The sequence below is a fragment of the Vicia villosa genome, unplaced genomic scaffold (assembly GCF_029867415.1).
Source record: "Vicia villosa cultivar HV-30 ecotype Madison, WI unplaced genomic scaffold, Vvil1.0 ctg.000205F_1_1, whole genome shotgun sequence".
NCBI lineage: Eukaryota > Viridiplantae > Streptophyta > Magnoliopsida > Fabales > Fabaceae > Vicia > Vicia villosa.
This window is the reverse complement of record NW_026705069.1, coordinates 1,051,096-1,123,184: the sequence shown is the minus strand read 5'-3', so window position 1 is coordinate 1,123,184 and position 72,089 is coordinate 1,051,096. Positions and strand designations below refer to the sequence as shown.

Here is a 72,089-nt window from a genome sequence, read left to right as displayed (position 1 = left end):
ACCTGTTGCAGATATCCTTGGAAGCCAAGAAGACAAAGGAAAACATGTCATGTGTCTGAACATAAATAAAGAGTTTGTCAAACGTAAGGGACAAAATTTATGGTGCGTGAAATTATTTGAAGCGATCGTATTCCATATATCATCAATCAAAATTAATAAAAAAATAATAAAAATAATATATTATGTCTATTATAGTAATAATAAAAAGTTGACTCTCATTTTAAATAATTAGAAAATTTGCTATTCTATTTCAAAACTATACATATTCATCCATTTTTCTTAATTCAAACTTTTTCTTATATTTAAAATCATATAACATATGATTTTGTCAAATTTCTATTATATAAAATCATATAAAATATATTGTGATCATTTATAAATATAATAGCTTACTATAATTGAAGATTTTGCTTTATTATTATTGCAGCCTACCGACAATAATTTAGGACATTTACATTATTCCTTTTGAGACAATTAGAAAATATTGAAAGCATCATTTTATGATATCATGATGATTTAAAAATTTATTTATTATAAAAATTGAATTTCACAAAGTACAATCTAAATATATTTTACATATCAGTGAAACCTCACAACAATGCAAGAGATATCATAAGAGCTTTTTCTATTAAGTGCTTCTTCAGTAAGTTGCTTTGCTTCCTCCCGAGCATCCTTGGTATCTTTGATAGTATCAACCGCTTCTTGATTTGACATGACCTATAATAATAACATATATGAAGCTAAAACCAAACATGATGTTTGTGGGAAGGAGGAATGCAATGCATAAATCATATGATGATTTACCTTCCATAATCCATCACTGTTTATATTTTAACTAAACAATGGTTCTACACAGTAGACTGAAGAAATCAATTTTGAGAGGGGTAGTGAAGTAGCCAATTCCTAAACTTGAAAATTCATTGCTGTCCTCCTAAAATATACCTGTGGAGCATGAGCTTAATTTGTCAATCTTCCAAACAGGATCCTCCGATAGCTCTATCCACCAAAACCGAGAATTATGTTTTATTATCTTTAAACTAAATTATATTGTGAACCTAAAGGATGGATATAATTCAATATTGAGGGGATATTGAAATTTTTGAAGATGATTTAGAATTTCAGTAGCAATACCACGTCGCTTCGGAAAATCCAATTCAAAAATACCCTGCATAAAATAGTGAGAATCAATTCAAAACCGCATCAGTGCCAACACGAATATTCATAGCATATCACAAAAAACCAATCCAAATAGGTTCAGCAAGAGCAACATTACCCTTTGAATTACCAAAAGCGGTTCAACAGAAAAAAGAACTCAACAAAAAAGGTTTGCAACAAAAAAAGACCACAACATAATTTCATAACAGCACGGGAGAACATAGAATCGGCATAACAGAAAATGAGAGGAAATAATTATAACGGGAAGGGAATAATAGAATCGTAGGACAGAGTTTTGAAAGGGCAAGAAAATGTGTTTGTAACAAAAATTGTAGAAAATCGCAACCAAAAAAGAGAAAAGGAATTCACCTCTAACATGTTTGTAACAACCTCTCTTCAAATCATCTTTCTCTCACCACCGCGATTTCCGAATCCTCCTCCATATCTCCCACATTTCTCTCCATAATCACCATCACCGATTTCAATCTATATAAGAAAAATCAGAAAACCATAAGAATATCGGTTCCAAACTTCCGTAACAGAAAACTCACCTCATAACACCTTCAATCTTGAATCGATTCTCTTCCATTCTCCAACAATGTTCAATCATTATAACAAACACTTGATGGCCTATTAATTGATTCCAAAAATAAAACTAAATTATGCAACATTAATACACCTAAATCAAATTTGAATGGAGAAAATAATGCAGAAAGTTTGAGAGAGAAGAAGAGAGATTAAAGAGAAAATAACATAAACTCGGAAAGATCTCACTCGGATTTCACCAATGAGTATCGTGATATTGAAAGCGATGGTTTGAGTGTGATATTGAGAGAACCGATCGAGAGAGAAGAGGGGGTGTTGTACGGTTGAGAGAAACAAATCGTTGTTGTCGTACTTTACATTGGATGGGGCAACATAATTATAAGGCAAAATGAAAAGGAATTTCGAGAAAATGGATCGTGAAAGAAGAAGAATGGGGCTGCACTTACATTTTTTGGAACGGTTTTGGAATTTGGAAGAGGACGGGTTTAAGAGCAATTATGAGGATAGTGGAAATTGAAGAACAAAAGAATGTAACTGTCGAATTATAGTGGAAGAAGAAGTAAATTTTGAGGATGGTGATGTGGAATTTTGAGAGGAGAGTTGCTGATGTGGCAGCCTGTGTGATGAGAAAATGTGTAAACTTTCTTATATGATAGATATAAGCTATATTTATTGTAACTAGATTGTTGGCCCGTGCAATGCACGGGTACCTTAGAATTGAAAATTATAATATTTGACTATTATTATTATTATTATTATTATTATTATTATTATTATTATTATTATTATTATTATTATTATTATTTTAATATTAATGTTAATTTAAAATAATTATATAAATATATTATTATGTTATTCTTTAAATCAAATTTAGTGTTTTTTTATTTTAATAGTTTTTTTAATGACATATTATTTTCACTAAAATATTTATTATCTAATTAAAATTGTCACTTAAATATTAATATATTCTCATATATTTTTAGTATTTCTTAAAATGATGTGGTCATCATTTAAATAAATAAATAATCTACATAAAAGAAAATATATTATTAATGGTATGTGTACATAATTATGCAAATTTTAAACTATTGAGATATTATTGTCATTGAAAATTTAGTATTAGATGACAAATATGAGAAATTCAATAAAAATAATTAATTTATATATTTATATATATATGAAAATACATGGAAAAATGGGATAGACACAAATTTTTAAACAATTTTTTTATAAGTTGACCTATAAATATAAAATATGTATATTTTGTTCTCCTACACAAAAAGAAAGAAAAAAAAAATGATTAGCCACATATTTTTTAGACAAACCTTCTATAAGTTTAACTATAACTCTAAAACATGTATATTTCATTCTCATGCACAAAAAATAAAAATAAAAATCAACAATTATGAAGACACATGTCAATTAAAAATATAAAATATAAAAATAATAAAGATTTATATTTTGGGTGTGGATAATGATATACATCTATTAGAGAAAATGAATTTAAAAAAAGATGGTATGAATATATGTGAATTAAGAGGAAAAAAAACATCATATCACAAAAATAACAATACATCATGTAATAGAAATAGAAAGATAAGTAATACAATGTTAAACTATTTAAAGTAAGAAATAGTTTTAAGAAAAACTTAAATTATAATGTAAATAAATTTCTTTCGCTTAGTTATGTTCTCAATGATTTGTGAGATCATTATATTTTTATGATTTGCTAATTTAATCTCAATCATTTGTGATATCATTGAGAAAAGATAGGACTCTAATCATTTGAGTTATTTTGGTGTTAAAAATGAAAGAATATAAATTAATTTGATCGATTAAGAAGAGATAAGGGGAAAAAATCTTACTCGTATGATATTGTGCCAATTTTAAAAAAATGAATTTGTGAAATAGACGACCAAAGTATAAAAGTGGTGAGCAAATAATATATTTAGGATTAGTCGTAGTTATAATAATTAATAATTATTATTAGGTATTAATATCGATTTAATTTAATAATAATGGAATAAAAATTGCAGAAATATATATATATATATATATATATATATATATATATATATATATATATATATATATATATATATATATATATATATATATATATATATATATATATATATATAAAAATTACTTGTGTTGATTTGTAATTACACGATAATTTACAAACAAATTTTTCCAAGCTCATATCCATTTTCAAGCTTATAACCACCACCATATATCCCATGGTCTCTAAATTTCTTAGAACTGTGAAATTGTTTTAGCCTACAGATGTTTGGACATTCAACTGCCTATAAAATCCTAATTTAAAGCCAACTTCTTAAAATTAGAAGAAATAATAGTTAGATTAAAAGATAGAAAGAAATCATTTAGAAGCTGAAAGGTTGACAACAATATCATTAGATGACATATTTTAAGGAGCGGAGAAAGGATTATAGAACCTAGACTATTAAATTATCAAAACAAAATTATTCATGCATAAATGATGACTTTTTTTCTTGATGTAGCTCTCACTTTTAGTGGAAAGTATTAAACATATCAGTGACCTTATTTGTCTTGCGATTACATTGTTTTCGTTTTTTATATACCAGTACTACACTTCCACATTGAATAATGAAATAATGACAACATTATTGTGGTAGCTCCAAAAATCAATTAAACTTATCTCTGATTATTAAAAGATAATTTGTAGTTATAAAAGTATGAATAACGATGAGTTAAAGAAGAGTCTCATAGTAATTATAAATTAAAGAAATTAGAGGTTAGAGATTTCTAATAGCAGAGATTAAAATATGAATTGGTTATTAAAATTTCATATTAATAAAGCTATTAGGTGAGTTGTTGAAAGATTGGTAAAGTTGTTTGTATAAATATAAAACGAAAATTATAATTATAATAATAATTATTATTATTATTATTATTATTATTTGTAAATTAAATATTTTTTATAAAAAGAATTAGAATTAGGATAATAAGATATAATAGTGTTAATTGTATATATTATTATTTATAATTGTGGTAGTTCGTTAGTTATTATTATTATTATTAGGTAGATATTATATTATTATTATTATGAATAGTGAATGTTTAATATTATATTACTATTATTATTATTTATAAATTAAAAATTTGTTGTCATAAAAAAATGAGAATTAGGATATTAAGATATAATAGTATTAATTGAATATATTATGATGATTAATATTATTTATAATTGTGATAGTTAATTATATTATTATTATTATTATTATTATTATTATTATTATTATTATTATTATTGTTTATTAGTTAGATCTTACATTATTATTAATAATAATGATTTATTATTGTTATTATTATTATTATTTATTATTGTTAGTTACATATTATATTATTATTAATAATGACTTATTATTATTATTAATTATTATTATTATTTAAATGTTATTATTAATTGCAGTATTAAATTGGAGTTGGTGTGAATAATTAAAAAAATAATAAAATTAAGAATAACGTATAAAACAATGACAGTAGAATAATAATATAACTGATATGAAATTTAGTCTAATTTTTTATGGACTCTTTATGATATAATAACTACATTGAAAAATTATTAATTAAGTGTAACATATATATGAAGTAATTGCAATAGAATAGCAAGAAAAGACCAAATAAATTAAGAAGTTGAATAAATAACAGTAGATGTTTTTGACACTTAAAAGATTTTTTCCATATAAGAATCTTAGAATTAAATCGCACATAAAGTGATGATGTAATATTACATTATTAAGTCATAATGTTTTAAAATTAAAAATTATGATAACTATTTATATATAAATATTATATACAATAGAATAAGAAATATTGTAATTTATTCTTATTAAAAAATATTAATATTATTATTTCTTCTCTAATATAAAATATTTATGTAAATGACTAACGAAATATTGTTAGTGATAAAAAAAATTGGTATGTCAAAATATTTTTAATATTATTCTTTATTCGACAAAATTAGTTATATATTTTCAATTTATTTAATATTTATATTTAAAATAAATATTTATAGTTTTTATTATTATTATTAAGAGTATTATTATTATTATTATTATTATTATTATTAAAATTTTGAGAATTTTTTTTAGATTAAGTAGATTTTTTATTTAAGTATGAAGCATTTTATGAGTTTTATTTTTTGATTTATAACTGTAATTGGAATATGAATATAAATATGAAGAGTATTATATTATAACTCATAAATTATATCAACTTTAATATATTATATAATAATTATATCAATTTTATTATTTTTTTAAAATTTGAAATAAAATTGGATTTTTGTGAGATTGACACATAAGCTTAGATTGTTGTGAGATTGACACATAAGCTAGAGTTTGCTAGGGTTATCATCATTACTTCTTTACATTTATATTAAGTAGATGCAATTAAACACATTGGAATCATATTATTTATTTTCAATTATATATTCCTCATTTTAAATGCAGTCAGTGAAAATATTAAATATTATTTGATGGGTAGTAACATATATTAATTAAAAAGAAACATATTTATTTTCAAAAAGATAAAAAGAACGGAGAGAAGTTGAATAAACCTTATAATCTCACGGTTAACTGCTCCAAATATGATACGAACAGAGAAATATTTTCAAAGCACCATAAATTGATTCACTACGTCAAAATTGATATTTGGTATCGCCTAATTTAATAGCACTTTTAAAGAAAATTCTATTAAAAAATAATGTGATTTTGATAGCACTTTATAAAAAAAATGCTATTATAGAATACAAACTTTAATAGCGCTTTTAAAGTTCCATTAAACAAAAAATGTTTATAATAGCGGCGCGGTTAATAACGCTTTTAAGTGCTATAAAAAACAAAAAAAAAAGCGCTATTAAATAACTTATTTGGCATAGTGATTGTACTCAAATTAAACACGATATTTGATGATAAACAAATTCAAATAGATATACTAATGTTATTGAGTAATGATTTTTGAGATCTGAATATGACTGTCGAGCTTTTCGTGCTCGCACAAGGAATTGCATTTCAACAAGAGCTCAAACACATCGAATCGTACGTCCCTATAGCATGCATCCTAATCAAGTGCTTGTGAACAGTAACTTGCAATTCACTTTATTCTTACTCTTTATCAAGGCTCTCAGAGCGTGAAAGAAACAAGACCAGAATATTTTAAAAAGAAAATTAAAACCAGTAATAATTTGATAAAATCGAACTACATGTATCGGTGCCCGTTTCCAACACGTTGGACATCAGACACACCTTCTATCTAAAGTATCAGTCAGTGCTACGTAGGATAAGCAAATTTCGAAAAAAATATATACTAGGTATCCTATAATGAAAGCCTGGACAATTATCTTAATAGATTCCAGGAGATTGACATTTGCGTTATCCTCAAGTTCAGTGACATAAGCATTGTAATTAAAATGTAAAACAATGTCCTTGAATTTAAAAATTGCATTAATTGTACTTTTTTTAGTACATATGAAGACAAGCAAAACAAAGATTTACACCGTCTTGTAGTTGGTTAATTAATAGACTGTTCGGTGTTTGTGTATAAGATATTTCGGGTGTCAGAGAGCGTTGCAATACTTACACGTGATTAACTTTGTATATGTATATTCATGTCAATGTTATTGTCATGTATGGATCTCATAAATTCAAGGTTGCTTGGAAATTTAATTTGTAGGCTACATATGGGAGATTGGTGAAGAATGAAAGTTATATTTTTTAAAATTAGAATAAGGTTTGTTAAATAGGTTAAAGGTGTACCCAACTTAATTTTTAAAGTTTTTAAGTTAGGTCAAATGTTCGACTTAACAAGTCATGATTTGTTACGACATTAACTGTTAAGTCGAATGCAAAACTGATCTAATAACACATTTTTAGCTACCTTAATTAGTGTTTTTTACTAGTGCATAATAATTAAGATTTCAAACATTTCTTCATTGATAGCAATATTTTTAAAATTTTTCTTTCTTGTATCTAACTGGTTGCGTCATATGCCAATTGACTGTAAATACACCCAGAGGTGCAATTAGGGAGGTTGCGGCGAGCCACTGTCCACCTCAAACAATTTTTTTTTACCATATAAATTTATGATAATACCCTAAAAAAATATTATCATATATATGAAAATTTTCATTCCATTTTAGACAATCTTCACACAAAACTTTTCTGACGTAGCTTCTTCTCTATTTCTCCATGTTTCACACATATCTTAATTTCATCTTCTTTTCTCAGCTTCTTCTTCCTTCATGAAAATATTTTTTTCTCTCAATTTTATATATATTATTGTTTGATTCTTTTTTTTTTTAATGTATCGCCACCCTAAACCCTAAAACTGTATGTTTCCTCTTTCTCCTAAAATTTAGTTGCTTTTCCTAAAATTTGACCCTAAAAATAGACAAAGTAATAGTTAAAATTGTATGTTTCTAATTATTGGATAATATTTTTATTTATTTAATTCTGAGTGAGATATTCAATTAACACAAGAGATTAGATTTTTATATTTATACTTGTTAATAATAATATTTTTTTATAGAATGTGAAATTGTTTAACTGAATGAGTGATTTTGAAATCATATTTGATGATTGTTATTGTTATTATCTTGTAAAGTATTTTTTTTTCTTTGGGGTTTGTTATAATTTATAACAATAGGTTTGATTGTGAATTTGTGATTGTGTAACTTATAACACGAGGTTTTTATAACTCATAACAACAAGTTTTTTAAAACTTATTATTGATGATTTCAAGTCACTCACTACACGTGGAGTATCATTTTAAGGTATGTAGTTTATTTTTCTAGTAATCAATTTTTTGATTATTACGACTTAAATTTTATATGCAATATAATTTTTGTATTTAATTTAAATATCATAGTTATTTTAGTGGCTCACCCGCATTTAATTTCCTAGTTCTGTCAGTGGATACACCTATAAATTTGAAATGAATTACTTGATTGTTAAATGAATAATGATCGTATAAACAAAATTGTATTAAATAACCATACAAAATAACCGCGAGACTAAGATTATTTGCATGGAAAAGAAAAAGGCAATTTTGACTTTTAAAAATAAAGAGATTGCCTCTCAAATATCCCCGTGAGATTAAGATTTTTTGCTTGGAGTTATACTCACATTTTTTCTTTACTTACATCACATATCAAGCAAAATTTTCTCAATATTATAAAAAAGTCTTACATAAAGAATATAACTTTATAGACACATGTTACATATTTTCTTATATGTAGGCACACGGGTAGCATGAAATTAGAAAAATGTTTAATCTTTATTTAAATTCATTCACTACAAAAAATTGTAATTAGCTTCGTGATTTTCACGTCACAAAGAATAAAAAATGTCACAAACAATAATTAGTGACGTGATCATTCGTGTGGCAGGAGCCACTACTTGTAACTTCGTTAAAATCTCCACCAGTACACCATTCCTCGTTTCCATATCTAGACCTCCTATCAACCAAACTATCCTACAAACCTCTCCGAGAAACCGCACTGCAAGAAGCATATACATTCACCAAGTTTACACAAGAACCATCCCGAAGTATGTTAATATCGACGTACTCTTGACCATGAAAACTGTAATTAACAGTCAAAGAACCTTTCCTCCATAAAATAACCATGTCTCTCGACGCCCCTTCCGAGTTGCTAGTCGTCCACTCAACCTCAACTCCTCCCCAAAAAGATTTAGCTAACTTGTCATTGAAACATGTCAATTTAGTTTCTTGAATGAAACACACATCCACTTTATTTGAGTTTAACCGGAAACTGATTCTCTTTCTCTTGGATAAACTCTTTCCCCCTCTAATGTTATAAGAAATTAAATTCATGACAACAGTGGTTTAGACCCTTCAACTCCTCTGACCCCAATTTATCCCTCATCTCCATATCTTCAACCAATTTAACAATGGAAGATTCGTCCACACCACTAACCACTCCTAGTCTAGCAATGGATTTCTAAATTTTCCTACCCACCTCCGATTTCAAATAATTCAAAATTCTGCTATTACAACGCATTAACTCAGTGTCAGTATGAGATAGCATCTTCTTCGGCCTCCAGGATCGCTTCTGTAGACGAGTTCTGAAAAGAGCTGCTTGCTTTCCTTGGTGCAATACTGGCCAAGTAGGAAGGAGCAGAATCAATCCTCACGCCTAAATCCTGAAGACTCCTAACTTGTTTCTTTTTGATTTTGGGAACAAACCTCTTGGGCTTAGAGGTTAATTTTTTGCAAGCAGAGTCAAACGAAATTAGGCTATAAGGCCTCTCCCCTATCAACTCCGTCCCACTTTTAGAACAAAAACACCTTTTATTTTTATTTGCATTTGTACTCGGGGACCCACCAACGCTACTAGTAACCAATGTGTTATTAATGTGATCAATACTGCCTTTTTCACTACCCTCGACTACCCCCCTATCATCATAACACGCATTTAATGCATTAAATGCATGAGGAGCAAAAATTACGTTGTTTTGCACTAAACCTTCATCAAGTACGATCTTTTTACATTTTAGAAACATATGCGCGTAGCACATCAGTACCTGTACGAACGCAAGGGTATCCTTACTAGAATCTGTGCGAACCAACGAATTATTATATTTTTTTGTATAACTAAAGAAAATAAAAGTAAATATATTTTAAATAATGTATGAATCCAAACACGAGCAAAATCTATTTATTTATGTTACATACGAGAAAATATACGGTTGATCTAAACATTTGTAAATATGGAAAACTATATTTATTCTCAAAATATAAATAAAAATATGTTTTCTGAGGAGCTTTGCTATATATTACAAATTAATTGTGCAAAAACGACAAGAATGGACACGTGACAGAATACTAAATAAATAGAAAATTTTACAGTCGGTTAATTGCTTGAATACATGGTTGGTTGTATATTAAATAATTCATTCTTCACTTTCGTTTCATGATAAATTGTACAAAGAAGCATTTCTCTTTTTTTAAATAATAAACTTTTTTGGTTAAACATTTTTCCAGATCATAATTTGTGCGAACCTACGGGTTATTATATTTTTTTTTACATTTGAAAACAAAATAAAAATATTTAAAATAATATATGAATTCAAATACGAGAAAAATGTATTGTTTTTTTAATTACTTATGTTACTAATATTTTTATTTTAAAATTATTTTTAATTTAAGGTAAAATATTTTTTAAGATAATATATGAAAAATTGAAATATATATTGATGTAAAATAATTTTGGTAAAACAATTTTGTTTTTATTTTAAAAACATGTCATTTTTTAAAAAAATAACAAATTTTTTTGGTAAAATAATTTTGTTTTTTTATTTACATTTAAAAAAAAAATCTGCGTACCACAACAGTACCCGTGCGAACGCACGGGTATCCCACTAGTATTCTATAAAAATATATATAGCAATTTTATTTAAGTGCATACACTATTTTTTTGAAATTTACATACGAACACACATGCATACATTATTTTTGAAATTTAAGTGCCTAATAAATCCAAACTTAGTTGGAAATAAAAACATACACAGCAATTATGCATGGTTTTTGTTGAACACATTAAGTGGAAACTTCTAAGGGCATTTTCAACAAGTTTAAGAATTCAGAGCTAAGAGCATTCTTGAATGAGGCTGCATCAAAGCTAGAGTCAAAACACCAGCCATATTTAAGCCATATTTAAGAAGTAGATTTGGATAGAAAGTACCACCCTCCGCACCCTTAGAAAGTACACAATGACAACCATCACCACACGTCGGGTCAGATCTGGAACAAGCAAATTTCTCATGATCCGCTTCTACCTTCTCCATTGAAAACATCAACACTACAAATGGTGATGCCAAAGTTAATATTAATATACATAATACAAACACATGGCAATGCAGTATTTTAAAAATAATGCACACATAAAGTAATAAAGATAGAAGGCATGCATAATGTGACAGAAATCACCTACTAGCTAGTTCTTTCAATTCATTCCAGCATTATGGCTTATGCTAAGCTCTCTCTCTCTCTCTCTCTCTCTCTCTCTCTCTCTCTCTCTCTCTTTTTTTTGATAATCTAAGCTCTCTCTTCTTGATCAAATTGATAGTTAGTGTTTTAAAACAAGATTTATGTGATTTCGGTCTGTACGAATGTCATAATATGATATGAAGTTGGACCGGTCCAAGAGAAATAAAAAAATATCTATTTTACTTAAAGACTATTATCATTAAATAGGTGCTGTTAGCAATTTATTTAAGAGTTTTTGTTTGTTTTTCGGCCCAATGTCTTTAGGCCCGCTAGAAGTCTAAAACCCTAGCTATTTATATTGTATCTTTATGCTTTGAAGAGGATATGAAGAAAGTATGAAGTTTGTTTAATGTCAATTTCTTTTTATGCCATTTAGATCTAAATTTAACCTAGCTTTATCTAACATTGGTGCTTTCATCTCTCCCTTCTCATTCCTCCCATGGCTCCCCCTAAACCCCCCAACCCCTCTTCTAAAGAAATTTTAGAAGAAGCCCTTCAAATCACTACCTTAAACCTAAACAATGCAATGCAAGAGAACCAAGAACAAATGGATGCGAGATTCCATCAACTCTCTACTGATTTATCCAACCTGCAATCCCGATTAGACAAAGACAAATCAGAGGAGGATTCTAGATTCGACTCCCTCATGACTGCCATCAACAAAATCGCTACTCAAAAAGAGCTACAACAAGCTCTTACACCTAGTTCTGCTACTATTCATGGGTCAGGCAGCACAAGCAGATCCGCCACTGTTCACGGATCCGGTACCACTGCTGTTTCCGCTACTGTTCACGGAACAGTACCTCCCCCAAGCACTGTTACTGTTCATGGAACAGCTGTACCTTCAGGTATACCACAGAACTCACTCTCTATTTCTAGGGTTCCTACAATTAATTTTCACAATCTGTCACCTACAAACACACCTTTGAGAAATTCTGCTACTTTCTCCAACACACACCCCCAACCTACACCCACGAGACACTTTAATACTCACATCCCATCAACCTTCGTACCCTATCCCCCTATCCCTACTATCTTATCATCTTCTCAACCTTTCAATGTTCCCTTTTCCCAACAGCCCCCTTTTTCACAATTTCCTTCCCAACACTCATATCCCAATCTCTCCCAAATACCACCCTTACCAACAGCACGCACCCCAAAACTCGAACTCCCTATGTTTGATGGTTCCAGCCCTCTTGATTGGTTATTTCAAGCGGAACAATTTTTTAATTTTTATAATATGCCACCGGAGAATCGTTTATCCTTAATATCCTTTTACATGAAGGGTGATGCTCTTAGTTGGTTTAAATGGATGCATAATAGTCAATTATTATCTAATTGGGCTTCTTTTACAAGAGCTTTAGAGTTGCGATTCGGCCCATCAACTTATGACAATCATCAGGCAGAATTATTTAAATTAAAGCAAGAAGGAACCGTGGTTGAGTATCAAACAAAATTTGAACAATTGGGAAATCAAGTGGTGGGTCTGCCACAAGATGCTATATTAAATTGTTTTATTTCTGGTCTTACTGCTGATATTAGAAATGAAATGGCAATTCAACGACCCACAAATATCTCACAAGCTATTGGGTTAGCTAAATTGATTGAAGCCAAGCTTAAGGAGACTAAGCCCAAGTTCCCAAAAACCTATGTTAACCCTTATCCCAAACCCAACCAGCTTACCTCCCCTACCCCACAACAAAAAGGCCCTTCTTATACCCCAGCCCAATCACCTTTTCGGCCCAAAAGCTCTTCTACCTCCCAACCTTCCCAACTGCCCATAAAAAAATTATCTCAGGCCCAAATTCAGGAACGACGAGCCCAAGGGTTGTGTTTTAATTGTGATGAAGAGTTCATTCCAGGACATAAGTGTGCTACAGGAAGATTCTTAATTCTATTATGTGATGATGAGGTCATAGAACATACTCAAGTGGTTGACGAACAACTAGAACTTGTTACAGAAACAGAGCCAGATGACACTTATTTTCAATTATCTACTCAAGCACTAACAGGTCAATTTTCTCCTCAAACTCTCAAATTTCGAGGAACTATTGGTGGATTACCGGTTATGGTCTTAGTGGACACAGGCAGCACCCACAATATACTACAACCTCGCATCGCCCAGCACCTTAATCTCCAAACTACCCCAATTCCACAGTTTTCGGTTATGGTTGGCAATGGCTCTCACCTTCATTGTGAAGGAATTTGCAACAACGTAAAGTTGGTTTTAAAAGAACAACCGTTTCAATCACCTTTCTACCTCCTACCTATTGAGGGAGCTGATGTCGTCTTAGGCATGGCTTGGTTAAGGACGCTTGGAACCATTCAGGCTGACTTCTCTATCCCATCAATCACCTTTAACCACAATGACTCACCCATGACTCTACAAGGGGATTCTGCCACACTTCCCAAACAAACCACTTTTCACCAATTTAAACAACTTGTCCACCAAGATTCTATTGCTTCACTACACCTCATGATTTTTCAACCCAGCCCACTTTCTCTCTCACACACACCACCTCAACTTCTAGAATCACTACCAACAGACACTGCCCCTCAAATCACCAAACTACTTCACAAATTCTCCAAAATCTTTCAAAACCATATCGGCCTCCCCCCACCCAGACCACATGATCACCACATAAATTTACTTCCCAACACTGCCCCAGTCAACGTTAAGCCCTATAGATACCCCCACTCCCAAAAGACTGCCATGACTACTATTATTGATGACATGCTTAAAGAAGGCCTAATCATTCCTAGTCACAGCCCTTTCTCTTCCCCAGTTTTGTTAGTAAAAAAAAAGGATGGCACTTGGAGATTTTGTGTTGACTATCGCGCCCTTAATGCTGTAACAGTTAAAGACAGATTTCCCATACCCACAATAGATGAATTGCTAGATGAACTTGGTTCTGCTAAGTTTTTCACCAAATTAGATCTACGCTCAGGTTATCACCAGATCCGAATGGCATCACAAGATACACATAAAACGGCTTTTCGTACTTTCGACGGACATTATGAATTCTTGGTCATGCCCTTTGGCTTGACAAACGCACCCTCTACTTTCCAATCAGCAATGAATGATCTTTTGAGACCTTACTTGAGAAAATTTGTTTTAGTTTTTTTTGATGATATTCTAATCTACAGTTCTAATTTTACTGACCACCTAGCTCATTTACAGGTTATTTTTGAGTTACTAATGTCCAATTTTTATGTGGTGAAGTTATCTAAGTGTGTATTCGCAGTTTCTAAGGTTCATTACCTAGGACATGTTATTTCTAGGGGAACAGTAGAACCAGATGCAGAAAAGATCAAGGCAATTTTGGATTGGCCTCAACCACGTTCGCTCACGACACTCAGAGGTTTTTTGGGCCTTACCGGTTTTTATCGCAGATTTGTAAAACAATACGCCTCTCTCGCCGCTCCCCTCACCGATTTGTTATGATCCACTAAATTTGTTTGGAGTACATCAGCGGCCGCAGCCTTTACAGAGTTACAACAACGCATGACCGACATGCCGGTCTTATCACTACCAGACTTTACGAAAAAAATTGTTGTGGAAACAGACGCTTCAGGGGTTGCCATAGGTGCAGTGTTGTCCCAAGACGATCACCCAATCGCTTTCTTCAGCAAGAAGTTATGCCCTCGTATGCAAGCTGCTTCAGTTTATGTGAGAGAGAGATGTTCGCTGTAACAGAAGCAATTAAAAAGTGGCGTCAGTATTTAATTGGTTAAGAGTTTCATATCTACACGGATCAAAAGAGTTTGCGGAATCTGTTGCTCCAAAAGATTCAAACTCCAGAGCAACAGAAGTGGGCAGCCAAGCTGCAAGGTTTTAATTTTCAGATATTTTACAAACCTGGCAAGTCTAACTTGGTAGCTGATGCTTTGAGTCGGAAATACACCCCAGAGGAACCCATGTTACTGGCCTTGTCCTCCACAGTTCCAGATATCCTCTCCAGTTTAAGGGAATATTATGCAAAAGATGAGTCAGGAAAGAGCATGATCAGAAAAATTATTTTAAGTGAGACTCAGACAGATTACACATTTTCAAATGGGTTGTTATTCTACAAAGCAAATATTTTTGTACCTGACTTCAACCAGATTCGTCCAAAGCTCATTCTGGAATTTCACGCGACCCCAACAGCAGGTCATTCAGGTCTTAAAGCCACTCTATCTCGCATATCTGCTTCTTTCGGTTGGCCAGGCTTGTACAAAGAAACAAAAGAATTGATTCAGAATTGCAGTGAATGTCAACATAACAAATATCTAACACAAAAAAAACATGGGTTACTTCAACCATTACCTGTTCCTAAGCAAGTGTGGGAGGACATCTCGATGGATTTTATCACCAATCTGCCAAACTCTTTCGGCCATACCACCATTTGGGTCATTTGTGACCGTCTCACCAAGTCTGCTCACTTTATTGCCATGCCTTCCCATTTCACAGCACAGGATCTTGCTAAGCGCTTTATAGTTGACATTGGTTGTCTCCACGGTCAACCGAAGTCTATTGTCTCCGACAGGGACCCGCTGTTCCTTAGTACCTTTTGGAAAGCATTTTTCAAGGAACAAGGCACAACATTAAGATACAGTACAGCATATCATCCCGAAACCGATGGAAAAACGGAAGTCATTAACAGATCTATTGGTACATACCTTCGCTGTTTTGTCAGTTCTCAACCACGGAAGTGGTACAAGTTCTTGCACCTCGCGGAATACTGGTATAATACTTCACATCATTCGGCCATTCAAATGACTCCGTTCAGGGCACTCTATGGTCGCGATCCACCGTCCTTGGTCGATTATATCGAAGGCTCCGTCTCTGAACCAGTACTAGAAGAGACCCTGCGACAAAGACAAGAGATTTTTCAAACTTTAAACCAAAATCTTCTGAAAAGCCGGATCCAGATGGAGAAACAAGCAAATACAAAGAGAAAGGAACTTACTTTTCAAATCGGAGATCTCGTTTTACTCAAGCTCCAGCCATATCGCCAACAAACCGTCCAAAAACATTCATCGCAGAAGTTAGCCTCACGCTTCTTTGGTCCTTTTACCATCATCAAACGAATCGGACAGGTCGCTTACATGTTGGATCTCCCATCGACCTCTCGTGTTCATCCCGTTTTTCACGTCTCATTGCTACGCCCTTACTATGGTCGTGAACCGGTGACAGATTTCCGCCATCTCCCACCTTCACACCTCCTTCCAGTTCATCCGGATCTGCAAGCCCAAGAAGATGAGTTAGAATCGGAACAGGTAACAGAGATACAATCAACAAAGGAAACTGTAAACACTTACCATCCTCATTTGAGTGCCCACCCTCAAGCTTCAATGAAGGAAAAGTTTTTACAGAAGATTTCAGAATTTTTTTGACCAAAGAGAGAAGTAAGAAGGTGTTTGCGGAGAGAGAGGGAAGTAAGAAACTAAATGAGGAAGTTAAGTCCTTGAAACCACTTATGCTTTCTGAAAGTTTGAATGAGAACGTTACACTGCCCACAGACCAAGTACAAACGGGACCCACTTTAGCTGACTCTTCACGTCAGCACAAGGCTCGAGAAAGTTTTTCACGTGACACTCTGCCTCACGTTACCATTCCAACGCACAAACAGCTGTTTCCCAATTCAAAACCCGCGGCGCCTCCTGGGACAAACACGTGTCCCACGCGTTTTGCTTCAAACCCTAATTTTTCAACTTCTGCAACCGGCCCAATTTCTTGCAGATCCACACAAAAGTCCATTCCAAATGCACCTCCCAATTTGAACCTTGAGGACAAGGTTCTCAATGGGGCCAAGAGTATTGATATGAAGTTGGACCGGCCCAAGAGAAATAAAAAAATATTTGTTTTACTTAAAGATTATTATCATTAAATAGGTGCTGTTAGCAATTTATTTAAGAGTTTTTGTTTGTTTTTCGGCCCAATGTCTTTAGGCCCACTAGAAGTCTAAAACCCTAGCTATTTATATTGTATCTTTATGCTTTGAAGAGGATATGAAGAAAGTATGAAGTTTGTTTAATGTCAATTTCTTTTTATGCCATTTAGATCTAAATTTAACCTAGCTTTATCTAACATAATACTTGGTTCGATTGTTATGGTGTGGATTAATCAAATTAATTCTTTAATATAAAAATAGCAATAATATTGATATTGACCTCTACTAAAACGGTTTTGTCATTACTATTTTATCTGTTCCAAACCGTTTTTAGACCTCCTTTGTATAAAAAAAATACGTAAATATATTATTTTTTTAATTATTTTTTAAAATCAACAACAATTATTAAATTATTATAGTATTAATTTGACGTACAAGTATTTATTATTTTATTATAATATTTTTTTTTTTGTAAGCTAGATTTTATTAGAATTGTTGCACACAAAAGAAAAACATGAATTCCACATAGTCTATTCAAGCTATGTGAATTTATAAAAAAAAAAAAAAAAAAAAAAAAAACTTTTGTATATCTTGTGTGTCTGGCCACATTTTTCACCACAAATTCACTTACTAAAATTAGTAAATTATATTGGTCCCTTTTTTGAACAGTTGATAGATAGATAATGAGTGCCTATAATTATTGAAGCAAGAAACACGAGCTTATTAAAATATGATATTAAAGCATGAAAGTTTCGGATGACAGTGACAAGTAAAGTAAATTGTTAGTGATTGATGGGTTCCATTAGGGACGGATTCGTTAGTTATTTTTTTGCTATTGGGTCGGATTAGATTGGATCTTAAGATGATTTAGTTGTTTAATTTAGGTATTATAGAGTTGTTTTGGTTGTGCTCAGATAATTATTTTGAATATGTCAAAAATCGAATCCTATCGAACTTAATTAATATCTTTTTTTTTATTTTTTTATTACTACAAGGCTAATATATTATAAAAATAAAATTCACAATATTGTCAGATTATTATCATTTTTATAGTTTAACGATAACGTTATATTATTACAATGATAAAAGAAGTTGCACAATTTTGAATGTTATTTAATTTGTAGTTTAAAGTGTTATAATGACCAAAATAATGTCAATAATATTAAAAATGTTATCATATTATAATAATCACTAATAAAAATAGCTATTCTTTAATTATTTTAGAATTTTGTATATTTTTTATAATTAAAATATGAATATGTGAAGTTTTATTAAAAAATTGACATTTTAATAAATTTATTCTAATAAATATTAAACTGATCCATCTAACTTACCCGCCTAATCAATTTAATCTAATTCGATAAAAAATAAAAAAAATTCTATTAAAATTGGGTCATTAAAATGAAACCGCAGTTTACGTCAAATTTACATTTTAAACACGAAACTGACCCAAACCGATTGATTGTTGACCCGGATGTTCCACACATCCACATTACATAGTAGTACAAAAAGAAAACACTAATAATAATTACCTTTCATAACACTAAAATAAAACATTCTTGGTGGATTTTCAAACACACTAGTATTATGAGAATATATAAGTTTTATGATGTTGATGGCAAATGTTAAAAAAATAATTTATTTAGTCATAGTGTAATTAAATCACTTAATGTAAAGAAAATTTCTTTACCCACCTCCCTATGGGGGTCATCCCCTGCGAAAACCCAATTTTACCCCGCTTCGGAAATGCATTTCCGAAATATTTTTTTTTCAAAATTTTTTCAGACTTCGGAAGTGCATTTCCGAAAAAATCCCAAAAATTGAGATTTTGACAAATTCGGAGATGCATCTCCGAAACAAAAAAAAATCTAAAAAAATCCCAAAAATTAATTTTATGATATTAATTAATTCATATATCATAAATTTGATATAATTTATGAGTAATGAATAATAATAATTATATATTTTGATATAATTTATGAGTTATGAATAATAATAATTATATATTTCTATTCTGATTCATATTTTAAAATTTAAAATAATTTTAATTAAAAAAATTAAAATAATTTCACTTACAAAATGAGTTATAATTTTTTATTTATATATTTATAATAATTATTATATATTTACAAAAAAAATTAAAAAAATGAGTGTTTTAATTTATATATTTATATATTTATATAATAATTATAATAATTATTATATATTTATAAAAATTATTATATATTTATATATTTATATAATAATTATTATATATTAATTATAAATATATTTATATATTTATATATTTATATAATAATTAAAAAAATTTAAAAAATAGTGTTTTAATTTATAATAATTATTATATTATTATATATTTATATAATAATTATTATATATTTATATATTTCACTTATAAAATTAATAATTATTATTATATATTTATATATTTCTATTCTGATTCATAATTAAAAATGAGTTATAAATTTTTATTTAGTTTAAAAAAATTAAAAAAAAATTTGTCTTAATTTTATTTAAAGAATAAATTTTATATTTAATTCTAAATAATCAAAATTTAATTATGAAATTAAAATGTTTTTGATTTATATAAGTTAGTAAAATAATTTTTAACTTTAAAATTGTTTAGGAAATTTTGATTCACCTTGATTTTATTGATTCACCTTCATTTTATTGATTTACCTTGATTTTATACCTATTAATTGTATTGATTCACTTTGATTTTAATTTTTTAATAATTATTGAATTCTTTCGGAAGTGTATATCCGAAACATTCCAAGACCAATTTGGTCTTGGAATATTTCGGATATGCATCTCCGAACACACCCCCCTTTCCCAAAAAGGGGATTTTTCAGAAATGCATCTCCGAAAACTCAAAAAAGGGGGTGTTTTCGGAAATGCATCTCCGAAAACACCTTTTTTTCGTGTTTTCGGACGTGCACTTCCGAAATCACCCTTTTTTTCAAAAAAAAAAATGATTTCGGAGATGCATTTCCGAAATATAGGGGCATTCTGGGAATTTCACCAGGGGTGGCCAAGAAGGTTAGGAGGTCTGTTAAGAAATTTCCTAATGGAAAAATGAATTTAATGTAAATACTATGCCTAGGTTGTGTATAGATTAGTTTAGAAAAATAGGAATTGAAATTGTATTGAAATATTTAAGTTTCATTGAATAGTAAAGTAATACCAATAAGTTTTTCATTGAATTGAAATTGTATGCAAATTATATTATTTAGTCATAATATAAGTTTTATTGAATAGTAAAGTTGTTAAATTCTAATTCTTTTGTGTAAAAATTATGTGTGTTGAAGTGTTTGCAGTTGTCGAAGTGTTGTAAGCATGTTGCTACACACATATTCGATTTAGATCCAAAATAGATATTTTGAGCTTTTGTAGTTTTGAATTTTATTTGGCTTATGGAAAAAGCAAACCTAAAATTATAAATAGAGAGAGTAACCCCTATTTTGAATAACAACTTGTATTCACTGAATTTTCAGTTGCAAGTGAATGAAATGTTTTCCACAGTTTGTGGGCAGAGAGAAACTTTGCAGAAAGAAAGGATATAACCGCTTGCAAAAGACGTGACGAATGAACAAAAGCCTGCACATAAAGAACTGAAGAAGAAGAACTATAAAGTTTTATTTATAATTCATCAATGTCTAAGTCTAGATAATTTTGAAAAGATTAGTGATGTAGAATCTACAAAGGAAGCTTGGGAGATTCTTTGAAAAGTCTTTTGGAGGTGCAGAAAAGGTGAATGAGGTGAGGTTATAAACTCACAAAAGAGCGTATGAATTACTTCAGATGGAAGTAAGTGAAAGCATAATCGATTTCTTCACTAGGGTTACAAAACACGTGAATCAAGTCAAGGTATGTGGAGAAGTGTTGACATCAAGATCAGTTGTTGCAAAGATCTTGAGGTCATTGGCTCCTAAGTTCGACCACATAGTGGTAGCCATGGAAGAATTGAAAGATTTGTCGAAATTGACAAAAGAAGAGCTTCAAGGGATGCTTGAATTTTATGAACAGAGAATGGATGAAAGAGCTGCAGGCAAGTCGAAGAGCTATGTGGCTCTGCAGGCTCAATCAACAAAAGAAAAGCAAGGAAAAGGAAGTTGGAATATTGGAAATAAATATAGAGGTGGCTACAACAATCCTACTGGTCTAAATCAGCAAGAAGAAAGCTAGTCGAATCAGAGAAATCCCTCATACCAAGGAAACCAAAGAGGTGGTGCTGCAGGTAGAGGAAGAAGTGGTGGTCGAAAGCCTGACAAAAGTCACATATAGTGTTTCAATTGTAAGAAGTATGTTCACTATTCTAGAGATTGTCCAGAAAAGCATAAGAATCAAGAAAATGATACAAAGTTTGTAAAACATGAAGAAGAAGAAGAAGAAGATATGTTGTTGATGGTCACAACAAGAGATGAAGATAAATTCAAAGACCAATGGTACTTGGACTCAGGATGCTCATCACACATGTCTATAAGAAAAGATTGGTTTGTCAACATAAATCCCTCAATGAAGAACATGGTGAAATTCGCAAATGACAATACTCTAGTAGTTGAAGGTATTTGAGACATTTTGATTATGAGGAAATATGGCAAGAGGTCAGTAATTTCCAATGTGTTGTACATACTAGGCATGAAGAGCAATTTTCTCAGCATTGGGCAGTTGGTCGAAAAAAAGAACATTCAAGATTGAACTGAATGTGATGGAGCACGAATGCCTTGCAAGTGCAGTTAGCATAGATGAATGGATATGGTACTATCGACTAGACCATCTCAACTTCAATGACATCAGAGAGTTGAAAAGAAGAAATATGATTTCAGGGTTACTAGAGATCGACATTCCAAGAGAAGTGTGAGAGGAATGTGTGCAGGCGAAGCAACACAGGAACAACTTCAGCAAGGATGCAGGAAGCAAGTCGAAGGCAATCCTTGAAGTCATATACTCTGATGTATGCGGTGAAGCTGTGTCAATGACAACATACATTTTGAACAGATGTCTGACGAAGAAGCTAGAAAGAATTATGTCGGAAGAATGTTGGTCTAGTGTGAATCCTATCTTGGGTCATTTGAAGGTGTTTAGATCTATAGCACATAGACATATGCCAAATCAGTTGAGAAAAAAAACTTGATGACTAGTCGAGTCAAATGATCCTAATAGGATATCATTCGACTGGAGGATACAAGTTGTTTAACCCAGCGAACAAGTAAGTAGTGATCAGCATAGACGTGATCATTGATGAGCTTAAAGAATGGGATTGGATTGAGAATGTCAAGAAGGATTCAGTGAGAATATTTTGTGAAGAACCATCCACTAAAGTCGAAAGAGAAGAAGTTCGACAAGAAGAAGTTATAGGTGATACAGGTCCAAGAAAACCTCAGAGAACAAGACACATGCCTGCAAGGTTGCAAGAATATGTGGTTACATCAGATGAGGTGGTCGATGACGAAGGTGAGTTGGTACATCATGCTTTGTACGTAGATGTCTTACCCATCAATGCAACTGAGGTATTAAAGGATTCAAAGTGGGTGAATGCTATGAATGAAGAAGTGAAGTCCATCGAATATAATAACACTTGGTCACTTGTTGAATTGCCTCAAGGCAAGAAGGTAATTGATGTGTAGTGGGTATACAAGTTGAAGTGTAATCCCAAAGGGGAAGTGACTCGACACAAGGTAAGGCTTGTGACCAAAGGATTTCTTCAGAAGGAAGGAATCAAATTTGATGAAGTTTTTGCACCTGTTGCCATGATCGAAACAATCAGGTTGGTTGCTGGTTTGGAGAACATGAACAATTGGCACATGTGTCAGATGGATGTTAAATGTGCACTCATGAATGGAACATTAGAAAAAGAAGTCTATGTTGCACAACCAGTTGGGTTTGTGAAACATGGTGAAGAGAGAAAGGTGTACAGGCTGCATAAAACCATGTATGGACTTAAGCAAGCTCATAGAGCTTGGAATAAGAAGATTGAAAGTTCCCTAAGGAAGAAGAAATTTGTTGTGAAGTACACAACTGAGCATAAAGTATATGTAAGAAGAAGCAAGAGTGAATTACTTATACTATGTCTCTATGTCGATGACTTGTTGATAATAGGTAGCTGCAAGAACGAGATCGAAGACTTCAAAGGTGATCGTATCAAGGAATTCTAAATGTCTGGTGTGGGAGATATTTCATAATTCCTTGGCATTGAATTCTACAAGAGTAGTAGAGGCTTGATGGTGCATCAAAGAAGATATACAAGGAAAATTCTCAAGAGATTTGAGATGGAAGAATGCAACTCGACTTCGACACTTGCAGAACCAAGACTGAAACTGTTGAAAGAATCAGATGAAGATGATGTCGACCCAATCCAGTACAGAAGAATTATTGAATCATTGAGATACCTTTGTCACACAAGGCCTGACTTAGCATACAGTGTGGGTATGGTAAGTAGATTCATGCAGAAGCCAAAGGTATCACATCTAGCAGCGACAAAGAGGATACTGAGGTATCTGAAAGGAACACTTGACTATGACATTTTGTTTCTTGCAAATGATGAGGGGAAAATGCAATTTAATGGGTTACACAAATTCATGTTGGTGTAGTGATGCTAAGGATCGAAAATCTACAGCTGGTTATGTGTTTATGCTAGGTGGAGCACCAATTGCTTGGAGTTTGAGAAACAAACCAGTAGTGACACTATTGTCGTGTGAAGAAGAGTTCATAACTACTTCCCTTTGTGCATGTCAAGCAACATGGATGGTAACTCTGGTCGAAGAGATTATAGCAGAAGATCATGGAGTAATTACATGAAGATCGACAGCATGTCAGCTATCAATTTGGAAAAGAACCAAATAGCACATGGCAGAAGCAATGGCTTCGACTTCAAAGACAGAAAAAAGACCCATATCCCAAGAAACACCTGCTCTGATGAATCTCCCCAAGGGACCCCTAAAGCACCACCCTCTATTAGTAGTACCACAAACATTATTAAAATCTGCATCAACATTGCACTTCACTTGATTAATCATAGGAGGAATCCAAACATCTGAATTATTATTAGTAGCGCACACATTATGCTCCTCTCTAGCTAAAAACCAATCATACCAATTGTGATAGGCTTGTAAACCAATTCTTATAGCGTCTTCTCGAGCATCTTGTCAAACCACATTATTCCTACTTCTCCAAAGAACCTCAAGCAAAACATCAAATCTACCCGCATCCCTACGGTCCTCACGGCTACAAACGTAAAAAATAAGGGACTCAGCATCCTGAAAATGTATGTATATGAGGTTCAATTATAGATGACAAACATGCTGCCCGCTAACTTTGAAAAGTAAAAACGCATCCGAAAAAGACGTGTCACTCCTCTTCATCTTCTAATTCACACCAAGAAGGTTTTTAACAATTCTTTAAAACTATCTTTTATCAACTATCAACTAATTAACTATAAAAAAAGTTTTTCACTTCAGTTATCTAGCCAAAGATTAATGTTAGTCCCTGTACCAACCAGCCAAGATATCCAATGGTTATAAATTATAATATATTAAATATTATTTATTGGCTTTCTTTAATATACAACGTTTGGCCATTTTAATGCATCACCATAAATAAATATGGAGTGTGAATTATTGGCCTATCCTGAAATTTGAAGGTTCGGCAAAACTTATTTTTTCGGTATATTTGTATCTGCTTTCATTTTGTGCATATTTAACAGGTTGCATGCACGTGATATAACTATCTTTTTTTGTCTTTAATCTGACAAAGTGTATATGAAGTTGTTTTGTGAGAAAGACTAAACAGAAAAACCCTACGACTTTGTTTGCGAATTTGGAGTGGAAGAGAGGGAAGGGTTTTAGAAAATATGAAGGATTGGGTGAAAAGAATAAAAAGATTTTGGATATGAGAGTTTTCGAGGGTTTGATTTTAATTATAACCCCAAAAACTCCATAATATAGGGGAACTCAAAAATTGTATCGAAGAAGGGTTTTGGAGGACTTACATAAATTTTCCAAATATTTTTTAGATTGTTATAGTATTCTAAAAATTAAAAATATAATAATGATAATGACTCTTTTATCACTCAAAACAAAATTATTTTTTCAAAAAATGTTAAATTATATTTCCAATTTTTTTTAATTTCGTTTTCGGGAGTCTTCCCAATAGTAGGAAATAAATTTACTTGGATCAATTCAAATGGGTATGCAAGTAGAAGGTTAGATAGGTTTTTGTTGTCGGAGGGGCTGATTCAGAAGTGGAATATTGTTGCTCAAACCTCGGGAAATTGTGATATTTCAGATCATAGGCCTGTTTGGATATTGTCAAGCAATCTAAACCGCGGCCCAAAACCATTTAAGGTGTTTAAGGCATGGTTTGAACATCCTGAATTCATGGAGTTTGTTAATAAGGAATGGGAATCTTTTGAGGTTATGGGGAAGAAATATTTTGTGATTAAATAAAAGTTTAAAAGGCTAAGGGATAGATTGAGGTGGTGGAATAAAGAAGTATTTTGATGGATTGATTTAAAAATGGAGGAGGATGTGGAGGTGTTAAATGGAATAGAATTAGATAAGTTGAATTCTAGAAACTTGTTACCAAATGATATACAAGAAAAAATAAAAGGAGTGATTGAGTCTATTTGAAACATGCTTCATTTGAAAGAAAGTTTGATTAAACATAAATCAAGACAAGATGGGTTCAAGAAGGTGACTTAAATTCAAAAAATTTCCATGCTTCGATGAAAGCAAGATTCAGGAAGAATGCAATTGTTGCATTAGAATCGGATGATGGGGTGCTTGATAAGGTGGATGAAGTAAAAGAAGTAGTGAAAAATCATTTTGCTAGCAGATTTGCTGAGCAGGAGGTAAGGTGTCTGAATCTAGACAGATTGATCTTTAAGAGCTTATGAAGGCAGGATAGTGAGGATCTGGAAGCCATGTTTTAAAAGGAGGAGATAGAAGAAGTGGTATTTGAAAATGAAGGGGATAAAAGTCCAGGGCCTAACGGATTTAATATGGATTTTATCAAAAAGTGTTGGAGCGTGGTTGGTAGAGACATAATTGAGTTTGTTCAAGAGTTTCATCATCTTGCAAAATTTTCAAAAGTTATGACCTCATCCTTTCTAGATTTGATTCCTAAGGTTGAAATCCTCAAGGTTTGGAGGAATTTCGACCAATTTTCTTGATTGGAATCATGTATAAAGTGATCTCTAAACTCCCAACGTCAAGACTCATAAGGGTAACAGGGAAGATCATATCCAACAATCAAACATTTTTCATTCCGGGAAGACAAATATTGGATGGTATTTCGTTGACGAAAGAGGTTATTGATTATGCAAATAGAGAAAACAAAAATTGTATGTTATTTAAGGCGGACTTCGCTCAAGCATACAATTGTGTGGATTGGAATTATTTGAGAGGGATTTTAAAGAAAGTTGGATTTGGCCAAAGGTGGATGCGATGGTTAAAAGTTGGAACTTTTTCAAGCAATATGTCGGTGCTCGTAATCGGAAGCCCAACAAGTGAAATTACAGTTAAGTGTGGTTTGAGGCAGGGGGTCCTCTTTCCCCCTATCTGTTTGCTATAGCAGAGGAAGGTTTGGCAAGTATCGTTAACAAGGCAGTAGAAGTTGGTGTCTTTAAGGAATTTAAGGTGAAAGAGGAGGAACCTTTCAGCTTATTGTAGTTTGCGGATGACACGATAATAGTGGGGGAAGGAACTTGGAATAACTTGTGGTCATTGAAGGCAATATTGCGTGGGTTCAAAATTGTATATGGTTTACAGATTAATATGTGCAAATGCAAAATATATGGTATAGGAACAGAGGAATATTTTCTGTTAGCAGCTGCACAATTTCTCTCTTGCAGGATTGACTGAATACCTTTTAAATTTCTTAGAATTGTGGTCGGTGAGAATCATAGAAGGTTGAATTTTTGGAAACCAATTGTCAATAATTTGAAAGCTAAACTATCAACATGGAAGGGTAGATTGCTTTCAATGGGGGGACGTGTGACATTGATTAATTTTTTTCTTTCTAATTTACCTGTTTATTATTTTTCTTTTTTCAAAGTGTCGGCACAAATAATTTATGAAATTACTTGCATCCAAAGAAATTTCCTATGGAAGGTTCTGTTGAAAAATGTGGCATAGCGTGGCAGAATTGGAAATATGTGTGTAGATCTAGGGTGGAGAGAGGATTGGGAATCAAAGACGCGGCTTCTTTCAATCATGCATTGCCATGCAAATGGCTTAGGAGATTATGTGTTGACCGAGACGCAATCAGGGCGAATTTAATGCGGCAGCGGTATGGCGAATTTGGATACAACATTTGGAGTGAGGTTGAAGTAGGATCAAAGGCCAAAAAATCTCTTTGGTGGCGAGACCTAATGTCAATTAATGGGTCTGATTGTAATCATGGGTTCATACAAATGGCATCATGGCGGCTGGGCGATGGAACAACGATTCCATTTCGGAACTCAAAATGGATTGGAAATTCAACATTATTAAATCTCTTCTCAAATTTGTATAGTATAGTTTCTTGCATGTTTTCTTCTGTTGCGAATAATGGATATTGGATTGGAAATAGATGGCGCTGGAAGATTGATTGGAATTTGGGTGTGAACAATCCTGTTTTAATGGCTGAAGCGAGGGAATTGGCATATTTACTTTTAGAAGTGCATCGGATCCGCCTCAAAGAAGACGTCCTGGTGTGGCCATTTGGAGAAGGCAACAATTTCTCTGTGAAATTTTTTTATGACAGATTGTTATAGGGACAGCAGGAGAGTTCAATTAATGCGGAAACGATCAAAGCATTGAAGATGGTTTGGAAGGCTAAAGTTCCACAAAAGGTTAAGATGTTTGCTTGGCGATTGTTACACGATCGATTACCAACTCGAATTCAACTTGCAAGGAGAGGAATAATTTTTAATGAGGATGACAAGTTATGTGCTTTATGTAAGGAGTTGGCCGAAGATGTTGATCATATATCATGTGGAACTGCAGGATTTCGCACCGAATTTGACACTTAGTGGTTGATTGGTTAAATGTGGATGGGAGATGCTACACCACTCAGTTGAATTGTAATTATTACGAGTGGTGTAAATACCCTCTGGAATTTCTTTGATGCTTTTTGTTGTATCTCTTTGTTGTTTCAGGTTTGAGTACCTTAGTACTCATTGTTGAATACAATTTTGTTTGTAAAATAAAAATAAAAAAACTCCAAACTCAGCAAACAAAATTGGTTTCATTTACCATTCAATATGACATGTGTTAACCATGAAACAAGAGCGTGTATCAGTTACAAATTCCACATGCTTTTGAAGATATACAAATCAAGCTCCATTACTCGTTAAAGGATTTAGGAAAAAATAGAGTCATTCAATAGATTCCATAACTTACAAAATTAAAACATAGATAATTAACAAGTACATACCCACACACATGCATGCATTATTTTTGAAACCTAAGTGTCTAAGAAATCCAAACTTAGTTGGAAATAAAGACATACATAGCAACTTTATTTAAGTAGAGAGATCATCAGATCATGCATGCATGGTTTTTCTTATACATATTAAGTGGAAACTTCTGACGGCTTCTTCAAGAATTCAGAGCTAGGAAAATTCTTGAACGAGGCTTCAGCATCAGAGTTAGAGTCAAAACACCAGCCATACTTAAGATCCAGTTTTGGATAATAAGCACAGAAGCTTCCACTTCCCTTTCTTGTGCAGTCTGCATGAGACTCACATAAGTCTGGATGTTCTTCCACCATCTTAGCAACATGCTTCTTTTTTATGCACCTACCACCCTCCGCACCCTTAGAAAGTACACAATGACAACCATCACCACACGTCGGGTCAGATCTGGAACAAGCAAATTTCTCACAAAGATCTGCTTCTACCTTCTTCATTGAAAACATCACTACAAATGGTGATTTCAAAGTTAATATTAATATTAATATATACATAATAGAAACACATGGCAATAATGTATACATAAAATAGTAAAGATAGAAGACATACATAATGTGGCAAGCAAGAAAAGAGGCAAAAGAGAGAGCTTAGCATAAGCCATAATGCTTGAATGAATTGAAAGAACTAGTTAGTAGGTTGTTGTTATGCTGTGTTGTGTTGTGTTGCATTTGTTCATTTTCATATGTAGTAGTTTATAGACAAATCATGTGTATTGAGGTATCTGAAAGGAACTCTTGACTATGACATTTTGTTTCTTGCAAATGATGAGGGGAAAATTCAATTTAGTGGGTTACACCAATTCATGTTGGTGTAGTGATGCTGAGGATCGAAAATCTACAGCTGGTTATGTGTTTATGCTAGGTGGAGCACTGATTTCTTGGAGTTTGAGAAAGAAACCAGTAGTGACACTATTGTCGTGTGAAGCAGAGTTCATAACTACTTCCCTTTGTGCATGTCAAGCAACATGGATGGTAACTCTGGTCGAAGAGATTTTAGCAGAAGATCGTGGAGTAATTACCATGAAGATCGACAGCATGTCAGCTATCAATTTGGAAAATAACCAAATAGCACATGGCAGAAGCAATGGCTTCAACTTCATAGACAGAAAAAAGACCCACATCTCAAGAAACACCTACTCTGATGAATCTCCCCAAGGGACCCCTAAAGCACCACCCTCTATTAGTAGTACCACAAACATTATTAAAATCTGCATCAACATTGCACTTCACCTAATTAATCATAGGAGGAATCCAAACATCTGAATTATTATTAGTAGCGCACACATTATGCTCCTCTCTAGCTAAAAACCAATCATACCAATTGTGATAGGCTTGTAAACCAATTCTTATAGCATCTTCTCGAGCATCTTGTTCAACCACATTATTCCTACTTCTCCAAAGAACCTCAAGCAAAACATAAAATCTACTCGCATCCCTACGGTCCTCACGGCTACAAACGTAAAAAATAAGGGACTTAGCATCCTGAACTGTATGTATATGAGGTTCGATTATAGATGACAAACATGCTGCCCGCTAACTTTGAAAAGTAAAAACGCATCCGAAAAAGACGTGTCACTCCTCTTCATCTTATAATTCACACCAAGAAGGTTTTTAACAATTCTTTAAAACTATCTTTTATCAACTATCAACTAATTAACTATAAAAAAAGTTTTTCACTTCAGTTATCTAGCCAAAGATTAATGTTAGTCCCTGTACCAACTAGCCAAGATATCCAATGGTTATAACTTATAATATATTAAATATTATTTATTGGCTTTCTTTAATATACAACGTTTGGCCATTTTAATGCATCACCATAAAGAAATATGGAGTATGAATTATTGGCCTATCCTGAAATTTGAAGGTTCGGCAAAACATATTTTTTCGGTATATTTGTATCTGCTTTCATTTTGTGCATATTTAACAGGTTGCATGCACGTTGTTATACCCCAAAATTTGCCCGCATCTTTTTTCAGAAAGTAGGCAACAGACTTCTGTCTAAAAATTGAGAGTTTCATATAATCTTGAATTTTATTTCATAAATATCCTGATTTTATGAATACTCGGTTTTCAGAATTTTTCTTATACGGTATTTTGGTTCGCTGTTGAATTTATTCTTACGCAAACGCCAATTACTGTTTATCATTTCACACACGCTGTTTATTTGAGATTTATTTGCACATAAATAGTACTGACGCAATTGGTACAGAATTAAATCTTTTTGCAGGCGCAGAGTCCGGGGATTCAGACTGTACTGGTAACAAGTAAATTATTATTAGTTTTTGTTTTCCACTAATTTTTGTACTATATTCTATTATTTTCAAAAAAATCTTTTCCTTTCTTTTCAAATCTCTTTCTTTCAAAATCAAATCCTAACTTTATTCTATATATCTCTTCTTTCAAATCCTACTACCACTCAAATTTTCCTTTTTTGTACGGAATCACTTCATTCCCCAACGTCTCTATCCTTCTTTTCACTCTATAAATACCTCTCATTTTTTTCATAAATTCTCACATCAAATTTTAACTCATCTCTCAAATTTCAGCTTCATATTCATTCTCTCTTCTTCCCCGGCAAAAATGGCGAAGCGGATGGAAACGTGTTTTCTTATGGTCATCACCGTCGTGGTGGTAATCATGTCCTTCTTCTGTCTGCATAGTCCTGAAAAATGTGGACCTGGGTTGTTTACACTCCCAATCATTTATATGTTATTATTTGTAGCATGGGTTATTAATCGTCATTCTTAAAGTTTGTCGTATCTTTTATTTTTTAACGTACCGTTTACTCGTCGTACTGTTCATTAAAATATGTAATATTTGTACTGTCAGTATTAAATGTCGTACTATCTGTCGTACTGTTGTTTAAATATTAAGATAATATTTTGTTTGTTTTCTGCCAGTTAAATATTTATTTTTCTGTGCATTAAATGTTTTTTAGGGTTATTATCGGTAATTTAACTCGCATACAGTATATATTATTTATTTATTATGTATGTGTTGTTCTAACAGCTCATGTAAATAAATTTTCACCATTAATACAACAAAAAAAAAACAAAAAGAAAAAAAATTAACTTTGACTGTTGAATTTTCACTTTAATTGCTACGTTAATGTCTGAACAGTCAGTTGACAGTCAAACTCGCTGACAGTGCAATTCTCCGTGTTTGGTACCATCAATCAAATCAATATTTTGCATTTCAAAATTCCAAGATTTTTGTTCTAGAAGTCTTCTGAATATCACATGATTAGCAGAGACTCAGCACTGCACAAAAATCAGGTACGCTTAACTGTCTCTTATGCGAATAGTCCCTAACTAGGGTTTTTGTTTTTTTCAGGAGAATAAGTTTTTGAGACCTCAAATGGATTTCATGGACCTCCATATATCTCAAAGTACCACCATACAAATTTTCAAACTTCAAATTCACTCAGACGCACAGTCAGCAGCTCAAACAGTCAACAGACGACCCGGTTGACCAAAAAGTCAACAGACAGTCAAAAATGAAATTTTTTGTCAACATCCATATTTTGTCAAAAGATTCATCATTTGATCATTGGTTGATCATAATTCATCAAGGAAAGATCAAAAATCAACAAAACCCTAAGTTTCAAAATTAGGGTTTTCTCCTAAAAAGCCAACTGAACTTTGACTGGTCATAACTCTCTCATCCTTCATCCAAGAAATTCAAACCAAAGCTCAGTTTGAAGGAAATTCAATTATCTTTCAAATGCAATTGGTCCCATGGTCATTAGATTCACCATTTGAAAAATATGAACCAAGACATTACAGGTCATTTTCAAAGTCAACAAAAAGTGGTTTTTTGTCAAAGGCCATAACATCAAGATAACTTCTCCAAATGAAACAAAGTTTCCAAAGTGGCTTGTAGAGGACATCTTGAGGTTTCTAAAAAGTACAAGAACTCCTTCATATGATAAAAATTGAGGGATTTATGCCTTGTTGAAGTTGGCTATTTTTTAGGAAAATGCATGAAATCAACATTGACCAAAAGTGTTTTTTTTCCAAAGGAGACCAAATTTCCATGATCCAAACATGTTTCTAACAATGCTAAGGGCCTCCCATGATCAACCAAAGGCCCATAACATTTTATTTCTTTTTTTGGTTTAATTTTATTACATTTAAGATTAAATTAAAAAAAGAAATGGAAGGATAATGTTATGTGGCTTGGATATTAAGCTAAGGTCATCAAGAAACATTCAACTCTGCCACAAGAAGCTAGTACAGCAGAAGAGAGTGGAAAAATCAAGCCATGGTTGCTTGAATTCAATGCTACATATGTTATAATATTCAAAAATTCAACAAAATCATCAATGCTTCCTAGCTTAGTTTTTAAGCACTTTCTTTGCCTATAAATGAAGTATAACACTTCATCAAGAAAAAAGACGAAGATCAGAACCAAACCTATGCTTGTAACTCACTTGTAACACATTTGAAATTTTCAAAGAAACTTGAAATTCGAATTTTCAGTTTAAGTCATTTTTAATCCTAACTAAACACTCAAACATCATCTCTGAGCATCATTGAACCTGTTCCAATCAGTTTCAAGCTTTGAAACACAAAGAATCCAGCACCATAGCTCACGGTTTGTGCAAACAAAAACTTAACAAAATCTCATCATACACTCACATCTAGCACGATGTAATCATATATTTGAATTTAGTTCATTGTTCTGATCGTTTCTGGATGGTTAATTGAAGTTTGAACATGTATCCATGAAGATACCATTTTAGGGTTCTTGAACTCTATTTTAGGGTTTTTCTTAAAAGGAAAAATTAGACAAAATTAAGGGCATGGTTGAATTCAGTGAATCATGACGAATCAAATGGATATGTCGCGAAAAATTTCTATGCTTGTTTACCCCTATTCGCTATTTTGCAGGGATGAGTTTCATTTATTACAGCGCTTTTTGGCAAAAAAACGCTGTTAAAAGTATTGGCTGGAGGTTGAAGACGAAGGCGTGGCACCATCTGATTGGCCAGTTTGAAAAAACGCGCGTTTTGTCTTATTCTTGGATCTGATGCTTCGCTGACTAGGCTGTTACCATGCGCCACGTATCCATGTCAATCAGATCATTTTAATCCTCTAATCTAACGCTCCTTGTCTTGCAGGTTCACCATAGACCCTAGGAGGGGTTTGCCACACGTGATCATTGTTTTATATATTTTCTATTTTATTTTATTTTCTTTACAAAATTAATTTAAAATAGTTTAAAAAATCAAAAAAATATAATAAAAATATTTTTAGGTTTCTAAAATAATCTATTAATTTTTGACATAAAAAATATTTTATTTTTCTTAATAATTAAAATATTTTGCTTAATTAATTAGTATATATTTATATATTTGCTTCTTAATTATTTCAACCAATCAAAAAATCAGAAAAAAAAATTGTTCTTTATATTAAATTTAGTTTATATTATAGACTAATTTTGCACATATCTAGTATAATTTTCTCTTTAAGTTTTAATTATTTGTATAATTATTTGTATGATTATATATTATTTAACTTAATAGTTTTCAAAACAATTTCAAAAATTCCAAAAAAATTAGTTTTATTTTAAAATTAATTAATAAGCATTTTGAACATATTTTAAACTTAATTTTTAGGTTTAAATTTTATTTCTACCTTTTTCCTCATTTTAATTAAATTAATCATGCATTAATTCTAATTAAAATCAATTATACAAAAAATCCAAAAATATTTCTTTTATCTTATTGCAAATTTAAATTCCTAGATCAAGTGTATAGGTTGTCAAATTCATGTAAATAGCGTAGTTTACATTTCCCGCACAATCGATGTAATAGCGTAGATTTACTTTCCGCATTTTACATTCCCGCACTTTAAAATTCTGTACATATAAAACTGCGTGTATGTCAAAGATAAAAACTGAAGCGTTAGGTCACTAACTTCAAAGATAAAATACCTGAATCAAAACACCATCACACTTGCACCTCTTAGGGTAATCCCTCTTTTACTCTTTTCAAAAACAAAATCTAATTCTACTGTTTCAAATGCAAAATCGAACTTTCGTTTACATCCGGTGAAAGGAGAATTTTCTAAAGGAAATAGGAAAAGACCTTATAACTTAGGGTAGACCTCCTAATTTGCTTGCTCAAATCAAAACAAACAAATGTCTCATATATCATTGTTTTCAAAATAAAACTTTAAAAAAAAAAAAAGACAATACTTGGTATATATCCAAACAAGGATTATTACGAAGTTAACGTTCTTTTTTTCAAAACATCTTTCGAAAGATAAAACACTTTGTATACATCCGCACAAGGATCATTACAAAGTCAATTTACAAAGGTATTTGAAACCACATACAAGCATTTCAAGGCAAGAGGAAAAAATGATTCAAAACAAGTGAGCTAAGCAAACTAAGAGCCCATGGATAACCATGGATACAAAGGGTGTTAACACCTTCCCTTTGTATAACCAACCCCCTTACCCAGAATTTCTTAAAGGTCTTTTTCTGTTTCTTTTATAAACCTTTCCTTAATTGGATAAAATAAAAGTCGGTGGCGACTCTCTGATTTTTTCAAAAACACAAAAGCAAAGAGAAGAGTGTCAGTTCGTATATCTCTCCACGAGAGGTACGGTAAAAAACCGAGGGCGACAGAACTGGCGACTCTGCTGGGGAAGATTACTTTCTAAAAACAAAATGTTTTCAAAAGGGGTTACCTTAGAGTTTAGATCACTTCGATGTTTTCAATTGCTTGATTTGATTGCTCTATTTTTCAAAGGTTTGTTTGGGTACTTGCTTGTGTGAAAGATTCTAACCCGAATCTCGAGATACCTTAAGTATGTGACAATAGACCAAGGAAACTGTACGGCATGTACCGATACGGTTGATCTGGTAGTCACTGTTAGTGCGACACTTTGGTTTATACTGATATCCCTTGAAAACGATCAAGGAGTATGTTAGGCTTCCGAAATGTCATTAAACACTAATTTGTCTTAGAACCTTTTAGTTAAACTTGACTTGTGGCCTATTAAGTGGCTAGCTTTGAAATTGATCGAAGTTAGTTATCCTCGAGGAATATTTTGATCGGCCATCCGAGCGCCGTATTGAGATGTTGTCTCCAAGGATCATAGAACCCGAATACTATTCTAGGACAGGTTTTAATCAACTCAACTTCAGTGGGGAGGGCATCACCTATGAACTTCATGCAAGCCTTTAAACCTAAGGCTATTGTTTGATTTGTTTGTGTGTGCCACATGTTTGACATCATGACATCATAAGCATCATAAGCATATCATTTTCTCATTAATCATTTCAAGGATCGAAGAGTTTACCTTTGTTCTATTATTGCAGGTAATGGCTCCCGCTACCAGAGATTACATCCGAATCAACATTTCAACAGTACCATCTGAACTTAAGGACTTAATATCCGAATTTCCCAGGAATGCTCAATTCACCGAAAAGCACGGTCATCTACTCCATTTGGTTACCTCAAAATTTGAAGAAGACATGATACGGGTCCTTTTCCAGTTCTTTGATCCCGAACATCATTGTTTTACATTTCCTGATTACCAGTTAGTACCCACTTTGGAAGAGTTCTCTGAACTAAATGGATTACCGGTTCGAGATCAATTACCTTTCACTGGTTTAGAAAAGATTCCGAAACCTGAAATCATTGCTGCTGCCTTACATTTGCGAAAGTCAGAAATTGAGTCCAATTGGGAAACAAAGAGTGGAATCGAGGGTTTGCTTGCTAAGTTCTTAATGGAAAGGCTCGATTACTACTAAAAAACAAAAGTTACCTAGCTTTTGAGGAAGTTGTGGCTCTTTTGATCTATGGGTTGGTTTTATTCCCTAATCCCGACCAGTTCATAAGTGTGCACATTATCAACATTTTCTTAACCCGTAACCCGGTACCTACCTTGCTGGGAGACATTCTACATTCTCTACACACTCGTACCATGAAGAAACGAGGAACTCTTATGTGTTGTGTACCACTACTAGCTAGATGGTTTACATCACACCTTCCCCGATCAGTGTTGAGAAATGAACAAAGGATGCAATGGTCTCGCAGGATTATGTCTTTGTCTCATTCAGATATCCGGTGGAACAACTTCTTTCAAAGAGACATTACTATCATTGACCATTATGGAGAGTATCCTAATGTGCCACTCCTTGGCATCAAGGGAGGCATCACTTACAACCCCTCTTTAGCTTTACGCCAATTCGGATATGCACGAAGAAACGGTCCTCACGACATGATTATCCGTGGCATTGTGTTCGACTATGAAGATGATTCCCACAGACATCGACGAAGGTTTATACATGCGTGGGGCAGTGTCTATAGAATAGAAAGCAAAACTTTAGGGCAATGGAACTCTATTCCTATGGAACCTTACCTCAGAGGGGTGCATGCTCATGCTCAGAAGTTCATCATGCCATATCCCGCTATTCTACCTGTGACTATTGAGCCAGAAGTCGAAGGAGACGAACCTCGAGTTATTCTACATCCGGACATGCCAACTGACCTGGAAGAGCTGCAGAAATCTTGGGTTCAACTAAAAGAGGAAAGAGACACCTTCAAAGCACACTGTCAAGACTATGAGAGGAAAGTGTTGGAGCTCACCAGACAACTCCAAGAAGAACAGCAGATCAACACATTCCTGGGTGCAAAGAGAAAGCGTCCATGGGAGACCTGAGGGATCCTTCATTTTCTGTTTTGTAAGCCCAAAAGAGGCAAAAAAGAAATAAAAGAAATAAATTGTTTAACTAATAAATGTTTGTTTCTCCTTTGTTTTAAACAAATCTAAATTCCAAGATCCTTGAAAACATTGCATATGCATTTCATTCATAAACATTGCATAACAGGTTCACATGATGGGTTTCTCATCTCCTCGCTGTTTATTTCAGTTAGAAGAGATGGAATCCGAAACAAGCATCAAGAATCTCGAAGCACAGAATGCCAAAGTTCAGGTAGCAATTCTTGAGCTAGCAAAGGGGCAACAAGAACTAAAAGCCCTGATAATCAAGAAGAAAAAGAAGCCCAAAGGATCTGTAGGCTTGAGTCACCTGATAAGGAAGATCAAAATCCCAGTCAAAAGACCCAAAAAGCCACCAATCCCTGAAATAGTCGGTGAAGGTGATCAAGAAGACAATCACAGCAACCAGGGTTCTGCCAAACCCTCTCTCTCTTCTAATGAAGAAGATTATCATTCTGGAGACGAACAGGGTGATGACAAATACCAGCTGTTGGAAGAACGCATGAAAGCTATGGAGATACAAAAAATACCTGGTTTAGATTTCAATGATCTTGGACTCGTCTCAGATATTGTTATTCCTCCAAAATTCAAAATTCCTGTCTTTGCAAAGTATGATGGAGTTTCTTACCCAAAACTACATTTGAGGTCCTACGTGAGGAAGATACTACCTCATACGACACAAATTGTGGATTCATTTCTTCCAAGAAAGTCTGTCGGGTACACAACTCGAGTGGTACTACCAGCTGGAAAGTACAAAAGTTCACACTTGGGAAGATTTGGCTGCTGCTTTCTACAAACAGTATCAATACAACGCTGACCTTGCACCAACCCGTACTCAACTGCGGGGCATGTCTATGGCACCAAAAGAAAGTTTCAAAGGGTATGCACAAAAATGGAGAGATCTGGCTGGAAGGGTTCAACCACCCTTATCTGATCGCGAGCTGGTCGACATGTTCATGGGCACTTTAACTGGCCCTTTCTACAGTCATTTGTTGGGAAGCTCATCATCAGGTTTCACCGACCTGATATTAACTGGAGAGCGTGTCAAAAGCGGTATTCAAAATGGAAAAATTCAAATAGGCTCCTCCTCTAGTACTACAAAGAGGCCCATCAGTGGGAGAAACGAAGTCAATACAATGCATAGTCAGAAAGGTCGAAAAAGTGAGCATCACCAATCTGTAGGGACAGTTCTGATCTCTGCATCTGCACCTCAGAAAGATCAGCCGCCGAAGTATACGCGTCGACCAGATGCACCGAGAAGAAACTTCACCAGAATCAATATGCCAATCTCCCAAGCATTGCAGCACTTGTTAAAAGCAGATCTGATCACATTAAAAGATCCTCCGAAGAATGTCAACACTTCCTCTCCAAGTTATCTCCCCGATGCAACATGTGCGTATCACTCTAACTGTCCAGGACATGACGCAGATCACTGTTGGGCCCTGAAAAATAAAATACAAGACATGATAGATGCTGGGGAAATTGAGTTCGATCCCCCAGAGACTCCAAATGTCATCACTGCACCTATGCTAAAGCACGACAAGACCGTTAATGCTATCATAGACACTGTTTACATCTATGATGTGAGAGAATTGTCAACTCCGCTCCTTGAAGTCAAAAGAAAGCTAATCCGAGCTGGTTACTTTCCAGGTTGTGACCCTGATTGCTTTTATTTTTCACATCTACCCAATGGTTGTGAGAACTTGAAAATAGGAATTCAAAAGTGGATGGATCGCCGTATCATTATGTTTGAAAGGCTCCCTTCTATGGACGTTTTATGCGAAGTCTTTTCAAATGGGATGAGAATAGAGGACGTCTCAGTGGTTTCTAACATACCATTGAAAATCCCTACCAAAGCTCCTTTTAAAATTTCTGCTGCACCCAAAGTGGCATCTGTCATCATTACCAGTCCAACTCCGTTTCCATACTCCTCAGACAAAGCTGTCCCGTGGAGTTATGACACTAATGTTTATATCCATGGAGTTAAGCAAGATACCTTGACTGAAGAGGCCATGAATTTTACTACTCCAACTGTTGATAATATTGTGGGTACTATTAGGATTACGAGAAGTGGAAGGATCTTTTCACTAGAACTTTCTCCAAATGTTGCTACTAATCCAGTCCAGGTCCCAATTCCTAATCAAGATATCAACGCTCGAGGCAAAGAGCCACTAGTTGAACCAGCTCAAGTACCGGTGGAAGTCACTATTGAGGATCCATCAAAGCAAGAAATGGAGGAAATATTGAAAATCATCTGCAAGAGTGATTACAATATTGTCGAACAGTTGGGGCACACTACTTCAAAAATCTCAATGCTGTCTCTGCTAAAATATTCTGAGGCTCATGCCAAGGCCTTGATGAAGTTCCTGAAAGCTGCACATGTGCCACAAGAGATTTCAGTCGATCAATTTGAAAATTGTGTTGCCAATCTAACAGTGAATAATGGTCTCGGTTTCTCCGATGTTGATCTAAACCCTGCTGGAAAAAATCACAATAAAGCCCTGCACATCTCTATTGAATGTAATGGCACCACTCTATCTCATGTGCTGGTAGATAACTGCTCCTCTTTGAACGTGTTACCAAAAGCAGTACTGGAAAAGCTTGACTTCGAAGGAATTGTGTTACAACCAAGCGATGTTGTGGTAAGAGCCTTCGACGGGTCAACAAGAACAGTGTATGGAAAGGTGAAGCTCCCAATCCGAGTGGGCTCTCAGATCTTTGATTCTACCTTTTACGTAATGGAAATTCACCCAGCATATTCCTGTTTACTAGGAAGCCCTTGGATACATGGGGCAAATGCTGTAACGTCTACCCTACATCAGAAGTTGAAGTATCCAGTAAAAGGCAAGGTTGTCACAGTTTATGGCGAAGAAGAATATGTGGTTAGCCACCTGAGCAACTCCAAGTATGTTAAGTTGGATGACGAATTCATCGAAACTCCCTGCCAATCTTTGAGGTAGTCTTTCCAGATGTCTCTACTGCCAAACATATTTCCGTTACTCTTGCTACAAAAATAACTCCAACTATGGCTTCTCTCAAAGATGCCAAAGCTGTGATCGAAGAAGGTGGTTGCACAGTATGGGGACAGCTCCTCGATGTACCTTACAAGTCCGATAAGCTAGGCCTGGGCTATGCTAATGGAAATCAGAAGAACGATCAGAGTCCTTGTTCTGGAGGATTAATGTCACATTTCATCAGCCAAGGAGTGAATGCTATTGAAGACGATGGAGTGTTCTTGAACCATATTATTCAGCCATATCCAAATGAAGTCCCACCTGTTTCCATGGAAGTTTGGGATACTTTGGGAGAACCAAGCGGCGGGTATGATTTTCTAGTAAAATATACTGCACCTCAGAGTTCTTTTATTTCTATGGAAGACATTACCCCAACTGGATGGGGTGATCAGTTTCAAGATTGCAAAAGCTTCACAAGTTCCATCACTGAGCAATACCAAGGTCCACCTAGTCCAAAAGAAGTTTGGGATACACTAGGAGAACCAAGTGGCAAGTATGACTTTATGGTGAAGTATTCTGCTCCACTGAGCTCGCAGATCGCTATTGAAGACATCACCCCAACTGGATGGGACAATCATTTTGAAGACAATATGACATTCACAAGCCCTGTCGCTCCTGAAGAAGTCTGGGAAACACCAAATAACGAGAATGATTTCCTGACACAATACACTGCTCCCCAGAATGCACAAGTCTCCCTTGAAGACATCATTCCAACTGGATGGGACAATCTTATCGGGTATCTCGCTCAGCCAACAGAGGTATCTCAGCCTGGGCTCTCGTATCCAGCAGAGTATATTACTTATCTCGAAAGATCACCGGCTCATTTCCCCACCAAAGAAATCAATGCTGTGGAAGATGAAGAAGACAACTGCAACTGGAGCAGCTGGATACTCCCTGCTCACAACAAATGATTGAACAACTGGAAAGCTGAGGATGTGATCTCCTTTGATCAGGAGTAAATGCAATTTCCTATTTTCGTTGTTTATATTGTTCAAAGATAAAAATGGTTCCTGTACTATCGAACCATGAACTTGAAAGCCGTGTGCCTTGCCCGAAGCACACTGGTCCTTTTTATAAGGGTTTGTCATATCATGATCATGTTCATTCAATAAAATCATGGGACGTTTGCATATTCAAATTTTGTGATCCTTTTTCTTTGCTTTATTCATTTTTCAAATAGCTATGGTTCTTACACACACCCACATAAATAAATGCAGATTCACATTCACTCTGGATCCTGTTGATAACGATTCCGCTATTGCCCGTCATGACTTTGAATATCCGATCTACCAAACTGAGGACGAAAGTGAGGAAGATTGTGAAGTACCAAGAGAACTTGCAAGGCTGTTAGAACAAGAAGAAAAGACTATACAGCCGCATGAAGAACCAATTGAGGTTATCAACTTGGGCAGTGACGAAGAAAAGAAAGAAGTCAAGATAGGGGCTGATCTAGAAGACAGTGTCAAGCAAAGACTGATTCAAATGTTACAAGACTATGTTGAGATATTCGCCTGGTCCTATGAAGATATGCCTGGCCTTGACACGGACATTGTGGTTCATCGCCTGCCAATCAAAGAAGATAGCACTCTAGTTAAGCAGAAACTGCGGAGGAGTAGGCCCGATATGTCAAAGAAGATCAAAGACGAGGTTGAAAAGCAATTCAATGCTGGCTTTCTGAAAGTTGTGAGTTATCCTCCTTGGATAGCTAACATCGTGCCTGTGCCTAAAAAAGACGGGAAAGTCAGAATGTGTGTAGACTACAGAGATCTGAATCGGGCAAGCCCCAAAGACGATTTCCCTTTACCTCACATCGATGTGCTAGTTGACAATACTGCACAATGCAGGGTATTCTCCTTTATGGATGGACTCTCAGGGTACAATCAAATCAAGATGGCGCCCGAAGACATGGAAAAAACAACCTTCACAAAACCTTGGGGAACCTTTTGTTACAAAGTAATGCCCTTTGGTTTAAAGAATGCAGGAGCAACATATCAGCGTGCAATGGTAGCTCTGTTCCATGATATGATTCATCAGGAGATAGAGGTTTATGTCGATGATATGATTGCAAAGTCCAACACCGAAGAAGAACATCTGGGTCATCTGCACAAGCATTTTGACAGACTCAAGAAATACAGGTTGCGACTGAATCCGAACAAGTGTACCTTTGGAGTAAGATCCGGTAAACTCTTAGGTTTCATAGTCAGCAGCAAAGGTATTGAGGTTGATCCTGCTAAGGTCAAAGCCATTCAAGAAATGCCTATACCCCGTACCGAGAAACAAGTCAGAGGATTCTTGGGACGTCTGAATTACATAGCCAGATTTATTGCCCATATGACTACTACTTGTGTGCCGATTTTCAAACTGTTGAAGAAAGATCAAGTGGAAAGATGGAATGACAAATGCCAGTTAGCCTTTGATAAGATCAAAGAATATCTTCAAAAACCGCCAATCTTGTTACCACCAGTGGAAGGAAGACCTCTGATAATGTACCTAACAGTGTTAGAAGATTCAATGGGGTGTGTACTGGGGCAACATGACGAGTCCGGCCGAAAGGAGCATGCAATCTACTATCTTAGCAAAAAGTTTACCGATTGTGAAACAAGATACTCACTGCTCGAGAAAACTTGTTGTGCCTTAGCATGGGCGGCTCGCCGACTAAGACAGTATATGCTAAATCATACCACTTTCCTAATCTCCAAAATGGATCCTATCAAGTATGTGTTCGAAAAACCTGCTCTCTCTGGAAGAATAGCAAGATGGAAAATGATCTTAATAGAGTATGACATCCAGTACACTTCACAAAAAGCAATCAAAGGGAGTGTGGTAGCTGATCATCTGGCTCATCAAGCAGTGGACGATAATCAAGCATTGAACTTTGACTTCCCAGATGAAGACATTATGCTAGTTGCTGACTACGAACAACCAGGACCAGAAGAAGGACCCAAGCCAGGATCCCGATGGACTATGGTTTTTGATGGAGCTTCTAATGCACTCGGAAATGGCATCGGAGCTGTGACCATTTCCCCTGCAGGAGGTTATACACCATTTACTGCCAGGTTATGCTTCAACTGCACTAACAATATAGCCGAGTATGAAGCATGTATTTTGGGTCTCAAAGCTGCAATCGATTTAAGAATCAAGTTCCTAGAGGTCTACGGAGACTCGACACTTGTAATTTATCAAGTCAAAGAGGAATGGGACACGAAGCACCCGAATCTAATTCCTTACAAAGAATATGTGCTGAGTTTGATTCCTTACTTTGAAGAAATCACTTTTGAACACATCCCGCGCGAAGAAAATCAACTAGCTGATGCTCTAGCTACCATGTCATCCATGTTTAAAGTCAGGTGGGACAATGAGGCGCCGATGATCACCATTTACAGACAGGATGAACCAGCCTATTGCAATGAGATCAATGCCGAAGGAACAGAAGAAAAACCATGGTTCCATGAAGTAAAAAGATATCTCGAAACTCAGGAGTACCCTGAAGGGGCATCCATTAACGATAGAAAGTTTCTAAGAAGATTTGCTGCCAAATTCTTCCTAAGTAATGGAACCCTATACAAACGCAACCATGACTCGACTTTACTTCGTTGTATAAACAAGAAGGAAGCAGAACAGATTATGGAAGACATACACGATGGTGCTTTTGGTACTCATTCAAGTGGACATACAATGGCTAAAAAGATCCTAAGAGCAGGTTATTATTGGTCTACCATGGAGACAGACTGCCATCACCACTCCAGAACCTGTCACAAATGCCAGATATATGCCAACAAAGTACATGTACCTCCGGTCCCATTAAACGTCCTGACGGCTCCTTGGCCTTTTGCAATGTGGGGTATTGATATGATCGGAGAAATCAAGCCTACTGCCTCCAACAGATATCGTTTTATCCTAGTCGCTATTGACTACTTCACAAAATGGGTAGAAGCAGCTTCATTTGCTTCTGTCACAAAAAATGTTGTGGCCCGATTTATCAAGCACAATCTCATTTGTCGGTACGGCATCCCTGAAAGGATCATCACAGACAATGGCACAAATTTAAACAACAGAATGATTACTGAACTCTGCACACAATTCAAGATCAAACATCATAATTTCTCTCCATATCGACCAAAGATGAATGGCGCCATGGAAGCTGCCAACAAGAACATCAAGAAAATCATACAAAAGATGACAGTAACCTACAAAGACTGGCATGAGATGTTACCTTTTGCTCTTCATGGTTATCGCACATCTGCGCGTACTTCAACAGGGGCAACTCCATTCTCCTTAGTTTATGGTATGGAGGCAGTTCTTCCAATTGAAACTCAGATTCCTTCCCTAAGGATTATGAAAGAAGCTGATCTAGACGAAGACGATTCGATTCAGACTCGGTTGGACCAGATAAACTTGATTGATGAAAAGAGGCTTGCAGCTATTTGTCATGGTTAGTTGTACCAGAAACGTATGATCAAAGCATTCAACAAGAAAGTCAAAAGTCAGGCATATCAAACCGGTGATTTGGTTGTAAAACGCATCATCCTACCACAAGGTGACCCCAGGGGCAAGTGGACTCCCACTTATGAGGGACCGTTTGTAATCAAGAAAATATTCTCCGACGGTGCCATGCTGCTTACCACTATGGATGGCGAGGATTTCCCACATCCTGTAAATGCGGACATAGTGAAAAAGTATTTCGCTTAAAGAAAAGCTCGCTAAGTTGAAAACCTGAAAGGGCAACTTAGGCAAAAATGAGCGTCTCGGTGGATTGAAAACCTGAAAAGGCGATCCAGGCAAAAATTAGAGACTAAATAAATATTATCCCGGTAGGCTGAAAACCTGAAAAGGAAGTCTAGGCAAAGTTAGGGAATAAAGCGTACAACTATGTTCCGTTTGGCTACCTACTCACCTTCAAGGTTCAACACATCAAAGACACCGATCAGTCCAATTACTTTCTTCCAACAAGTGAGGGATGAGATGCTCGAAGACAGATTGGCAATAGCAGAATTGAAACTTGACTGGATTATTTTCACATAGCTATTCTCTTTATATATTTTTCAAAGCTTTATGACAATTTCCTACTACTAGGACTTTTGTCTCCTTGTACTAATTAGCATATCTCGGCTCTTTTTCAAAAATCAATACAGATCATGCTCAAAATCAACATTTTCACTGTTTCTGTTTTGAATACGTAAACGTCCCAAATGATAACTTTGAATGAACATGTGCATTTGAATATGATTGATGTTTACCAGAAAAACAGGAATAGCATTCAGGTAATGTCCCAATCATTCGGACATCATCCTGAAACCAGCATCAGAAGAAAAATCCCCAACAGAGATGCATTTCTCAGCAAGTTCCTCAATGAGATTTTTCTCTCCAACAAAGTGATTCGAGAAATCTTATTTCCCAGAAGGGTTGTTCAAGAGTGCTATCCCTAGAAAGTGTGGTCTCCACACCAGGACTTGGTCAAATAGTGCATCGGAGGATTATGCATCTTCCTCATTCCCACTTCAAAGGGCATCAAAGTCAGAACTTTCAAATTACCTTTCATCCCCGAGCAGTAGTCAAAGATCCTTCAACAGAGCACCCTGGTTCTCAAAGAAGGTCCCCAGCCGAGTATACTCGAGCAAGACGACAAAAATCATCAACGATCACAATGCCTTCATTTCCAAATGGCTAGCAAGGATTTATTTTCCCAAACAGAAGCTTGATACGCTCAAAACAACATACATTATGCATCATACATCATACATCATACACATATTCATACACAGCATATAATGTTTCATGACAGACGCATACATAACATGCATATTTCTCCTTTAGTTCGAGAATCTCATACATTACATGCATCATAACATTGCATGTCACTAACTTGATTTTTTTCAGGTGGACAAATATCCTCAGAAAAGTTGTTCTCAGATCACATGCAGTGTTCCCCTGGATTCTATTCAGACGGACAGTCCTCTCAGATATAATCAAACCAAAGATTCATTCTGAAGGGATCCCTCTTTTCAAATCACATATCAACTCAAAACAAGCAACATAGATCTAAGTCGATACCTCAGACGGTTCCACAACGATCTCCCATCAAAGATCTAAAGCTGATACCTCAGAAGGTTCCAGAACGATCTACCATCAAAGATCTAAAGCTGATACCTCAGACGGTTTCACAACAATCAATCTTCAAAGATCTAAAGCTGATACCTCAGACGGTTCCCCATAGATCAACTTTCAAAATCTAAAGCGGAAACTTTGGACAGTTCCGTAACGATCAGCCTCCCAGACTTAAAGCGGTAACCTTGGACGGTTCCAAAACGGTCAACGCAGAGGTTTTCAAATCCTTCATCAAGATATAATCAAAGGATTCATTCTGATGAGCAAACCATCAATACATTCAATAGATGGCCTCTGAAAGCCCATCTCAGGTAATGTTATGATCTGCCAACAACATCTCTCAGACAATACTCAAATGCAATTTCCAACATCACTTCAATGGAGGTAAGTGCAAATTTTCAGGGCATCTAAAATATTCAATCATCTTCTACCTTCAGATTCCAAACAGTCTCTTCAGGTTTAAGAAGATTGAATAGGGGCAACTGTTATACCCCAAAATTTGCCCGCATCTTTTTTCAGAAAGTAGGCAACAGACTTCTGTCTAAAAATTGAGAGTTTCATATAATCTTGGATTTTATTTCATAAATATCCTGATTTTATGAATACTCGGTTTTCAGAATTTTTCTTATACGGTATTTTGGTTCGCTGTTGAATTTATTCTTACGCAAACGCCAATTACTGTTTATCATTTCACACACGCTGTTTATTTGAGATTTATTTGCACATAAATAGTATTGACGCAATTGGTACAGAATTAAATTTTTTTGCAGGCGCAGAGTCCGGGGATTCAGACTGTACTGGTAACAAGTAAATTATTATTAGTTTTTGTTTCCCACTAATTTTTGTACTATATTCTATTATTTTCAAAAAAATCTTTTCCTTTCTTTTCAAATCTCTTTCTTTCAAAATCAAATCCTAACTTTATTCTATATATCTCTTCTTTCAAATCCTACTACCACTCAAATTTTCCTTTTTTGTACGGAATCACTTCATTCCCCAACGTCTCTATCCTTCTTTTCACTCTATAAATACCTCTCATTTTTTTCATAAATTCTCACATCAAATTCTAACTCATCTCTCAAATTTCTGCTTCATATTCATTCTCTCTTCTTCCCCGGCAAAAATGGCGAAGCGGATGGAAACGTGTTTTCTTATGGTCATCACCGTCGTGGTGGTAATCATGTCCTTCTTTTGTCTGCATAGTCCTGAAAAATGTGGACCTGGGTTGTTTACACTCCCAATCATTTATATGTTATTATTTGTAGCATGGGTTATTAATCGTCATTCTTAAAGTTTGTCGTATCTTTTATTTTTTAACGTACCGTTTACTCGTCGTACTGTTCATTAAAATATGTAATATTTGTACTGTCAGTATTAAATGTCGTACTATCTGTCGTACTGTTGTTTAAATATTAAGATAATATTTTGTTTGTTTTCTGCCAGTTAAATATTTATTTTTCTGTGCATTAAATGTTTTTCAGGGTTATTATCGGTAATTTTACTCGCATACAGTATATATTATTTATTTATTATGTCTGTGTTGTTCTAACAACTCATGTAAATAAATTTTCACCATTAATACAACAAAAAAAAACAAAAAGAAAAAAAATTAACTTTGACTGTTGAATTTTCACTTTAATTGCTACGTTAATGTCTGAACAGTCAGTTGACAGTCAAACCCGCTGACAGTGCAATTCTCCGTGTTTGGTACCATCAATCAAATCAATCTTTTGTATTTCAAAATTCCAATATTTTTGTTCTAGAAGTCTTCAGAATATCACATGATTAGCAGAGACTCAGCACTGCACAAAAATCAGGTACGCTTAACTGTCTCCTATGCGAACAGTCCCTAACTAGGGTTTTTGTTTTTTCCAGGAGAACAAGTTTTTGAGACCTCAAATGGATTTCATGGACCTCCATATATCTCAAAGTACCACCATACAAATTTTCAAACTTCAAATTCACTCAGACGCACAGTCAGCAGCTCAAACAGTCAACAGACGACCCGGTTGACCAAAAAGTCAACAGACAGTCAAAAATGAAATTTTTTGTCAACATCCATATTTTGTCAAAAGATTCATCATTTGATCATTGGTTGATCATAATTCATCAAGGAAAGATCAAAAATCAACAAAACCCTAAGTTTCAAAATTAGGGTTTTCTCCTAAAAAGTCAACTGAACTTTGACTGGTCATAAATCTCTCATCCTTCATCCAAAAAATTCAAACCAAAGCTCATTTTGAAGGAAATTCAATTATCTTTCAAATGCAATTGGTCCCATGGTCATTAGATTCACCATTTGAAAAATATGAACCAAGACATTACAGGTCATTTTCAAAGTCAACAAAAAGTGGTTTTTTGTCAAAGGCCATAACATCAAGATAACTTCTCCAAATTCAAAAAAGTTTCCAAAGTGGCTTGTAGAGGACATCTTGAGGTTTCTAAAAAGTACAAGAACTCCTTCATATGATAAAAATTGAGGGATTTATGCCTTGTTGAAGTTGGCTATTTTTTGGGAAAATGCATGAAATCAACATTGACCAAAAGTGTTTTTTTTTCAAAGGAGACCAAATTTCCATGATCCAAACATGTTTCTAACAATGCTAAGGGCCTTCCATGATCAATTAAAGGCCCATAACATTTTATTTCTTTTTTTGGTTTAATTTTATTACATTTAAGATTAAATTAAAAAAAGAAATGGAAGGATAATGTTATGTGGCTTGGATATTAAGCTAAGGTCATCAAGAAACATTCAACTCTGCCACAAGAAGCTAGTACAGCAGAAGAGAGTGGAAAAATCAAGCCATGGTTGCTTGAATTCAAAGCTACATATGTTATAATATTCAAAAATTCAACAAAATCATCAATGCTTCCTAGCTTAGTTTTTAAGCACTTTCTTTGCCTATAAATGAAGTATACAATTCATCAAGTAAAAAGACGAAGATCAGAACCAAACCTCTGCTTGTAACTCACTTGTAACACATTTGAAATTTTCAAAGAAACTTGAAATTCGAATTTTCAGTTTAAGTCATTTTTAATCCTAACTAAACACTCAAACATCATCTCTGAGCATCATTGAACCTGTTCCAATCAGTTTCAAGCTTTGAAACACAAAGAATCGAGCACCATAGCTCACGGTTTGTGCAAACAAAAACTTAACAAAATCTCATCATACACTCACATCTCATGAGGAATCAACTGGATATGTCGCAAAAAATTTCTATGCTTGTTTACCCCTATTCGCTATTTTGCAGGGATGAGTTTCATCTATTACAGCGCTTTTTGGCAAAAAAACGCTGTTAAAAGTATTGGCTGGAGGTTGAAGACGAAGGCGTGGCACCATCTGATTGGCCAGTTTGAAAAAACGCGTGTTTTGTCTTATTCTTGGATCTGATGCTTCGCTGACTAGGCTGTTACCATGCGCCACGTATCCATGTCCATCAGATCATTTTAATCCTCTAATCTAACACTCCTTATCTTGCAGGTTCACCATAGACCCTAGGGGTTTGCCACACATGATCATTGTTTAATATATTTTCTATTTTATTTTATTTTCTTTACAAAATTAATTTAAAATAGTTTAAAAAATCAAAAAAATATAATAAAAATATTTTTAGGTTTCTAAAATAATCTATTAATTTTTGACATAAAAAATATTTTATTTTTCTTAATAATTAAAATATTTTGCTTAATTAATTAGTATATATTTATATATTTGCTTCTTAATTATTTCAACCAATCAAAAAATCAGAAAAAAAATTGTTCTTCATATTAAATTTAGTTTATATATTATAGACTAATTTTGCACATATTTAGTATAATTTTCTCTTTAAGTTTTAATTATTTGTATAATTATTTGTATAATTATATATTATTTAACTTAATAGTTTTCAAAACAATTTCAAAAATTCCAAAAAAATTAGTTTTATTTTAAAATTAATTAATAAGCATTTTGAACATATTTTAAACTTAATTTTTAGGTTTAAATTTTATTTCTACCTTTTTCCTCATTTTAATTAAATTAATCATGCATTAATTCTAATTAAAATCAATTATACAAAAAATCCAAAAATATTTCTTTTATCTTATTGCAAATTTAAATTCCTAGATCAAGTGTATAGGTTGTCAAATTCATGTAAATAGCGTAGTTTACATTTCCCGCACAATCGATGTAATAGCGTAGATTTACTTTCCGCATTTTACATTCCCGCACTTTAAAATTCTGTACATATAAAACTGCGTGTATGTCAAAGATAAAAACTGAAGCGTTAGGTCACTAACTTCAAAGATAAAATACCTGAATCAAAACACCATCACACTTTCACCTCTTAGGGTAATCCCTCTTTTACTCTTTTCAAAAACAAAATCTAATTCTACTGTTTCAAATGCAAAATCGAACTTTCGTTTACATCCGGTGAAAGGAGAATTTTCTAAAGGAAATAGGAAAAGACCTTATAACTTAGGGTAGACCTCCTAATTTGCTTGCTCAAATCAAAACAAACAAATGTCTCATATATCATTGTTTTTAAAATAAAACTTTCAAAAAAAAAAGACAATACTTGGTATATATCCAAACAAGGATTATTACGAAGTTAACGTTCTTTTTTTTCAAAACATCTTTCGAAAGATAAAACACTTTGTATACATCCGCACAAGGATCATTACAAAGTCAATTTACAAAGGTATTTGAAACCACATACAAGCATTTCAAGGCAAGAGGAAAAAATGATTCAAAACAAGTGAGCTAAGCAAACTAAGAGCCCATGGATAACCCTGGATACAAAGGGTGCTAACACCTTCCCTTTGTATAACCAACCCCCTTACCCAGAATTTCTTAAAGGTCTTTTTCTGTTTCTTTTATAAACCTTTCCTTAATTGGATAAAATAAAAGTCGGTGGCGACTCTCTGATTTTTTCAAAAACACAAAAGCAAAGAGAAGAGTCTCAGTTCGTATATCTCTCCACGAGAGGTACGGTAAAAATCGAGGGCGACACACGTGATATAACTATATTTTTTTGTCTGTAATCTGACAAAGTGTACATGAAGTTGTTTTGTGAGAAAGACTATACAGAAAAACCCTCCGACTTTGTTTGCGAATTTGGAGTGGAAGAGAGGGGAGGGTTTTAGAAAATATGAAGGATTGGGTGAAAAGAATAAAAAGATTTTGGATATGAGGGTAATATACGAGAACTCAAAAATTGTATCGAAGAAGGGTTTTGGAGGACTTACATAAATTTTCCAAATATTTTTTAGATTGTTATAGTATTTTAAAAATTAAAAATATAATAATGATAATGACTCTTTTATCACTCTAAACAAAATCATTTTTTCAAAAAATGTTAAATTATATTTCCAATTTTTTTTTAATTTCGTTTTCGGGAGTCTTCCCAGTAGTAGGAAATAAATTTACTTGGATCAATTCAAATGGGTCTGCAAGTAGAAGGTTAGATAGGTTTTAGTTGTCGGAGGGGCTGATTCAGAAGTGGAATATTGTTGCTCAAACCTCGGGAAATCGTGATATTTCAGATCATAGGCCTGTTTGGATATTGTCAAGCAATCTAAACCGCGGCCCAAAACCATTTAAGGTGTTTAAGGCATGGTTTGAACATCCTGAATTCATGGAGTTTGTTAATAAGGAATGGGAATCTTTTGAGGTTACGGGGAAGAAATATTTTGTGATTAAAGAAAATTTTAAAAGGCTAAGGGATAGATTCAGGTGGTGGAATAAAGAAGTATTTGGATGGATTGATTTAAAAATGGAGGAGGATGTGGAGGTGTTAAATGGAATAGAATTAGATAAGTTGAATTCTAGAAACTTGTTACCAAATGATATACAAGAAAAAAGAAAAGGAGCGAGTGAGTCTATTTGAAACATGCTTCATTTGAAAGAAAGTTTAATTAAACGTAAATCAAGACAAGATGGGTTCAAGAAGGTGACTTAAATTCAAAAAATTTCCATACTTCGATGAAAGTAAGATTCAGGAAGAATGCAATTGTTGCATTAGAATCGGATGATGGGGTGCTTGATAAGGTGGATGAATTAAAAGAAGTAGTGAAAAATCATTTTGCTAGCAGATTTGCTGAGCAGGAGGTAAGGCATATGAATCTAGACATATTGATCTTTAAGAGCTTATGAAGGCAGGATAGTGAGGATCTGGATGCCATGTTTTCAAATGAGGAGATAGAAGAAGTGGTATTTGAAAGTGAAGGGGATAAAATTCCAGGGCCTGATGGATTCAATATGGATTTTATCAAAAAGTGTTGGAGCGTGGTTGGTAGAGACATTTTTGAGTTTGTTCAAGAGATTCATCATCTTGTGAAATTTTCAAAAGATATGACCTCGTCCTTTCTAGCTTTGATTCATAAGGTTGAAAATCCTCAAGGTTTGGAGGAATTTCGACCAATTTTCTTGATTGGAATCATGTATAAAGTGATCTCTAAACTCCCAACGTCAAGACTCATAAGGGTAACAGGGAATATCATATCCAACAATCAAACATTTTTCATTCCGGGAAGACAAATATTGGATGGTACTTCGTTGAAGAAAGAGGTTATTGATTATGCAAAGAGAGAAAACAAAAATGGTATGTTATTTAAGGTGGACTTCGCTCAAGCATATGATTGTGTGGATTGGAATTATTTGAGAGGGATTTTAAAGAAAGTTGGATTTGGCCAAAGGTGGATGCGATGGTTAAAAGCTTGAACTTTTTCAAGCAATATGTCAGTGCTCGTAATCGGAAGCCCAACAAGTGAATTTACAGTTAAGTGTGGTTTGAGGCAGGGAGTCCTCTTTCCCCCTATCTGTTTGCTATAGCAGCGGAAGGTTTGGCAAGTATCGTTAACAAGGCAATAGAAGTTGGTGTCTTTAAGGAATTTAAGGTGAAGGAGGTGGCAGCTTTCAGCTTATTGCAGTTTGCGGATGACACGATAATAGTGGGGGAAGGAATTTGGAATAACATGTGGTCGTTGAAGGCAATATTGTGTGGGTTCGAAATGGTATATGGTTTACGGATTAATATGTGCAAAAGAAAAATATATGGTATAGGAACAGAGGAATATTTTCTGTTAGCAGCTGCACAATTTCTCTCTTGCAGGATTGACTGAATACCTTTCAAATTTCATAGAATTGTGGTTGGTGAGAATCATAGAAGGTTGAATTTTTGGAAACCAATTGTCAATAGTTTGAAATCCAAACTATCAACATGGAATGGTGAGGGACGTGTGACATTGATTAATTCTGTTCTTTCTAATTTACCTGTCTATTATTTTTCTTTTTTCAAAGTGTCGGCACAGGTAATTTATGAAATTACTTGCATCCAAAGAAATTTCCTATGGAATGGTTCTGTTGAAAAATGTGGCATAGCATGGCAGAATTGGAAAGCTGTGTGTAGATCTAAGGAGGAGAGAGGATTGGGAATCAAAGACGCGGCTTCTTTCAATCATGCATTGCCATGCAAATGGCTTAGGAGATTATGTGTTGACCGAGACGCAATCAGGGCGAATTTAATGCGGCAGCGGTATGGCGAATTTGGATACAACATTTGGAGTGAGGTTGAAGTAGGATCAAAGGCCAAAAAATCTCTTGGTGGTGAGACCTAATGTCAATTAAGGGGTCTGATTCTAATCATGGGTTCATACAAATGGCATCATGGCGGCTGGGCGATGGAACAACGATTCCATTTCGGAACTCAAAATGGATTGGCAATTCAACATTATTAAATCTCTTCCCAAATTTGTATAGTATAGTTTCTTGCATGTTTTCTTCTGTTGTGAATAATGGATATTGGATTGGAAATAGATGGCGCTGGAAGATTGATTGGAATTTGGGTGTGAACAATCTTGTTTTAATGGCTGAAGCGAGGGAATTGGCATATTTACTTTTAGAAGTGCATCAGATCCGCCTCAAAGAAGGCGTCCTGGTGTGGCCATTTGGAGAAGGCAACAGTTTCTCTATGAAAATTTTTTATGACAGTTTGTTATAGGGACAGCAGGAGAGTTCAATTAATGCGGAAACGGTCAAAGCATTGAAGATGGTTTGGAAGGCTAAAGTTCCACAAAAGGGTAAGATCTTTGCTTGGCGATTGTTACACGATCGCACTACAACACGCGTGGGCTTTAAAAGCGCTTTTTTTGGGCTTTAAAAGCGCTTAAAAGCGCTGTGAAAGCCAGCGCTGGTGTAGGTAACAAAAGCGCTTTTGAAAGCGCTCTGGTAGACCCCCCCTATAAGAGCGCTTTTCTGGAAAAAGCGCTCTGGTAGACCCCCCTATAAGAGCGCTTTCCTGGAAAAAGCGCTCTCGTAGGGTGGCCTATGAGAGCGCTTTTTCTGGAAAAGCGCTTTTGTAGGTGTCTATTATTTTTATAATTTTTTTATTATTTCTAAACCTGCACTTTTGGCAGCAATATTTCAGAACCTGTAATTTACTATTTTTTGGCAGTATTTTTTCATGAACCTATAATTTATCATTTCTAATCGATATATACCATTATAATCGATATCGATTATATACAAAAAAAGGTATTATATTATATACCATTAATGTAAATCAAAATACATATATACATATTTCTAAACCAAAACAACTAAACCAATTCACATATTTCCAAACCAAAACAACTAAATGGGAAACAACTTCCGAGTTCTTATGCAACCAATGTACGCTTCCTGTATTATTTGGAGCTATGTTGTATTGATGCTTTAGTGGAGAACCAGTAGTCACCTGAGCTATGTTGTATTGTGTCACAGAATATGAATCAAGTAACTGTACCCCGAAGGATCCTGCCACAGAAGACTTCGGGGTACAATTACTTGATTCATATTCTGTGGAACATAATCGGCAGGGGCACATTGTGTTCTATCCTTTACCAGTCCATCCATTGTTTGAAGCTCAACCTACAATAGAAAAACGTGATTATTACTAACTACATATAGAAAATCTTGAATCATGTAAAAGTTGATGAAACAGATATAGCAGAAAAGAAAATTAAACCTGCAAACGCTGCTCTGTAGCTCTGGTTGTGCCTCTTAGCACACCCAGTTCATGTTTCAGCACGTGAATTGCTTCACTTACATGGAGCCCTTGTAGGTCTATCATTCTCGCATGCCCTCTACCATTAACTTGCATCTTTGGACCAACTGGATTCCTGAAAAATCATAGAGTTGTACAGTGCTGGAGAAGATTATAACTCCTACATCAACATCACACAAAATTCCAAGCTGCTTCGCCTTCTTCAACAAACTGTTTCTCCGCTTCGAAAACGTAACTTGCCTACTCATAGAATTATCAATCATCCTTATCACGATATTTCCTCTCCCCATTCAAATAAACCCTAACGAACCATAAAAACACAGATCAAACGAATCAGAACTTCAATTTCATCACCAAAACCAAAAAGCACGAAAATCAAAAGTATAAACATGAAAAACGTAGATCCTGAAAAACTGTAATGAATATTGCAGTTTCATTGTTGCGGTTCAATACAGATATGAGAGAAGACGAATATGGAGGAAAATTGGATCAAGTTTCGGAGAGAGAAAGAAAATCTAGAGAGAGTGAGAGAGAGAGAGAGAAGCGCTTACTGGTTAAACCCTAACCTGAACAGAGAAGAGACGGTTGAAGGCTGGAGATGGAGTGAGGAAGGCGGCGGCGGAGTCGGTTGAAGGTTGGAGAGGGAGTGAGGACGGCGGCAGTGAGGGAGTCACGACGGAGAGGAGACGGTTGCTGGAGGGAGTTTGAAGACGGAGCAACGAAAGGAAGAAGAATGTTCGCGTGTTTTGGATCTGAAACAAAACGCGTGTGTTTGTAAAATATAATTTTTTAAATGGGCTACCAGAGCGCTTTTCAAAAGCGCTTTAATAACACCCCCTACCAGAGCGCTTTTTAAAAGCACTCTCATACCCCCCCCCCCCTACCAGAGCGCTTTTTGAAAGCGCTCTCATACCCCCCCCCTACCAGAGCGCTTTTTTTGCATCATTTTCCCTTGTTTATTAATTTTGTTTTTAGCAAACCATACGAGAGCGCTTTTGCTAAAGCGCTTTAGTAGCTGCGCTGCTACAGCTTAAATTTGGCGTAGTGTCGATTACCAACTCGAATTCAACTTGCAAGGAGAGGAATAATTTTTAATGAGGATGACAAGTTGTGTGCTTTATGTAAGGAGTTGGTTGAAGATGTTGATCATATATCATGTGGAACTGCAGGATTTTGCACCGAATTTGACACTTAGTGTTTGATTGGTTAAATATGGATGGGAGAAGCTACAACAACCAATCATGCTGTCATAATTTTTTGAACTTTCAGGCTTGTTTGAAAGGAAGAGTGTCAAGAGGAAGAGAGGGGCTGTATGGTTGGCAACAATTTGGTGCATATGGAAGTTTAAAAATGGTAAAAATTTTAATAATGAGGAAGAAGATGTGGAATACATTGTAATCAAATTCAAGATGTATTCTTGGTAGTGGCTTCAAATTGGAGCGAACCGGTTGAATTGTAATTATTACGAGTGGCATAAATACCCTCTGGACTATCTTTGATGTTTTTTTGTTGTATCTCTTTGTTGTATTCAGGTTTGAGTACCTTAGTACTCATTGTTGAATACAATTTTGTTTGTAAAATAAAATTAAAAAAAAATCCAAACTCAGCAAACAAAATTGGTTTAATTCACCATTCAATATGACATGTGTTAACCATGAAACAAGAGCGTGTATCAGTTACAAACTCCACATGCTTTCATCTTATAACTATTTTTATAGTTCATGCTTTTGAAGATATACAACTCAAGCTCCACTACTCGTTAAAGGATTTAGGAAAAACATAGAGTCATTCAATAGATTCCATAACTTACAAAATTAACACATAGATAACAAGTACATACCCACACACATGCATGCATTATTTTTGAAATCTAAGTGTCTAACAAATCCAAACTTAGTTGGAAATAAAGACATACATAGCAATTTTATTTAAGTAGAGAGATCATCAGATCATGCATGCATGGTTTTTCTTATACATATTAAGTGGAAACTTCTGACGGCTTCTTCAAGAATTCAGAGGTAGGGAAATTCTTGAACGAGGCTTCAGCATCAGAGTTAGAGTCAAAACACCAGCCATACTTAAGATCCAATTTTGGATAATAAGCACAGAAGCTTCCACTTCCCTTTCTTGTGCAGTCTGCATGAGACTCACATAAGTCAGGATGTTGTTCCACCATCTTAGCAACATGTTTCTTTTTTATGCACCTACCACCCTCCGCACCCTTAGAAAGTACACAATGACAACCATCACCACACGTCGGGTCAGATCTGGAACAAGCAAATTTCTCACAAAGATCTGCTTCTACCTTCTCCATTGAAAACATCAACACTACAAATGGTGATGCCAAACTTAATATTAATATTAATATATACATAATAGAAACACATGGCAATAATGCATACATAAAGTAGTAAAGATAGAAGACATACATAATGTGGCAAGCAAGAAGAGAGGCAAAAGAGAGAGCTTAGCATAAGCCATAATGCTTGAATGAATTGAAAGAACTAGTTAGTAGGTTGTTGTTATGTTGTGTTGTGTTGCATTTGTTCATTTTCATATGTAGTAATTTATAGACAAATCGTGTGTATTGAGCCACATTTTCCACCACACATTCACTTCGACAAGATAATAATAATCCTTATTTTTTGGGATTTGATAGATTTCATGCTTGCCGACATAGTTTATTAATTTGATAGGTAGTGTTTTTTTGAACAGGTTGATAATTATTGACGCAAGAAACACGAGCTTATTAAGATATAATATTAAAGTACGAAAGTTCGGATGAGAGTGACAATTAACGTAGATTGATAGTGATGGGTTCCACATTACATAGTAGTACAAGAAAAAGTACTAATAATAGCCTTTCATAATTAAAGGTAAAAATCAACCCGTATTTCAAGTCGTAATAGCCGTTTGTTATTTGTTAATAGTAAAGTAAAACATGCATGGTGGATTTTAAAACAGAAATAATAATTTCTTTAATAAATGTGCTAAATTTGTTTTGATCTTGTAGTTATATTTAGGAGATGAGGAAGTATATGACCACGTGAGTCCTCTTATTCTTTCTCTGTTTGTCCTCTATAACTTTTACAAAGCTATACATGATAGTTAGAGTTTTAGAGTTAGGGGTGGACAAATTTCAGCCGATCGATTCAAATAGATTGATTTATTATAATGTTGGTGCAAACAATTTAGATTAGATCGAATGTCGGGTTGATTCAGTTGCTTAATTTAGATAGTATATGATTGATTCAGTCGAATTTAATGATTATTTTGAATCCGTCGGAAACCGAACCCAACCTAACTTAACTAATATTTAATTATTTTTATTTTTATTATCATATACTAATACATTTTAAAAATAGATTATAATTTTTTTAATTTAATAATGACATTGTTTATTCACAAGAATACAAGAAAATGCTATACAAAATTTTGATTGTTATTTACTTTGTGGTTTAAAGTATGACAATCATCAAAATAATGTCAAATGATATTGAAAATGTTATCACGTAATAATAATTATTTTTCAATAATAAAAATATCATGTTATTCATTTTTTTTTAAATTAAAAAATAAATATTACTGAGAAATATTTTTTTTAATTTAGTTTAATAAATATTAAACCGATTAAATCCACCTGATTTATCCGATAAACTGATCTAACCGAATCCGCCAAAAACCAAAATTTTATCGGTCGAAATTGGGCCTTTAAAATGAAACTGCGGTTTGCATCTGATTTAAGTTTTGGACCCGATATTGACCAATTGTCCAGCCCTAGTTAGGGCTGAATAATAAACTATTATAAATCGGTCCAATCCATGCTAATTCAATTTAAAAAATCAAATTAAGTTGGGTTGAATTGGGTTGACGGTTCATTAGGTCTGAATCTCGATTTTAAATGAATTTAAATAAGTTGTTTCAGTTCATTTAAATTGACTCATGGGTATCCAAGCCAACTCGTATAAATCTTACATTTTTATTTTCGTAAAGTATTAGTGTGGTAGAATATTAAATTTTAATTTTTATACAACCTCACAATCAAATTTTAAATATTACATTTGTTTATACTTTTATTAAATTTGAATGATTATTTAAATTTTGAATTTTCATACTGTGATTTAAACTTATTTATTAAATAATCAATTTAAATTGTATTGCAGTGGGAATAGTTAACAAGTTAGTAACAATTATGTTGAAAGGGTGCCGGAAGGTTGACACATGTGTAGTCGATTTGAGACACGTTAATTGGCTGTTATGCAGGAAGGTTAGACGTGGAAGTGAAGTTGAGGATGATTGTGTCGGATAGATTTTCGAGGACGAAAATATTCTAAGTGGGGGAGAGTTGTAACGCCCAGAAATTTAATTAATTATCTAATTAAATTATTTAGAATTAATTGTTGGAATTATAGGAATTGTGATATTTTGGGTTAAGTGGCTATTGTGAAATTAATTGAGTTGATTAAGTTGGGGGAAATAATATTAGAAATATTATTATTATTATTATTATTATTATTATTATTATTATTATTATTATTATTTATATGGGCTTTTAATGGTTAGAAGTAGTAAAAGAGGGGATGTGTGGAAAGGAAGCCCAATAAAAGTAATAAAAACAAAATATTATTATTTTGTTTAAAATGAATAAAAGAAGGGAAATTGAGGTATCAGTAGGTTTTGTGGAGAAATGCTAGCAAGGAAAGAACGAGGGTTTCGGAGAGGAAAAGAGGCTGCTTGTGAAGAAGAAAAGTTGCAGACAAATTTCAGAAGAGGCAAAAGATTTGAATCTACGGCGAGGCTTGGATTCGACCGGAAACATTTAGAGCGGTCTCCAATCCAAGGTAAGGGTGGGGTTTGATCTCTATAACCGGGATTATGATAAACCGTATGTAGGGTTTTGGTTCATAAAATTATTACTGTGATTGGTATTGTTATCATCTGTGTTGTTGTGGTTGTTTCGATGTTTTAAAGAATGATGAACAATTGGGTTAAAAAATTATCTCAGTGTTGTGTATATTTATGATGTTGTGCTATTATGAAGTTTCTGAAAATTTAGTACTGAATCGATTATCTTGATGAATGTCCGTTAATTCGTGAGTCTGCAAATGATGTACTTAAGTTAATTAAATCGATGGTGTGAATAATGAATTGTCTGTGAACTAGTGCATTACTGAAGGTGTATAGGAATATGGGGATAAGACTGGACGAAGAAGAAGAAGAAGAAACAATTAAGGGGTGGGGGCACACCCTTAAGGGGCGGGCGCTCCATACTTAAGGGACGGGGGAGATGATTTTGGGACTGGGGGTCCCATGTGAGACAAGGGGCGGGCGCCCTGAGCATAAGGGGCAGGGGCCATGTAATTTGTTTCAGAAGAAAATTAATTTCCAGGTAATTGGTTCATGTAGTTAGTGGTTGTTTAGCATAACATATCATTACTTATATTAATCAATCTAAGTAAAATTAATCCAAGTGGTAACCACAATATAAAATAAACAGCATAAATGCAACAAATCATGATTTTGGCAGAAGCCTTTAGTAGTGGACCTAGAAGAGTTTCATAGCAGGGTTGAACAAATTCAATGTAATTGAACTGTGGTATGATAGTAAAGCAGTAGCAGAGTTTCTGCATATATCAGTAACAGGTTTTCGGTATCAGTGCAGGCAATTGAAAATAATAGAGTAAATAATATTTTAGTAGCACTGCTGGACCGATTTGACAGTGGGGATGTAGCAGTTCGTAACAGTGAAAATTACTTAGCAGTAGTATGCGCACTTCCTCACTATAGCAGAGGGTTTGGAACTTGTAACAGGGAACCAATTGTTAATAGAAGAGAGTTAATTCTAACAACAGAATTTGATGAAGACAGTGCCGATTATGAGTTTAGCCGATTAAGCGAATTAACCGATTTAGAACAGGAGTTGTCCGAATAATTGTTGAAAAATATGTGACTTGCCGTGGAATTGATCGTAGCGAATTGTTAGGATGATTTTGCCAATGTTGTTGATTTCTTATGGTGCTTTTGCCGATGTTGTTGATTTTTGGTGATGCTTGTGTCGTGTTGTCGTATTGTTGTGATGTTTTTGTTGTTGTTGTCGATTTTGCTGCCGTTGAGTTTGTTGTCGTGTCGTGCTGATATGAAGTTGTAGGCCAATGGCCAGTGACGTTGTGGTGTTATAATTCTGTTAACCTTGTGATGTGCAAGAAATTTAGTGACGATGTGTTACCTCTAATTATTGGTAACAATGGTGATATAGGCTTATGCCTTTGTGATGAATGAGTAATGTTGTGATGTGATGTTGCATGTGTCGAGTCACATGCATTGCATATTTCTCTGACGGTCTGGATTGGCAAAACAGTGACGAAGTCTTATGCCTGTTTTGATGTGCCTATAATAACTGACAATTGGCGATGGGGGTTGAAGCCCTGGGTACCACATGCATGTGCATTGTTAGTGTCGCATTTGGTTTTTCATAAGTGTGATTTAACCGTGAAGTGCTGTGATTTGATTTTATGAACATATGTGAGGTATTGTGACTTGAATTATGATGTGAATTACTTGTTGGATATTATGATGTGAATTGCGATGTTAATACTGTGAAGTGATGATTTTATGATATTCGAACTCTAATGCATATTGTTTATCATACTCTTGTTTATATGGTTTGATATCTCACCCCTTCTGTTTGAATGTTACCCCTATGTTGGTAAAGTGCAGGTTAAGAAGATTAGTGCGTCTGCGGGATAGCTTGGAAGATGTTAATCTTCCGTTGCTTCTATTGAGTCTGGTCTTGCTCTGATATGTAACACTCGGGAAGGGATAAATGTTTAGTCGTGGTGTATTTATGTACACATTGTTTTGATAATATGAACATGAATAATTTCCGTTGTGTATGAAAATGTGAAGTTTAATATTTATGAAGTATACTTTGGTTCATCCGAATATCAGTGTTATGTATCTATTTTATTAAAATGAGAAGTTATTTTGTGATGTATGATTTAATGTGACGTGTGAAATCCTAATTTCATATTTATAAATTGGAAAAGAATTACTCTGATTTTCTTAATATTCTATGGGGTAAATTGGGGTGTTACAGCGTTGACACTGTGAGAAGTTTCTAGTTCATCTCCTTCTTCCCTATGTATCATTCTAATGGTAGGTTTTGTATGTATATTTCTACTCTTATTGTATGTATATTTGTTGATCATGTGATTGTATAAATTCTCTTTTACAAATCAATATCGATGTTTGTTCTTGTTTTTGCATTATGCGGAGGTTTGGTTTGCCATTGATATATGTTCTCCGAGTCTCTCTTGAATGAATATCTATTAGGTTCTAGATTCTAGACATAGGGTTTAGTCTTGATAATTGATAACGTGTCGAAGCTTAATGCTTTTGTGTTGTCGAGTCGGTTGAGACATCGCCTCCGAGATGACACAATTGTAATCTCAGCTTTGCGTTAGAAATAACCTTGGTTGTGAGCGATACGTGATGGTATTGAAGAGTAATTTAGGTTAAGTGCAATTGATTTGCAAGTTTAAGTATTTGACAGGTAGAATGAAATGCAATTCCAGAATAAATTCTCTTAGACTATTGAGATTGTTTATTTGCTTTATTTACTTTTCCCGCATTTTCCTTCCGAAAACCCTAATCCAAACATAGAAGGATTGAAACTGTTGAACGGTAGTTTTTCCCTCGTACTAATCCCTGTGGAGATGTTAAAAGATACTTACTCAAGTTTTTTTCTTGAGAGCCGCTAACCTCAACTATCAACACCAGCTGCTAAAAAATCACACAAATACTTTTCTAAATAATAGCAAGAATCTGATTAAATCCCAATAAAAAATTGCTCATAAAAAAACATCCATATGGCCTGCTGACAAGGCTAAATGTTGCACTACACATACTAGAACACCTTGTTCCACATGTTACAGCAGAACATCCAAATTAATTTTTCTTCATGAATATATATATATATATATCTTCTTTGTAAAGTGAATCTTGGATAGAATACGTCTGAACCAAAACTTTAATAACATTTGTCTATTGTAAGAGACCAGATGGTGCAGCACACACGTTGGAACATTGTGTTCCACATGTGTCCCTTCTACACAAGAGATAGCTTGAACATACTCCTTGTTGTTTTGCATAATGCAACCAAATCAAAAAGAGCATCAATAAATATTAAGATTATAAGTGACACGCCCATATTGTAAACAAAAAAATAAAAACTGTTGGTGCTAGGAACCGAAGCCTGTAAGCCTTAACATATCACTACGGTTTTGAACATGGACCGTAGTGAAAAGTCTTTTAGTAAAATAAATAAAAAAATCAGGCGCCTAGAAAGTGGTAAGTGTCATGGTGAAAATCTATGACTTTTAAGAATTACATGGAATTACTTGGTAGAAGTAAAATGAGCATTTTGTTATATGATTGGTGCCATGTTGATAGTGAGGTGAAAACAAGTATATGGGCCAATATCGGAGTATTTATTTTAACTTTTATCAATTATTTTATAAGTATATATGAAATTTTATTTTATTTTAATACTAACAACAACTTTATTATGTAAATGTAGGATGTTTATATTGTTCAAAATATAATGATAAGCTGGAAAAGAAATGGATTTCATATGCTGGTTAGAGTTGGAGGGTCTTTAAGACACATCTCACAACAAATTATATTAAAAATTATAACAGTAACTTAAAGCCTCGACATGTGATGTAAAACTTATTGATAAGGAAATTTGAGTAAGGTTTATCGAGTCTCGTAAGACTCCTGAATTTTAGGATAAAAGTCAGAGAGGAAAGGAGACACATGGCAAAAAATATCCTTATAAATTGTCTCATGGACGATATGATAAAATAGAGGAGACAATGAATAAAGAAAAAAGAAGGCAAAAAGAAAAAAAAAATGAGATATCCTTCTATAAGCCTTTATTGTAAACCATATCCACCATCACGCCATGAGAATTGGAAAAGAGCATGTCAAAGACTTGGATGCTAGTTCACATGATAAGCTACATGTGTAGTTTCTAATAATATTGTAAGTAGATTATTTTTTAAAAATGATTAAATGTAGTTAATTCAATTTGGTAAAGAACTTTTATTTGTGTGGTGAAGGATTCACTGATTGAAAAATCCAATGTTTATGCCCTTGTTCCACAACAATGCCATGACATATTGGTAGAAGCGATTGGAACAAAGGAACATGGGGGCATGTGGCCTTGGACAAGGCATTTACCTGATGTTGTTTTTCAAATCATCGTCAAAGAGTGATGAAATGCACAAAAAACAAATTGAAGAGCTAGTTGATCAGGCTGGAGGAGACGATGCAAACGAGAATAAAGGATTAATTAGAAAAGGAACGAGTGATAATGGGGGAGAGTTTGACCATGGGGTTGCGGGAGAGTGTGACTTATGACGTGCGGGAGAGTGTAACTTGAGATGTGGGAGAAAGTTTGACTTGGGATGTGATTGAAGTAAGTATAAGTTTGGTTTAGAAACTTTCTTTTTTGTTTAGCTGATTTAAAATATATGTTATGTTGTTGTTGTTGTTTATGTTCTTAAAATTATGTATTTTGTTGTTGTAATTTTTATTACTATTTTTCATTTTTAAACCCCTTTGAGCTTTAGCCAATTAATTTAGTGACATAGCCATATTATAAACATATTGTCTTGAAATATTAATGTTTCCATCCTCTTTGGAGTTAGGTAGAAATTTTAATTTTCTATGTCAACGCAAGTGATTAAGTTTGGGGTTGGGGTACTAGAGAATATGAAAGAAAGAAGTTAAAATGATTTGGTTAAAAAAAGAATGGACAAATAAAAATATGCTCTAGTAGGTTGAATTGGTAACTAGCATTATGTTAAGGATGTATGTGGAACAAGCGAAGCATGGAAACATAACAAGTACTTAACTCCTAGTTTTAAGCATACTACCAAAAAATATCTCACTTAACAAAGCTCGTTATAACCTAAAAGAATCAAAATGCGTGTATGTGAATTATGACTTTTACTGACTGTTTAGAAATTATTCAAATGTATGGTAAAATAACTCTTGTGCGTTAATTGTGTGATTACCGTGTTATTCAACTTCATTGAAAAGGTAAAAAGGAGAGATGGATTAAGTACATTTGAAAGTGTGAAGAATTATTTAGACCTATCTGATGATTAAAACAAGGAACTGAAGTGACATATGAGTTAAAGAAATAATTTCTGGTGATCATCTAGCTGAGTAAGCATGCTTTTACACGATTTAAAAAATTTCATTTGCAAGCAAGTTCCTTGAGGACAAGTAATAATAAAATTTTAGGATTTTGATAAGTGTTATTTCTCTATTTTATGGTTGGCATTATGTTTGGTAAAACTAACTTATGGGAACATGTTGAACAAGATGTTCTATCCACTTCAACTGAAGAGATATGTCAAGAAAGATGTCTTATACAAGTTCATCTGACATCGAGACTGTTAAGTACATCTGGATATGTTGAAGTCTGTTTTTATTTACAGGTGCAGAATATTTTGGAATATTACGCAATCCTATGTGGCGCTTGATATAGGGATATGAGATTGTCTCTGTTTCAAGTTATTTGATTAGTTTCTAAATATGAGGAATAATTAGGAAACTAATTATTTGAGCCCTATCTTTATGGAGAAGATTTTGAAGTATTTCTGGAGTGCCCTGTTGTCGTTTGAAGCCCAAATCCAGTCCAGAAGATTGTATTAAATAGAAAGCAACAAACATAGTTATTATGTGGAATTTACATTGTAGTTTGTGTTAGCGTTTGTGCAATTTTGTGTATTGTGAGCCTCTCTAACATATAATTAATAGAAGAGTTGGACATTTTCACTGAGTTATAAGTTCTTTGTTCATTCATAAGCTTTTAAGTATTGAGTGACTGTGTCTTGGAAGTGTGTCTTCTAAAGTTTTGTAATTGATTATCACGGTTGTGATTGAGGGGGATTGAGAAGGGTCTCATACTTGGGTGAGTCTTAGGTAGAAGTATAGAACGAGTAGTGATTAGGCGAGAAGGTTGTAAACCAGAGTTTGTTTACGTATGAACCGAAGGTTGTTTGCATAGTACTTCAAAATGATATTATCATAGTGGACTTATCCCTGACTTGGTAGCCCCGGAGTAGGTATTTTTATATACCGAACTGGTTGAACAATTACTTGTGTTCTTTAAGTTTCTCCACTGTCTTATACCTTGTCATTGTGTGTTATTTAGAGATCATTGTCTCGACATATCTTACGTTATTTGCGATCTAAACACCATAATTTCAATAAGAGTTCATAACTCAGCATCTTTGCTACGTCTTATCCGTTTATTGTCATCTAATTTAGTAACTATTTAAGTTTTGATTGTAAATCACTTTAAGCTCTTATTATATCAGTGTCAAATGATAGATGCAGAAGTTTAGTATACATCAATGCTTTCATTGGTTGTTTAATGTACGTTATGGTCTACAATAGACCATATTTGACACAAGATGTAAGTCAAGTTTCTAAGTTTATGTTCAAACCATAAAATTGTCATTGGGAAGTAGACAAGTGGATTGTCAGATACTAGATAGGTGATATGACTTAGGGTTTCATGTTTAGTAGTGAACAAGGTGATCCTCCAGTTGTAGGATATGTTAATTCAGGCTATGTTGATGATATTTCTAAAAGGAGTTCTACAACATGATATGTATATACTTTAGTAGGAGGGCCTATTTATTGGAAATCATCAATTCAATCCATTGTGGCCATGTCGACATCTGAAGAATGGTACATGGCGGCAGACGAATCTTATAAACAAGCCTTATGGCTTTTAGGACTAGTGAGAGAATTGGATGTTGTGCATGGTGGAGTTTGAATGCATTGTGATAGTCAAAGTGCCATTTATTTGGCAATCAATTAGGTGTATCATGCCAGGACTAGGCATATTGATGTGAGGTTTCACAAGATTAGAGAGTTACTTGCATCTAGAAAGATATTACTTGAAATGGTTCATATTTCATAAAATGCAACTGATATGTTGACCAAGCATGTTATCAGTGATAAGTCCATGAATTGCTTAGACTTGTTACATGTTTCTTAGTGCTAAGAAGAAGGTGCACCTACCCAATTTTTCGAATGAATCATCATACAGGAAATCTTAATAGTGGTTTGATATTCGTCAAGCTAGAAATTGTTGAGTAGGGATCGTATTATCGATATAGTTATGAGTTGTTAAGATAATTGTGGATTTTTGAGAGTATAACTCACAACATTGAGATACTTATGGGTATATATAATTGTTTTTTAAAATGAAATTGGGGATTAGGGTTTTAGATAAACTAAACCCTAATATTTTCTATATGACTTGTAACATAGTAATCCAATCAATTCACAAGACGCAAATAAAGGGAGTTATAGCTACTCTATAATTGCAAAGGTAGACACCATTGGCCGAACTACCTTAACAAATATCGAGTGTGTCCATTATCTTTTACTATGGTTTATCTTTAATCTTCTATACTAGTTTATGTTCTAACAATTGGTATTAGAGACTAGTTAGGCTCGATGGGGAAGCAGGAGTAAATCCTAGTATGGATCAAGGCTATTGAGGTGGGTGACTCACACTTATGGAGACAATTGTTAAGATTCAATTGTGAGTGACTACAGTTTCACATCGACTTGAAATGGAGGAAATATTGGATATATATAAGAAAAAGACCTGTATCCCTAATGCCTTAAGATTTTTTTATAGATATATGGTGTCAAGATCTCTTGAATTCATAAAATTTTACCCCAGTTATATTTCCGACATTCAGATCCTCGGACTCTCCAACTGTTTGCTTATCATGTTCAATCAAAATATAGACTCTGATTGAGAAAAAAAATTCTCCAATTCACTATCTCTAATTTAAGAAGGATACATATGTCTTTTTGGATAAAAAAATTCTTTTCATTTCATTATTTAAATTTAGTTAATAAAATATTTATATTTTAATTATATGCTACCATATTTGTTTCTATTTAGTGTATAGTCATCCATAAAAGCATGATTTTAGGATCATGTCTTACTAGTCTTTGAATTGTATGATATTCCTCCAATACAAATTTCTAATTAAAATTAACTAATTTTTATTTTTTTATAAGTAAAAAAATATTGAAAACAGGAAATAAAATATTGCTCTTTTTTCTTCATGAACTGTCCCAATTTGTCGATAACAATTGTCTTCAAAATTGCCTTCGTGTATTTTAAGCAGTGTCACATCCATAGCCTTTATGCTATTTATTTTTATTCTATCCTACCATCAAAATTAACAACTCCTAAAAAATTAACTTAAGTCCATTTGTTCCAAAAAAAATAAATAAATAATACAAAAGGAAATAAACTAGTTTAGAGAAAACTTTGGTACAAAATGGGCCAACCAACATCATATGCAAATCATGCTCCAATACTCATTAAAGGATTCAAGAAAACATACATAGAGTCATTAGAATCCATTACTTGCATAGTAAAAACATAGATAACAAAGTACATACCCACACACATACATACATTATTTTTGAAATTTTAAGTGTCTAAGAAATCCAAACTTAGTTGGAAATAAAGACATACATAGAAATTTTATTTAAGTAGAGATAGATCATGCATGCATGGTTTTTCTTGTACACTTTAAGTGGAAGCATCTAAAGGCATCTTCAACAAGTTTGAGAATTCAGAGCTAAGAGCATTCTTGAATGAGGCTTCAGCTTCAGAGTTAGAGTCAAAGCACCAACCATATTTAAGACTCGAATTTGGATAATAAGCACAGAAGCTCCCACTTGCCTTTCTTGTGCAGTCTGCATGAGACTCACATAAATCAGGATGCTCTTTCACCATCTTAGCAACATGTTTGTCTCTTGCACAAGAACCTGGCCCAACCTTAGCGAATAAGCAATGACAACCGCCACCACAGCTTGGCTCATCTCGGGTACAAGGCCATCCAACACAAGTATATGCTTCTACCTTCTTCATCGAAAACATCAACACTACAAATGGTGATTCCAAAGTTTATATTAAGATATAATTAATGAGGTCTGCTACCTTTACACTCAATTTGGCTACACCGTATATACACCGTAACAATTTTTCAAACCATTTACATGTTAGCACAAAACCCAAGATGAAAAGAAAATTATTAAAAAACAAATGTACATCAAATAGTATATACATACGGTGTTGGTGTTACATTTTGGTGTAACTCTAGCATTTCTGATAATTAATATATGAGTAATGCTATTCTTACACCCATATTATATACCAATATTTATACCAAACACTGTTAACTGTATTTATACGGTAAACAGTATTTTTTAAAATAAAATAATAATATTTATAAAAAATATTTTTTATTTTTAAAATTACGGACGACACCGTTCATGTGCGGACGTGCATTAACCAACTTCATTACTGTATTAACCAAATTATTATACTGCATTAACCAAGTTTGATGACTGCTAAAAATTATTTTTAATATATGGATGTTGCATTAACCAACTTCATTATTGCATTAACCAAGTTTTTACACTGCATTAATCAAGTTTGATGATTGCTAAAAATTATTTTTAATACCTGGATGTTGCATTAACCAACTTCATTACTGCATTAACCAAGTTTTTACACTGCATTAACTAAATTTGAGTAATCCTATTCCTACACCCATGAACAGTAATATACAGTAGTCACCAAATTTGGTTAATGCAATGTAAAAACTTGGTTAATACAGTAATGAAGTTGGTTAATGCACGTTCCTACATGAAGAGAGTCGTATTTAATTTTAAACATAAAAATAAAAATTATTATTTTATTTTAAAAAACACTCTTCAACAGTGTTTGATGTAAGTATTGGTGTATAATATGAGTATAAGAATAACATTACTCTTAATATATTTTCATTATAAGTGTTAGAAATATTCTTTTCTCAAAATTATTTTTAACTTTAGCTTTAAAAATAATATATTTGCACACATAAAGTAATAAAGTTAGAAGACATACGTAATGTGGCAAGCAAGAAGAGAGGCAAAAGAGAGAGCTTAGCATAAACCATAATGCGTAAAGGAACTGAAAGAACTAGCTAGTTAGGTTGGAGTTGTGTTGTATTGTGTTGCATTAGTTCATTCTTGCATGCAGCAATTTATAGACAAAAAAGGAAAACATTTTGAATATCTTGTGTGTCGTACTATATTTTCCACCACACATTCACTTCAATTATCTTCTTGCATAGATGTAAAGTACAGATAATAATAATGCTTCCATTTTTGGCGGGATAGCATAGATTTTCATAGCTGTAAAGTTTAGCTTGCCGACATAGTTTAACAATTTGTCATGCAAAACATATTATTACTATTATTATTACTACCTATAAGTGTGAGGCGACACAGTTTTTATTAACGTTTTGCATGCCGAAAAAGAATGTGAATAATTAAAGGGGATCGACAACTTCTCTACCTATCACAAAAGATGGGTAATGTACCTCCAACCAATCACATGATTCCATCTCATTTAATACATTTAATTATTTATTAAAATACTATAAATTTTTGTTGTTTCCAAAGTATTTTACAAAAGAGGTAACCTTACCCAACTTTTTGAGTTGGGTAGATAAAAATCCACCTAATTAAAATTTGTCCATGAGTGGGTTTCTCTCCATGTTTTAGATTTGAATAATATTAAATGATGATAATTTTTATATTGGATGAGTCCATAGAAATCTTTGCTTTAGTTTTAAAGGAGACTTCTACTCATAGACGGTAGAATTGATTTTCTTATAGATGGTAGAATTGATTTTTTTTGAAAGATATCAAAATTAAAAAATAAATAAATAAAGTCTGTCCAAATTATCTGAATTTGCTTTAATGGGGCCCATAAGCTTTTCAGATTCACTTTGTTGTTTTTCGAAATGAAAATTGTCTGAGAAAATAAAAAGAAATCTTGTTTATACAGAATAAAAATATCTAAATTTAATAGTACCTTCTTATTTTGAATTGTCGCACCAACTTATTGAATAAATTAACTATGTAGATAAATAAAATAAAAAATCTTCAATCTTCTTTCCTTTCTTTACCTTTAAATGTAGAATTGTTCAATAGTTTTGATCCCCTCGTTCTTAC

General features: G+C 33.9%; 3 protein-coding genes across 3 annotated transcripts; all 3 read right to left on the bottom strand.

The window, feature by feature from the left end:
- Positions 1-29,180: 29,180 nt before the first annotated feature.
- Positions 29,181-29,680, bottom strand: LOC131625335 (albumin-1-like). Its single transcript, XM_058896200.1, has 2 exons — positions 29,629-29,680; positions 29,181-29,527 (listed from the first exon to the last, which is right to left on the bottom strand). The coding sequence occupies exons 1-2, from the start codon at positions 29,678-29,680 to the stop codon at positions 29,181-29,183; spliced, it is 399 nt and encodes a 132-aa protein (XP_058752183.1).
- A 28,048-nt stretch (positions 29,681-57,728) lies between these two features.
- LOC131625312 (albumin-1-like) lies at positions 57,729-58,532 on the bottom strand. Its single transcript, XM_058896185.1, has 2 exons — positions 58,391-58,532; positions 57,729-58,289 (listed from the first exon to the last, which is right to left on the bottom strand). Exons 1-2 carry the CDS (start codon positions 58,440-58,442, stop codon positions 57,940-57,942), a joined length of 402 nt encoding a protein of 133 aa, XP_058752168.1. The 5' UTR covers positions 58,443-58,532; the 3' UTR covers positions 57,729-57,939.
- Positions 58,533-69,373: 10,841 nt separating this feature from the next.
- On the bottom strand, positions 69,374-71,099 carry LOC131625311 (albumin-1-like). Its single transcript, XM_058896184.1, has 2 exons — positions 70,975-71,099; positions 69,374-69,968 (listed from the first exon to the last, which is right to left on the bottom strand). The coding sequence occupies exons 1-2, from the start codon at positions 71,024-71,026 to the stop codon at positions 69,613-69,615; spliced, it is 408 nt and encodes a 135-aa protein (XP_058752167.1). The 5' UTR covers positions 71,027-71,099; the 3' UTR covers positions 69,374-69,612.
- Positions 71,100-72,089: the final 990 nt, after the last annotated feature.

What these genes read in the sequence shown, in the direction of transcription:
- LOC131625335 (XM_058896200.1), bottom strand. Translation starts at nt 29,680, where the DNA reads ATGGCTTATGCTAAGCTCTCTCTTTTGCCTCTTTTCTTGCTTGCCACA. An exon ending in TTTCTTGCTTGCCACATTAT is followed by an intron (nt 29,528 to 29,628) that starts GTATGTCTTCTA and finishes CACCATTTGTAG; the next exon opens with TGATGTTTTCAATGAAGAAG.
- LOC131625311 (XM_058896184.1), bottom strand. Translation starts at nt 71,026, where the DNA reads ATGGTTTATGCTAAGCTCTCTCTTTTGCCTCTCTTCTTGCTTGCCACA. An exon ending in CTTCTTGCTTGCCACATTAC is followed by an intron (nt 69,969 to 70,974) that starts GTATGTCTTCTA and finishes CACCATTTGTAG; the next exon opens with TGTTGATGTTTTCGATGAAG.
- LOC131625312 (XM_058896185.1), bottom strand. Translation starts at nt 58,442, where the DNA reads ATGGCTTATGCTAAGCTCTCTCTTTTGCCTCTCTTCTTGCTTGCCACA. An exon ending in CTTCTTGCTTGCCACATTAT is followed by an intron (nt 58,290 to 58,390) that starts GTATGTCTTCTA and finishes CACCATTTGTAG; the next exon opens with TGTTGATGTTTTCAATGGAG.